General features: G+C 40.4%; 2 pseudogenes; both read left to right on the forward strand.

The window, feature by feature from the left end:
• The first annotated feature begins 13,283 nt into the window (after nt 1-13,283).
• LOC139361335 (uncharacterized) lies at nt 13,284-49,217 on the forward strand (annotated as a pseudogene).
• LOC139361758 (uncharacterized) lies at nt 30,581-31,411 on the forward strand (annotated as a pseudogene).
• Nucleotides 49,218-72,089: the final 22,872 nt, after the last annotated feature.

Here is a 72,089-nt window from a genome sequence, read left to right on the forward strand (position 1 = left end):
ACTGATATTTTGGATTCCTTTGAAGACTATAGAGCCAAAGGAAATATCCTCCGATCAAAATAAGAAAGAAGCTTTCTGAGAAACTTATTTGTGATCTGTGAATTCATCTCACAGAGTTCCAGCTTTAACCTCAAGAAGCCTTTCGCTAAGACTGTTCTTGTGGAATTTGCAAAGTGATATTTGGAAGCCCACGGAGAGCTGCGGTGAAAAGGGAAATATCCTCAGATGAAAACTGGAAAGAAGCTTTCTGAGAAACTGCTTTGTGTTCTGTGAATTCATCTCACAGAGTTACAGCTTTCCCCTCCAGAAGCCGTTCACTAAGACTGTTTTTGTGGAATGTGCAAAGGAATATTTGAAAGCCCATAGAGGCCTATTGTGAAAAAGAAAATATCCTCAGATGAAAAGTAGAAAGAAACTTTCTGAGAAACTGCTCCGTGATTCTTGACTTCCACTCACTGAGTTACAGCTGTATTTCGTGGAGCTGTTTGCTAGCCTTATTTCTAGGGAATCTGAGAACTGATATTTCGAATCCATGTGAAAATTATAGGGCCAAAGGAAATATCTTCCGATCAAAAGGAGAAACAAGCTTTCTGAGAAACTTCTTTGTGATGTGTGAATTCAACTCACAGAATTACAGCTTTCCCCTAAAGCAGCTTTTCACTAAGACAGTTCTTGTGGAATTTGAAAAGTGATATTTGGAAGCCCATGAAGGGCTATGGTGAAAAGGGAAATATCCTCAGATCAAAACTGGAAAGAAGCTTTCTGAGAAAGTGCTTTGTGTTCTGCGAATTCATCTCACAGAGTTACATCTTCCTCCTCCAGAAACCGTTCGCTGAAAGTGTTCATGTGGAATTGGCAAAGGGATATTTGGAAGCCCATAGAGGCCTATGGTGAAAAAGAAAATATCCTCAGATGAAAACTGGAAAGAAGCTTTCTGAGGAAATATTTTGTGATGTCTGTCTTCCACTTACTGAGTTACAGCTGTATATCGTGTTGCTGTTTTCTAGCCTTATTTCTGTGGAATCTGAAAATTGTTATTTCGGATCCCTTGTTAGACTATAGGGCCAAAGGAAACATCCTTCGATCAAAATGAGAAAGAAGCTTTCTGAGAAACTTCTTTGTGATCTGTGAATTGATCTCACAGAGTTACAGCCTTCCCCTCAAGAAGCCTTTCGCGAAGACTGTTCTTGTGAAATTTGCCAAGTGATATTTGGAAGCCCATGGAATGCTGTGGTAAAAAGGGAAATATCCTCAGATCAAAACTGGAAAGAGGCTTTCTGAGAAAGTACCTTGTGTTCTGTGAATTCATCTCAGAGAGTTACAGCTGTCCAATCCAGAAGCCGTTCGCTATGTCTTTTCTTGTGGAATTTGTAAAAGGATATTTGGAAGCCCATAGAGGCCTATGGTGAAAAAGAAATTATCCTCAGTTGAAAACGGGAAAGAAGCTTTCTTAGAAACTGCTTTGTGATGTGTGACTTCCACTCACGGAGTTACAGCTGTATTTCATGGAGCTGTTTGCCAGCCTTATTTGTGCGGAATCTGAAAAGAGATATTTCGGATGCCTTTGAAGACTATAGGGCCAAAGAAAATATCCTCCTTTCAAAAGGAGAAAGAATCAATCTGAGAATCTTCTTTGTGATCTGTGAATTCATCTCACAGAGTTACAGCTTTCCGCTCCAGAAGCCTTTCCCTAAGATTGTTCTTGTGGAATTTCCAAAGTGATATTTGGAAGCCCATGGAGGGCTATGGTGAAATGGGAAATACCCTCAGATCAAAACTGGAAAGAAGCTTTCTGAGAAACTGCTTTCTGTTCTGTGAATTCATCTCACAGGGTTACAGCTTTCCTCTCCACAAGCCGTTTGCTAACACTGTTCTTGTGGAAATTGCAAAGGGATATTTGGAAGCCCGTAGATGCCTATGGTGAAAAAGAAAATATCATCAGATGAAAACTGGAAAGAAGCTTTCTGAGAAACCGCTTTGTGATGTGTGACCTCCACTCACTGAGTTACAGCTGTATTTCGTGAAGCTTTTTGCTAGGCTTATTTCTGTGGAATCTGAGAACTGATATTTCGGATCCCTTGGAAGACAGTAGGGCCAAAGGAAATAAACTCCGATCAAAATGTGAAAGAAGCTTTCTGAGAAACTTCTTTGTGATCTGTGAATTCATGTCACAGAGTTACAGGTTTCCCCTCAAGAAGCCTTTCTCTAAGACTGTTCTTGTGGAATTTGCAAAGTGATATTTTGAAGCCCATGGAGGACAATGGTGAAAAGGGAAATATCCTCAGATCAAAACTGGAAAGAAGCTTTCTGAGAAAATGCTTTGTGTTCTGTGAATTCATCTCACAGAGTTACAGCTTTCCGCTCCAGCAGCCGTTCGCTAAGACTGTTCTTGTGGAATTTGTAAATGGATATTTGGAAACCCATGGATGCCTAAGGGGAAAAAGAAAATATCCTCATAGAAAAATCGGAAAGAAGCTTTCTGAGAAACTGCTTTGTGATGTGTGACTTCCACTCACAGAGTTACAGCTGTATTTTCTGGAGCGGGTTGCTAGCGTTATTTCTGTGGAATCTGAGAATTGATATTTCGGATCCCTTGGAAGACTATAGAGACAATAGAAATATCCTCCCTTCAGAATGAGGAAGAAGCTTTCTGAGAAACTTCTTCGTGGTCTTTGAATTCATCTCACAGTGTTACAGCATTCCCCTCAAGAAGCCTTTCACTAAGACTGTTCTTGTGGAATTTGCAAAGTGATATTTGGAAGCCCATGGAGGGCTATGGTGAAAAGGGAAATACCCTCAGATGAAAACTGGAAAGAAGCTTTTTGAGAAACTGCTTTGTGTTATGGGAATTCATCTCACAGAGATACAGGTTTCTGATCCAGAAGCCGTTCGCTAAGACTGTTCTTGTGGAATTTGAAAAGGGATATTTGGAAGCCCATAGAGGCCTATGGTGAAAAAGAAAATATCCTCAGATGAAAACTGGAAAGAAGCTTTCTGAGAAACTGCTTTGTGATGTGTGACTTTCACTCACAGAGTTACAGCTGATTTCGTGGAGCTGTTTGCTTGCCTTATTTCTGTGGAATCTGAGAATTGATATTTCGGATCCCTTGGAAGACTGTAGGGACAAAAGAAATATCCTCCCTTCCGAATGAGAAAGAAGCTTTCTGAGAAACTTCTTCGTGGTCTTTGAATTCATCCCACATTGTTACAGAATTCCCCTCAAGGATCCTTTCGCTAAGACTGTCCTTGTGGAATTTGCAAAGTGATATTTGGAAGCCCATAGAGGACTATGGTGAAAAGGAAACATTCTCAGATGAAAACTGGAAAGAAACTTTCTGAGAAACTTCTTTGGGTTCTGTGAATTCACCTCACAGAGTAACAGCTTTCCCCTCCAGAAGCCGTTCGCTAAGACTGTTCTTGTGGAATTTGTAAATGGATATTTGGAAGCCCGTAGAAGCCTACGGTGAAAAAGAAAACATCCTCATAGGAAAACTGGAAAGAAGCTTTCTGAGAAACTGCTTTGTGATGTGTGAATGCCACTCACTGAGTTACAGCTGTATTTCGTGGAGCTGTTTGCTAGCCTTATTTCTGTGAAATCTGAGAGCTGAAATTTCGGATCCCGTGGAAGAACATAGGGCCAATGCAAATATTCTCCGATCAATATGAGGAAGAAGCTTTCTGAGAAACTACTTTTTGATCTGTCAATTCATCACACTGAGTTACACCTATCCACTCAAGAAACCTTTCGCTAAGATCGTTCTTGAGGAATTTGCAAAGTTATATTTGTAAACCCAAGGAAGGCTATGGTGAAAAGGGAAATATCGTCAGATCATAACTGGAAAGGAGCTTTCTGAGAAACTGCTTTCTGTTCTGTGAATTCATCTCACAGAGTTACAGGTTTCCCCTCCAGAAGCCTTTCGCTACGACTGTTCTTGGGTAATTTGTAAATGGATATTTGGAAGCCCATAGAAGCCTAAGGTGAAAAAGAAAATATCCTCATAGGAATAGTGGAAAGAAGCTTTCTGAGAAACTGCCTTGTGATGTGTGATTTCCACTCACGGAGTTACAGCTGTATTTCATGGAGCTGTTTGCTAGCCTTATTTCTGTGGAATCTGATAACTCATATTTCGGATCCCTTTGAAGACTATAGGCGCAAAGGAAACATCCTTCGATCAAAATGAGAAAGAAGCTTTCTGAGAAACTTCTTCATGATCTTTGAATTCATCTCACATTGTTACAGCTTTCCCCTCAAGAAGACTTTCGCTAAGACTGTTCTTGGGGAATTTGCAAAGTGATATTTGGAATCCCATGGATGGCTATGGTCAAAAGGGAGATATCCTCAGATGAAAACTGGAAAGAAGCTTTCTGAGAAACTGCTTTGTGTTCTGTGAGTTCATCACACAGAGTTACAGCTTTCCGCTCCAGAAGCCGTTTGCTAAGAGTGGTCTTGTGGAATTTGTAAATGGATATTTGGAAGCCCATACAAGTCTATGGTGAAAAAGAAAATATCCTCAGATGAAAACCGGAAAGAAGCTTTCTGAGAAACTGCTTTGTGATGTGTGACTTCCACTCACTGAGTTACAGCTGGATTTCATGGTGCTGTTTGCTATCCTTATTTCTGTGGAAACTGAGAACTGATTTTTCGGATCCCTTTGAAGGCTATAGGGCCAAAGGAAATATCCTCCAATCGAAATGGGAAAGAAGCTTTCTGAGAAACTTCTTTGTGATCTGTGAATTTATTTCACAGAGTTACAGTTTTCTACTACAGAAGTTGTTCGCTAAGACTGTTCTTGTGGAATTTGCAAAGGGATATGAGGAAGCCCCTAGAGGCCTAAGGTAAAAAAGAATATATCCTCAGATGAAAAATGGAAAGAAGCTTTCTGAGAAACTGCTTTTTGTTCTGTGAATTCACATCAAAGAGTTTTAGCTTACCCCTCCAGAAGCCGTTCGCTGAGACTGTTCTTGTGGAATTTGCAAAGTGATATTTCTAAGCCCACACAGGCCTAGGGTAAAAAAGAAAATATCCTCAGATGAACACTGGAAAGAAGCTTTCTGAGAAACTGCTTTGTGATGTGTGACTTCCACTCACTGAGTTACAGCTGTATATCGTGGAGCTGTTTGTTAGCCTTACTCCTGTGGAATCTGAGAACTGATATTTCTGATCTCTTGGAAGACTATAGGGCCTAAGCAAATATCCTCCGATCAAAATGAGAAAGAAGCTTTCTGAGAAACTGCTTTGTGATGTGTGACTTCCACTCACTGAGTTACAGCTGTACATCATGGAACTGTTTGTTAGCCTTATTCCTGTGGAATCTGAGAACTGATATTTGGATCCCTTGGAAGACTATAGGGCCTAAGCAAATATCCTCCGATCAAAATGAGAAAGAAGCTTTCTGAGAAACTTCTTTGTGATCTGTGAATTCATCACACAACGTTATAGCATTCCCCTCCAGAAGACTTTCGCTAAGACTGTTCTTGTGGAATTGGCAAATTGATATTTTGAAGCCCATGGAGGGCTACGGTGAAAAAGAAATATCCTCAGATGAAAACTGGAAAGAAGCTTTCTGAGAAACTTGTTTGTGTTCTGTGAATTCATCTCACAGAGTTACAGCATTCCTCTCCAGAAGCCGTTCGCTAAGAGTCTCCTTGTGGAATTTGCAAAGGGATATTTGGAAGCCCATAGTGGCCTAGGTTGAAAAAGGAAATATCCTCAAATTGAAACTGGAAAGAAGCTTTCTGAGAAACTGCTTTGTGATGTGTGACTTCCACTCACGGAGTTACAGCTGTATTTTCTGGAGTGGTTTGCTAGCCTTATTTCTGTGGAATCTGAGACCTGATATTTCAGATACCTTTGAAGACTATAGGGCCAAAGGAAATACCCTCCGATCAAAATGAGAAAGATGCTTTCACAGAAACTTCTTTGTGATCTGTGAATTCTTCTCACAGAGTTCCAGCATTCCCCTCAAGAAGCCTTTCGCTAAGACTGTTCTTGTGTAATTTGCAAAGTGATATTTAGAAACCCATGGAGGGCTATGGTGAAAAAGAAAATATCCTCAGATAAAAACTGAAAGGAACTTTCTGCAAAACTGCTTTGTGTTGTGTGAATTCATCTCACAGAGATACAGCTTTCCCCAAAAAAAGCCTTTCGCTAAGACTGTTCCTGTGGAATTTGCAAGTTGATATTACGAAGCCCATGGAGGGTAATGGTGAAAAGGGAAATATCCTCAGATAAAAACTGTAAAGAAACCTTCTGAGAAACTTCTTTGTGATCTGTGAATTCATCTCACAGAGTTACAGCTTTCCCCTCAAGAAGACTTTCGCTAGGACTGTTCTTGTGGAATTTGCAAAGTGATATCTGGAAGCCCATGCAGGGCTATGGTGAAAAGGGAAATATCCACAGATGAAAACTGGAAAGAATCATTCTGAGAAACTGCTTTGTGTTCCGTGAATTCACCCCACAGTGTTACTGCTTTCCCCTCCAGAAGCCGTTCGCTAAGACTCTTCTTGTGGAATTTGAAAAGGGATATTTGGAAGACCATAGAGGTCTAAGATGAAAAAGAAAATATCCTCAGATGAAAACTGGAAAGAAGCTTTCTGAGAAACTGCTTTGTGATGTGTGACTTCCACTCACTGAGTTACAGCTGTATTTCGTGGAGCTGTTTGCTTGCCTTATTTCTTTGGAATCTGAGAAGTGATATTTCGGATCCCTTGGAAGACTATAGGGACAAAAGAAATATCCTCCGTTCAGAATGAGAAAGAAGCTTTCTGAGAACTTCTTCGTTATCGTTGAATTCATCTCTCATTCTTACAGCTTTCCCCTCAAGTAGCCTTTCGCTAAGACTGTTCTTTTGGAATTTGCAGGTGATATTTGGAAGCCCATGGAGGGCTATGGTCAAAAGGGAAATATCCTCAGATGAAAACTGGAAAGAATCTTTCTGAGAAACTGCGTTGTGTTCTGTGAATTCATCTCACAGAGTAACAGCTTTCCGCTCCAGAAGCCATTCGCTAAGAGTGGTCTTGTGGAATTCGTAAATGGATATTTGGAAGCCCATAGAAGCCTATGGTGAAAAAGAAAATATCCTCATAGGAAAACCGGAAATAAGCTTTCTGAGAAACTGCTTTGTGATGTGTGACTTCCACTCATAGAGTTACAGCTGTATTTGATGGAGCTGCTTGCTAGCCTTACTTCTGTGGAATCTGAGAACTGATATTTCGAGTACCTTTGAAGAATATAGGTCTAAAGGAAATATCCTACAATCAAAAGGAGAAAGAAGCTTTCTGAGAAACTGCTTTCTGTACTGTGAATTCATCTCAGAGAGTTGCAGATTTCCGCTCCAGAAGCCATTCGCTAAGACTGTTCTTGTGGAATTTCCAAAGTGATATTAGGAAGCCCATGGAGGGCTATGGTGAAAAAGAAAATATCCTCAGATGAAAAGTGGAAAGAAACTTTCTGAGGAACTGCTCTGTGATGTTTGACTTCCACTCACTGAGTTACAGCTGTATTTCATGGAGCTGTTTGCTATCCTTATTTCTGTGGAATCTGAGAACTGATATTTCGAATCCATGTGAAGACTATAGTGCCAAAGGAAATATCCTCCGATCAAAAGGAGAAAGAAGCTTTCTGAGAAACTTATTTATGATCTGTGAATTCATCTCACAGAGTTCCAGCTTTAACCTCAAGAAGCCTTTCGCTAAGACTGTTCTTGTGGAATTTGCAAAGTGATATTTGGAAGCCCACGGAGAGCTGCGGTGTAAAGGGAAATATCCTCAGATGAAAACTGGAAAGAAGCTTTGTGAGAAACTGCTGTGTGTTCTGTGAATTCATCTCACAGAGTTACAGCTTTCCCCTCCAGAAGCCGTTCACTAACTGTTTTTGTGGAATGTGCAAAGGAATATTTAAAAGCCCATAGAGGCCTATTGTGAAAAAGAAAATATCCTCAGATGAAAAGTGGAAAGAAACTTTCTGAGAAACTGCTCTGTGATTCGTGACTTCCACTCACTGAGTTACAGCTGTATTTCGTGGAGCTGTTTGCTAGCCTTATTTCTAGGGAATCTGAGAACTGATATTTCGAATCCATGTGAAAATTATAGGGCCAAAGGAAGTATCTTCCGATCAAAAGGAGAAACAAGCTTTCTGAGAAACTTCTTTGTGATGTGTGAATTCATCTCACAGAGTTACAGCTTTCCCCTAAAGCAGCTTTTCACTAAGACTGTTCTTGTGGAATTTGAAAAGTGATATTTGGAAGCCCATGAAGGGCTATGGTGAAAAGGGAAATATCCTCAGATCAAAACTGGAAAGAAGCTTTCTGAGAAAGTGCTTTGTGTTCTGCGAATTCATCTCACAGAGTCACATCTTTCTCCTCCAGAAGCCGTTCGCTGAAAGTGTTCATGTGGAATTGGCAAAGGGATATTTGGAAGCCCATAGAGGCCTATGGTGAAAAAGAAAATATCCTCAGATGAAAACTGGAAAGAAACTTTCTGAGAATCTGCTTTCTGATGCTTGACTTCCACTCACTGAGTTACAGCTGTGTTACCTGAGGCGGGTTGCTAGCCCTAATTCTGTGGAATCTGAGAACTGATATTTCGGATCCCTTTGAAGACTATACGGACAAAAGAAATATTCTCCGACCAGAATGAGAAAGAAGCTTTCTGAGAAACTTCTTCGTGATCTGTGAATTCATCTCAAATTGTTACAGCTTTCCCCTCAAGAAGCCTTTCGATAAGACTGTTCTTGTGGAATTTGCAAAGTGATATTTGGAAGCCTACGGAGTGCTGTGGTGAAAAGGGAAATAACCTCAGATGAAACCTGGAAAGTAGCTTTGTGAGAAACTGCTTTGTGTTCTGTGAATGCACCTCACAGAGTTACAGCTTTCCGCTACAGAAGCCATTCGCTAAGACTGGTCTTCTGGAATTTGTAAATGGATATTTGGAAGCCCATAGAAGCCTATGGTGAAAAAGAAAATATCCTCATAGGAAAACAGAAAGAAGATTTCTGAGAAACTGCTTTGTGATGTGTGACTTCCACTCACGGAGTTACAGCTGTATTTACTAGAGCGGTTTGCTAGCCTTATTTCTGTGGAATCTGAGACCTGATATTTCGGATCCCTTTGAAGTCTATAGTGCCAAAGGAAATATCCTCCTATCAAAATGAGAAAGAAGCTTTCAGAAAAACTTCTCTGAGATCTGTGAATTCATCACACAGAGTTACAGCTTTCCCCTCAAGAAGCCTTTCGCTAAGACTGTTCTAGTGGAATTTGCAAAGTGATATTTGGAAGCCCATAGAGGACTATGGTGAAAAGGGAAATATCGTCACATGAAAACTGAAAGAAGCTTTCTGAGAAACTAGTTTGTGATGTGTGACTTCCACTCACTGAGTTACAGATGTATTTCATGGAGCTGTTTGCTAGCCTTATTTCTGTGTAATCTGGGAACAGGTATCTTGGATACCTTTGAGACGATGGAGCCAAAGGAAATATCCTTCGATGAAAATGAGAAAGAAGATTTCTGAGAAACTTTTTGTGATCTGTGAATTCATCTCACAGAGTTACAGCCTTCCCCGCAAGAAGCACTTCGCGAAATCTGTTCTTGGGAGAATTGCCAAGTGCTATTTGGAATCCCATGGGGGGCTGTGGTAAAAAGGGAAATATCCTCAGATCAAAACTGGAAAGAAGCTTTCTGAGAAAGTGATTTGTGTTCTGTGAATTCATCTCACAGAGTTGCAGTTGTCCAATCCAGAAGCCGTTCGCAAAGACTGTTCTTGCGGAATTTGCAAAGGGATATTTGGAAGCCCATAGAGGCCTATGGTGAAAAAGAAAATATCCTCAGATGAAAACTGGAAAGAAGCTTTCTGAGAAACTGCTTTTTGATGTCTGACTTCTACTCACCGAGTTACAACTGTATTTCATGGAGCTGTTTGCTAGCCTTATTTGTGTGGAATCTGACAACAGATATTTCGGATGCATTTGAAGTCTATAGGGCCAAAGGAAATATCCTTCAATCAAAAGGACAAAGAAGCTTTCTGAGAAACTTCTTTGTGATCTGTGAATTCATCTCACAGAGTTACAGCTTTCCGCTCAAGAAGCCTTTCGCTAAGACTGTTCTTGTGGAATTTGCAAAATGATATTTGGAAGCTCATGGAGGGGTATGGTGAAAAGGGAAATATCCTCAGATGAAAACTAGAAAGAAGCTTTCTGAGAAACTACTTTCTGTTCGGTGAATTCATCTCACAGAATTACAGCTTTCGACTTCAGAAGCCGTTCGCGTATACTGGTCTGGTGGAATTTGTAAAAGGATATTTGGAAGCCCGTAGAAGCCTATGGTGAAAGAGAAAATATCCCCATTGGAAAACCGGAAAGAAGATTTCTGAGAAACTGCTTTGTGATGTGTGATTTCCACTCACTGAGTTACAGCTCGGTTTCGTGGAGCTGTTTGCGAGCTTTATTTCTGTGGAATCTGAGACCTGATATTTCGGATCCCTTGGAAGACTATAGGTCCAAAGGAAATATCCTCCGAACAAAATGAGAAAGAAACTTTCTGAGAAACTTCTTTGTGATCCATTAATTCATCTCACAGAGTTACAGCTTTCCCCTCAAGAAGACTTTCCCTAAGATTGTTCTTGTGGAATTTGCAAAGTGATATTTGGAAGCCCATGGAGGGCTATGCTGAAATGGGAAATACTCTCAGATCAAAACTGGAAAGAAGCTTTCTGAGAAACTGCTTTCTGTTCTGTGAATTCATCTCACAGGGTTACAGCTTTCCTCTCCACAAGCCGTTTGCTAACACTGTTCTTGTGGAAATTGCAAAGGGATATTTGGAAGCCCGTAGAGGCCTATGGTGAAAAAGAAAATATCCTCAGATGAAAACTGGAAAGAAGCTTTCTGAGAAACCGCTCTGCGATGTGTGACCTCCACTCCCTGAGTTACAGCTGTATTTCGTGAAGCTTTTTGCTAGGCTTATTTCTGTGGAATCTGAGAACTGATATTTCGGATCCCTTGGAAGACTGTAGGGCTAAAGGAAATATCCTCCCATCAAAATGAGAAGGAAGCTTTCTGAGAAACTTCATTGTGATCTGTGAATTCGTCTCACAGAGTTACAGCTTTCCCCTCAAGAAGCCTTTCTCTAAGACTGTTCTTGTGGAATAGGCAAAGTGATATTTGGAAGCCCTTGGAGGGCTATGGTGAAAAGGAAAATATCCTCAGATCAAAATTGGAAAGAAGATTTCTGGGAAACTGCTTTGTGTTCTGTGAATTCATCTCACAGAGTTACAGCTTTCCCCTCAAGAAGCCGTTCCCTAAGACTGTTCTTGTGGAATTTGCAAAGGGATATTTGGAAGCCCATAGAGGTCTATGGTGAAAAAGAACATATCCTCAGATGAAAACTGGAAAGAAGTTCCTGAGAAACTACTTTGTGATGTGTGACTTCCACTCACGGTGATACAACTGTATTTCGTCGAGCTCTTTTTTAGCCTTATTTCTCTGAATCTGAGAACTGATATTTCGCATCCCTTGGAAGTCTATAGGTCCAAAGGAAATATCCTCTGATCAAAATGAGAAAGAAGCTTTCTGAGAAACTGCTTTGTGATCTGTGATTTCATCTCACAGAGTTACAGCTTTCCCATCAAGAAGCCTTTCGCTAAGACTGTTCTTGTGGAATTTCCAAAGTGATATTTGGAAGCCCATGGAGGGCTATGGTGAAAAGGGAAATATCCTCAGATAAAAACTGGAAATAATCTTTCTGAGAAACTTTTTTCTGTTCGGTGAATTCATCTCACAGAGTTTCAACTTTCCCCTGAAGAAGCCTTTCGCTAAGACTGTTCTTGTGGAATTTCCAAAGTGATATATGGAAGCCCATTTAGGGCTATGGTGAAAAGGGAAATATCCTCAGATCAAAACTGGAAAGAAGCTTTCTGAGAAACTGCTTTCTGTACTGTGAATTCATCTCATAGAGTTGCAGCTTTCCGCTCCAGAAGCCGTTCGCTAAGACTGTTCTTGTGGAATTTGCAAAGTGATATTTGGAAGAACATGGAGGGCTATGGTGAAAAGGGAAATATCCTCAGAGAAAAACGAGAAAGAAGCTTTCTGAGAAACCTCTTTGTGTTCTGAGAATTCATCTCACAGAGTTACTGCTTTCCCATCCAGAAGCCGTTTGTTAAGACTGTCCTTGTGGAACTTGCAAAGGGATATTTGGAAGCCCATGTAGGATTCTGGTGAAAAAGAAAATATCCTCAGATGAAAACTGTAAAGAAGCTTTCTGGGAAACTGCTTTGTGATGTGGGACTTAAACTCACTGAGTTACAGCTGTATTTCGTGGAGCTGTTTGCTAGCCTTATTTCTGTGGAATATGAGAACTGATATTTCGGATCCCTTGGAAGACTATAGCGCCAAGGGAAATATCCTTCAATCAAAATGAGAAAGAAACTTTCTGAGAAACTTCTTTGTGATCTGATAATTCATTTTCCAGAGTTAAAGCATTCCCCTCAAGTAGCCTTTCGCTCAGTCTGTTCTTGTGGAATTTCCAAAGTGATATTTGGAAGCCCATGGAGGGGTAAGGTGAAAACGGAAATATCCTCTGATCAAAACTGGAAAGAAGCTTTCTGAGAAACTGCTTTCTGTACTGTGAATACATCTCACAGAATTACAGCTTTCCGCTCCAGAAGCCGTTTGCTAATACTGTTCTTGTGGAATTTGTAAATGGATATTTGGAAGCCCATAGAAGCCTATGGTGAAAAAGAAAATATCCTCATAGGAAAACCAGAAAGACGCTTTCTGAGAAACTGCTTTGTGATGTGTGACTTCCTCTGACTGAGTTACAACTGTGTTTCGTGTAGCTGTTTGCTAGCCTTATTTCTGTGGAATCTTAGAGCTGATAATTCTGATCCCTTGGAAGACTATAGGACCCAAGGAAATATCCTCCGATCAAAATGAGAAAGAAGATTTCTAAAAAACTTCTTTGTGATCTGTGAATTCATCTCACAGAGTAACCGCTTTCCACTCAAGAAGCCTTTCGTTAAGACTGTTCTTGTGGAATTTGCAAAGTGATATTTGGAAGCCCTTGGAGGGCTATGGTGAAAATGGAAATATCCTCAGAAAAAAACTGGAAAGAAGCTTTGTGAGAAACTGCTTTCTGTTCTGTGAATTCATCTCACAGAGTTACAGCTTTCCCCCCCAGAAGCCGTTCGCTAGGACTGTTCTTGTGGAATTTCCAAAGTGATATTTGGAAGCCCATGCAGGGCTATGGTGAAAAGGGAAATATACTCAGATGAAAACTGGAAAGAACCTTTCAGAGAAACTGCTTTGTGTTCCGTGAATTCACCTCACAGAGTTACTGCTTTCCCCTCCAGAAGCCGTTCTCTAAGACTCTTCTTGTGGAATTTCAAAATGGATATTTGGAAGCCCATAGAGGTCTAGGGTGAAAAAGAAAATATCCTCAGATGAAAACTGGAAAGAAGCTTTCTGAGAAACTGCTTTGTGATGTGTGACTTCCACTCACTGAGTTACAGCTGTATTTCGTGGAGCTGTTTGCTAGGCTTATTTCTGTGGAATATGAGAAGTGATATTTCGGATCCCTTGGAAGAATATAGGGCCAAAGGAAATATCCTCCAATCAAAAGGAAAAAGAAGCTTTCTGAGAAACTTCTTTGTGATCTGTGAATTCATGTCACAGAGTTACAGGTTTCCCCTCAAGAAGCCTTTCGCTAAGACTGTTCTTGTGGAATTTGCAAAGTGATATTTGGAAGCCCATGGAGGGCAATGGTGAAAAGGGAAATATCCTCAGATCAAAACTGGAAAGAAGCTTTCTGAGAAAATGCTTTGTGTTCTGTGAATTCATCTCACAGAGTTACAGCTTTCCGCTCCAGCAGCCGTTCGCTAAGACTGTTCTTGTGGAATTTGTAAATGGATATTTGGAAACCCATGGATGCCTATGGGGAAAAAGAAAATATCCTCATAGAAAAATCGGTAAGAAGCTTTCTGAGAAACTGCTTTGTGATTGTGACTACCACTCACAGAGTTACAGCTGTATTTTCTGGAGCAGGTTGCTAGCGTTATTTCTGTGGAATCTGAGAATTGATATTTCGGATCCCTTGGAAGACTATAGAGACAATAGAAATATCCTCCCTTCAGAATGAGGAAGAAGCTTTCTGAGAAACTTCTTCGTGGTCTTTGAATTCATCTCACAGTGTTACAGCCTTCCCCTCAAGAAGCCTTTCAATAAGACTGTTCTTGTGGAACTTGCAAAGTGATATTTGGAAGTCCATGGAGGTCTATGGTGAAAAGAGAAATACCCTCAGATGAAAACTTGAAAGAAGCTTTTTGTGAAACTGCTTTGTGTTCTGGAAATTCATCTCACAGAGTTACAGGTTTCCGATCCAGAAGCCGTTCGCTAAGACTGTTCTTGTGGAATTTGCAAAGGGATATTTTGAAGCCCATAGAGGCCTATGGTGAAAAAGAAAATATCCTCAGATGAAAAATAGAAAGAAGCTTTCTGAGAAACTGCTTTGTGTTGTGTGACTTCCACTCACAGAGTTACAGCTGTATTTCGTGGAGCTGTTTGCTTGCCTTATTTCTGTGGAATCTGAGAATTGATATTTCGGATCCCTTGGAAGACTATAGGGACAAAAGAAATATCCTCCCTTCCGAATGAGAAAGAAACTTTCTGAGAAACTTCTTCGTGGTCTTTGAATTCATCCCACATTGTTACAGAATTCCCCTCAAGAATCCTTTCGCTAAGACTATCCTTGTGGAATTTGCAAAGTGATAATTGGAAGCCCATAGAGGACTATGGTGAAAAGGAAACATTCTCAGATGAAAACTGGAAAGAAACTTTCTGAGAAACTTCTTTGGGTTCTGTGAATTCACCTCACAGAGTTACAGCTTTCCCCTCCAGAAGCCGTTCGCTAATACTGTTCTTGTGGAATTTGTAAATGGATATTTGGAAGCCCATAGAAGCCTACGGTGAAAAAGAAAACATCCTCATAGGAAAACCAGAAAGAGGCTTTCTGAGAAACTGCTTTGTGATGTGTGACTGCCACTCACTGAGTTACAGCTGTATTTCGTGGAGCTGTTTGCTAGCCTTATTTCTGTGAAATCTGAGAGCTGAAATTTCGGATCCCGTGGAAGAATATAGGGCCAATGCAAATATCCTCCGATCAAAATGAGGAAGAAGCTTTGTGAGAAACCACTTTTTGATCTGTCAATTCATCACACAGAGTTACACCTATCCCCTCAAGAAACCTTTCGCTAAGACCGTTCTTGTGGAATTTGCAAAGTTATATTTGTAAACCCAAGGAGGGCTATGGTGAAAAGGGAAATATCCTCAGATCATAACTGGAAAGGAGCTTTCTGAGAAACTGCTTTCTGTTCTGTGAATTCATCTCACAGTGTTACAGGTTTCCCCTCCAGAAGCCTTTCGCTACGACTGTTCTTGGGTAATTTGTAAATGGATATTTGGAAGCCCATAGAAGCCTAAGGTGAAAAAGAAAATATCCTCATAGGAATAGTGGAAAGAAGCTTTCTGAGAAACTGCCTTGTGATGTGTGATTTCCACTCACGGAGTTACAGCTGTATTTCATGGAGTTGTTTGCTAGCCTTATTTCTGTGGAATCTGATAACTCATATTTCGGATCCCTTGTAAGACTATAGGGACAAAAGAAATATCCTCCCTTCAGAATTAGAAAGAAGCTTTCTGAGAAACTTCTTCATGATCTTTGAATTCATCTCACATTGTTACAGCTTTCCCCTCAAGAAGACATTCGCTAAGACTGTTCTTGGGGAATTTGCAAAGTGATATTTGGAATCCCATGGATGGCTATGGTCAAAAGGGAGATATCCTCACATGAAAACTGGAAAGAAGCTTTCTGAGAAACTGCTTTGTGTTCTGTGAGTTCATCACACAGAGTTACAGCTTTCCGCTCCAGAAGCCGTTTGCTAAGAGTGGTCTTGTGGAATTTGTAAATGGATATTTGGAAGCCCATACAAGTCTATGGTGAAAAAGAAAATATCCTCAGATGAAAACCGGAAAGAAGCTTTCTGAGAAATTGCTTTGTGATGTGTGACTTCCACTCACTGAGTTACAGCTGGATTTCATGGTGCTGTTTGCTATCCTTATTTCTGTGGAAACTGAGAACTGATTTTTCGGATCCCTTTGTAGGCTATAGGGCCAAAGGAAATATCCTCCAATCGAAATGGGAAAGAAGCTTTCTGAGAAACTTCTTTGTGATCTGTGAATTTATTTCACAGAGTTACAGTTTTCTACTACAGAAGTTGTTCGCTAAGACTGTTCTTGTGGAATTTGCAAAGGGATATTTGGAAGCCCCTAGAGGCCTAAGGTAAAAAAGAATATATCCTCAGATGAAAAATGGAAAGAAGCTTTCTGAGAAACTGCTTTGTGATGTGTGACTTTCACTCACTGAGTTACAGCTGTATTTCATGGAGCTGTTTGCTAACCTTATTTCTGTGGAATCTGAGAACTGATATTTCGGATCCTATGGAAGACAATAGGGCCAAAGCAAGTAACCTCCGACCCAAATGAGAAAGAAGCTTTCTGAGAAACTTCTTTGTGATCTGTGAATTCATCTAACGGAGTTACAGCTTTCCCCTCAAGAAGCCTTTCGCTAAGACTGTTCTTGTGGTATTTGCAAAATGCTATTTGGAAGCCCGTGTAGGGCTATGGTGAAAAGGGAAATATCCTCAGATAAAAACTGGAAAGAAGCTTTCTGAGAAACTTCTTTGGAAGCTCGTGGAGGGCTTGGTGAAAAGGGAAATATCCTCAGATAAAAACTGGAAAGAATCTTTCTGAGAAACTGCTTTGTGTTCGGTGAATTCATCTCACAGACTTACACCTTTCCCCTCCAGAAGCCATTTGCTAAAACTGTTCTTGTGGAATTTGAAAAGGGATATTTGGAAGCCCATAGAGGCCTACGGTGAAAAAGAAAATATCCTCAGATGAAAACTGGAAAGAAGCTTACTGAGAAACTGTTTTGTGATGTATGACTTGAACTCACTGAGTTACAGCTGTATTTCGTGGAGCTTTTTGCTAGCCTTATTTCTGTGGAATCTGAGAACTGATATTTCAGATCCCTTTGAAGACCATTGGGTCAAGGAAAATATTCACCGATCAAAATAAGAAAGAAGCTTTCTGAGAAACTTCTTTCTGCTCTGTAAATTGATCTCACAGAGTTACAGCGTTCCCGTCCAGAAGCCGTTCACTAAGACTGTTTTTGTGGAATTTACAAAGGGATATTTGGAAGCCCATAGAGGCCTATGGAGAAAAAGAAAATATCCTCATAGGAAAACCGGAAAGACGGTTTCTGAGAAACTGCTTTACGATGTGTGATATACACTCTCTGAGTTACAACGGTATATCGTGGAGCTGTTTGCTAGCCTTTTTTCTGTGGAATCTTAGTACTGATATTTTGGATCCCTTTGAAGACTAAAGGGCCAATGGAAACGTCCTCTGATCAAAATGCGAAAGAAGCTTTCTGAGAAACTGTTTTTTGTTCTGTGAATTCATCTCACAGTGTTACAGCTTTCTCCTCCCGCAACCGTTCGCTGATATTTTTCCTGTGGAATTTGCAAAGGGATATTTGGAAGCCCAGAGAGGCTGATGGTGAAAAAGAAAATATCCTCAGATGAAAACTGGAAAGAAGTTTTCTGAAAAACTGCTTTGTGATGTATGACTTCCAGTCACTGAATTTCATCTGTATTACGTGGAGCTCTTTGCTAGTCTTATTTCAGTGGAATCTGACAACTGTTATTTCGGATCCCTTTGAAGACTATAGGGCCAAAGCAAATATCTTCCGATCAAAATGAGAAAGAAGCTTTCTGAGAAACTTCTTTGTGATCTGTGAATTCATTTCACAGTGTTCCAGATTTCCCCTCAAGAAGCCTTTCGCTAAGACTGTTCTTGTGGAATTTCCAAAGTGATATTTGGAAGCCCGTGGAGGGCTATGGTGAAAAGGGAAATATCCTCAGATAAAAACTGCAAAGAAGCTTTCTGAGAAACTGCTTTTTGTTCTGTGAATTCACATCAAAGAGTTTTAGCTTACCCCTCCAGAAGCCGTTCGCTGAGACTGTTCTTGTGGAATTTGCAAAGTGATATTTCTAAGCCCATACAGGCCTATGGTAAAAAAGAAAATATCCTCAGACGAAAACTGGAAAGAAGATTTCTGAGAAACCTCTTTGTAAAGTGTGTGTTCCACTCACTGAGTTACACCGGTATTTCGTGGAGCAGTTTGCTAGCTTTATTTCTGTGGAATCTGTGAACTGATATTTCGGATCCCTTGGAAGACTATAGGGACAAAGAAAATATCCTCCGAGCAAAATGAGATAGAAGCTTTCTGAGAAACTTCTTTGTGATCTGTGAATTCGTCTCACAGAGTTACAGCTTTCTCCTAAAGAAACCTTTCGCTAAGACTGTTTTTGTGGAATTTGCAAAGTGATATTTGGAAGCCCATGGAGGGCTATGGTGAAAAGGGAAATATCCTCAGATCAAAACTGGAAAGAAGCTTTCTGAGAAACTGCTTTGTGTTCTGTGAATTCATCTCACAGAGTTACAGATTTGCCCTACCCAACCGTTCGCTAAGACTGTTCTTTTGGAATTTGCAAAGGGATATTTGGAAGCCCATAGAGGCCTATGATGAAAAAGAAAATATCCTCAGATGAACACTGGAAAGAAGCTTTCTGAGAAACTGCTTTGTGATGTGTGACTTCCACTCACTGAGTTACAGCTGTATATTCTGGAGCTGTTTGTTAGCCTTATTCCTGTGGAATCTGAGAACTGATATTTCTGATCCCTTGGAAAACTATAGGTCCTAAGCAAATACCCTCCGATCAAAATGAGAAAGAAGCTTTCTGAGAAACTGCTTTGTGATGTGTGACTTCCACTCACTGAGTTACAGCTGAATATCATGGAGCTGTTTGTTAGCCTTATTCCTGTGGAATCTGAGAACTGATATTTCGGATCCCTTGGAAGACTATAGGGCCTAAGCAAATATCCTCCGATCAAAATGAGAAAGAAGCTTTCTGAGAAACTTCTTTGTGATCTGTGAATTCATCTCACAACGTTATAGCTTTCCCCTCCAGAAGACTTTCGCTAAGACTGTTCTTGTGAATTTGGCAAATTGATATTTTGAAGCCCATGGAGGGCTACGGTGAAAAAGAAATATCCTCAGATGAAAACTGGAAAGAAGCTTTCTGAGAAACTTGTTTGTGTTCTGTGAATTCATCTCACAGAGTTACAGCATTCCTCTCCAGAAGCCGTTCGCTAAGAGTCTTCTTGTGGAATTTGCAAACGGATATTTGGAAGCCCATAGTGGCCTAGGTTGAAAAAGGAAATATCCTCAAATGAAAACTGGAAAGAAGCTTTCTGAGAAACTGCTTTGTGATGTGTGACTTCCACTCACGGAGTTACAGCTGTATTTCCTGGAGCGGGTTGCTAGCCTTATTTCTGTGGAATCTGAGACCTGATATTTCGGATACCTTTGAAGACTATAGGGCCAAAGGAAATACCCTCCGATCAAAATGAGAAAGATGCTTTCACAGAAACTTCTTTGTGATCTGTGAATTCTTCTCACAGAGTTCCAGCTTTCCCCTCAAGAAGCCTTTCGCTAAGACTGTTCTTGTGTAATTTGCAAAGTGATATTTAGAAACCCATGGAGGGCTATGGTGAAAAAGAAATTATCCTCAGATAAAAACTGAAAGGAAGCTTTCTGCGAAACTGCTTTGTGTTGTGTGAATTCATCTCACAGAGATACAGCTTTTCCCAAAAAAAGCCTTTCACTAAGACTGTTCCTGTGGAATTTGCAAGTTGATGTTACGAAGCCCATGGAGGGTAATGGTGAGAAGGGAAATATCCTCAAATAAAAACTGTAAAGAAGCTTTCTGAGAAACTTCTTTGTGATCTGTGAATTCATCTCACAGAGTTACAGCTTTCCCCTCAAGAAGACTTTCGCTAGGACTGTTCTTGTGGAATTTGCAAAGTGATATCTGGAAGCCCATGCAGGGCTATGGTGAAAAGGGAAATATCCTCAGATGAAAACTGGAAAGAATCATTCTGAGAAACTGCTTTGTGTTCCGTGAATTCACCCCACAGTGTTACTGCTTTCCCCTCCAGAAGCCGTTCGCTAAGACTCTTCTTGTGGAATTTGAAAAGGGATATTTGGAAGACCATAGAGGTCTAAGATGAAAAAGAAAATATCCTCAGATGAAAACTGGAAAGAAGCTTTCTGAGAAACTGCTTTGTGATGTTTGACTTCCACTCACTGAGTTACAGCTGTATTTCGTGGAGCTGTTTGCTTGCCTTATTTCTTTGGAATCTGAGAAGTGATATTTCGGATCCCTTGGAAGACTATAGGGACAAAAGAAATATCCTCCGTTCAGAATGAGAAAGAAGCTTTCTGAGAACTTCTTCGTTATCGTTGAATTCATCTCTATTCTTACAGCTTTCCCCTCCAGAAGCCTTTCGCTAAGACTCTTCTTTTGGAATTTGCAAAGTGATATTTGGAAGCCCATGGAGGGCTATGGTCAAAAGGGAAATATCCTCAGATGAAAACTGGAAAGAATCTTTCTGAGAAACTTCGTTGTGTTCTCTGAATTCATCTCACAGAGTTACAGCTTTCCGCTCCAGAAGCCGTTCGCTAAGAGTGGTCTTGTGGAATTTGCAAATGGATATTTGGAAGCTCATAGAAGCCTATGGTGAAAAAGAAAATATCCTCATAGGAAAACCGGAAAGAAGCTTTCTGAGAAACTGCTTTGTGATGTGTGACTTCCACTCATAGAGTTACAGCTGTATTTGATGGAGCTGCTTGCTAGCCTTACTTCTGTGGAATCTGAGAACTGATATTTCGAGTACCTTTGAAGAATATAGGTCCAAAGGAAATATCCTCCAATCAAAAAGAGAAAGAAGCTTTCTGAGAAACTGCTTTCTGTACTGTGAATTCATCTCAGAGAGTTGCAGATTTCCGCTCCAGAAGCCGTTCGCTAAGACTGATCTTAAGGAATTTGCAAAGTGATATTAGGAAGCCCATGGAGGGCTATGGTGAAAAGCGAAATATCCTCAGATCAACACTGGAAAGAAGCTTTCTGAGAAACTGCTTTCTGTTCTGTGAATTCATCTCACAGAGTTACAGCTTTCCCCTTCAGAATTCGTTTGCAAAGACTGTTATTATGGAATTTGCAAAGGTATATTTGGAAGCCCATAGAGGCCTATGGTGAAAAAAAAATTATCCTCAGATGAAAACTGGAAAGAAGCTTTCTGAGTAACTGCTTTGTGATGTGTGACATTCACTCACTGAGTTACAGCTGCATGTCGTGGTGCTATTTGCTCGCCTTATTTCTTTGGAATATCAGAACTGATATTTCGGATCCCTTTGTAGACCATAGGGCCAAAGGAAATATCCACCGATCAAAATGAAAAGGAAGCTTTCTGAGAAACTTCTTTTTGATCTGTGAATTCATCTCACGTTGTTACAGCTTTCCCCTCAAGAAGCCTTTCGCTAAGACTCTTCTTGTGGAATTTGCAAAGTGATATTTGGAAGCCCATGGACGGCTATGGTGAAAAGGGAAACATCATCAGATACAAACTGGGAAGAAGCTTTCTGAGAAACTGCTTTGTGTTGTGTGAATTAATCTCACAGAGTTACAGCTTTCCTCTCCAGAAGCTGTTCGCTAAGACTGTTCTTGTGGAATTAGCAAAGGGATATTTGGAAGCCCATAGAGGCCTATGGTGAAAAAGAAAATATCCGCAGATGAAAGCTGGAAAGAAGGTGTCTGAGAAGCTGCTTTTTTATGTGTGACTTCCACTCACTGAGTTACAGCTGTATTTCGTGTAGCTGTTGGCTAGTCATATTTCTGCGGAATCTGAGAAATGATATTTCGGATCCCTTTGAACCTATAAGGCCAAAGGAAATATGTTCTGACGAAAATGAGAAAGAAGCTGTCTGAGAAACTTCTTTGTGATCTGTGAATTCATCTCACAGAGTTACAGCTTTCCCCTCAAGATGCCTTTGACTAAGACTGTTCTTGTGGAATTTTCAAAGTGATATTTGGAAGCCCATGGAGGGATATGGTGAAAAAGGTAATATCCTCAGATGAAAACTGGAAAGAAGCTTTCTGAGAAACTGCTTTGTGATGTGTGACTTCCACTCAATGAGTTACAGCTGTATTTCATGGAGCTGTTTGCTAGCCTTATTTCTGTGTAATCTGAGAACTGATATTTCGGATTCCTTTGAAGACTATAGGGTGAAAGGAAATATCCTCCAATCACAATGAGAAAGAAGCTTTATGAGAAACTTATTTGTGATCTGTGAATTCATCTCACAGTGTTACTGCTTTCCCCTCAAGAGGACTTTCGCTAAGATTGTTCTTGTGGAATTTGCAAAGTGATATTTGGAAGCCCGTGGACGGCTATGGTGAAAAGGGAAATATCCTCAGATAAATACTGGAAAGAAGCTTTCTGAGAAACTGCGTTGTGTTCTGTGAATACATCTCAGAGAATTACAACTTTGCCCTACAGAACCCGTTCGATAAGACTCTTCTTGTTGAAATTGCAAAGGGATATTTTGAAGCCGATAGAGGCCTATGGTGAAAAACAAAATATTCTCAGATGAAAACTGGAAAGAAGCTTTCTGAGAAACTGCTTTGTGATGTGTGACATCCACTCACTCAGTTACAGCTGTATAACATGGAGCTGTTTGCTCGCCTTACTTCTGTGGAATCTGAGAACTGATATTTCGGATCCCTTTGAAGATTATAGGGCCAAAGCAAATATCCTCCGATGAAAATGAGAAAGAAGCTTTCGGAGAAACTTCTGCGTGATCTGTGAATTCATCTCACACAGTTACTGCTTTCCTCTCAAGAAGACTTCTTCTAAGACTGTTCTTGTGGAATTTACAAATTGATATTTGGAAGCCCATGGAGGGCTATGTTGAGAAAGGATATATCCCCAGATAAAAACTGGAAAGAAGCTTTCTGAGAAACCTCTTTGTGGTCTGTGAATTCATCTCACAGAGTTACACCTTTCCGCTCCAGTAGCTGTTCGCTAAAACTGTTCTTGTGGAATTTGTAAATGGATATTGGAAGCCCATAGAAGCCTAGGGTGAAAAAGAAAATATCCTCGTAGGAAAATCGGAAATAAGCTTTCTGAGAAACTGCTTTGTGATGTTTGACTTCCACTCACGGAGTTACAGCTGTATTTCCTGGAGCGGGTTGCAGCCTTATTTCTGTGGAATTTGAGACCTGATATTTCGGATCCCTTTGACGACCATAGGGCTAAAGGAAATATCCACTGATCAAAATTAAAGGGAGCTTTTTGAGAAACCTCTTTGTGATCTGTTAATTCATCTCACAGTGTTACAGCTTTCTCCTCAAGAAGCCTTTCGCTAAGACTGTTCTTTTGGAATTTGCAAAGTGATATTTAGAATCCCATGGACGGCTATGAGAAAAGGGAAATATCCACAGATACAAACTGGAAAGAAGCTTTCTGAGAAACTGCTATGTGTTCTCTGAATTCATCTCACAGAGTTACAGCTTTCCCCTCCAGAAGCCGTTTGATAAGACTGTTATTGTGGAATTTGCATAGGTATATTTGGAAGCCCATAGAGGCCTATGGTGAAAAAGAAAATATCCTCAGATGAAAACTGGAAAGAAGCTTTCTGAGGAACTGCTTTGTGATGTGTGACATTCATTCACTGAGTTACAGCTGTATGTCGTTGTGCTGTTTGCTGGACTTATTTCTGTGGAATCTCAGAACTGATATTTCGGATCCCTTTGAAGACTATAAGGCCAAAGGAAATATCCTCTGGGGAAAATGAGAAAGAAGCTTTCACAGAAACTTCTTTGTGATCTGTGAATTCATCTCACAGAGTTACAGCTTTCCCCGCAAGAAGTCTTTCGCTAAGACTGTTCTTGTGCAATTTGCAAGGTGATATTTGGAAGCCCATGGAGGGAAATGGTGAAAAAGGAAATATCCTCAGATGAAAACTGGAAAGAAACTTTCTGAGAAACTGCTCTTTGTTCTGTGAATTCATCTCACAGAGTTACACCTTTCCCTTCAAGAAGCCTTTCGCTAAGACTGTTCTTGTGGAATTTGCAAAGTGAAATTTTAAGCCCATGGAGGGCTATGGTGAAAAGAGAAATATCCTTAGCTGAAACCTGGAAAGAAGCTTTCTGAGAAACTGCTTTGTGTTCTGTGAATTCACGTCACAGAGTTACAGCTTTCCTCTCTAGAAGCCGTTTGCTAAGAGTGTTCTTGAGTAATTTGCAAAGGGATATTTGGAAACCCTTAGAGGCCTATGGTGAAAAAGAATATATCCTCAGATGAAAACTAGAAAGAAGCTTTCTCAGAAACTGCTTTCTGATGTGTGACTTCCACTCGCTTAGTTACAGCTGTATTTCCTGGAGCTGTTTGCTAGCCTTATTTCTGTGGAATATGAGAACTGATATTTCGAATCCCTTTGAAGACTATAAGGCCAAAGGAAACATCCTCCGATCAAAATGAGAAAGAAGCTTTCTGAGAAACTTCTTTGTTACCTGTGAATTCATCTCCCAGAGTTACAGCTTACCCCTTAAGAAACCTTTCGCTACGACTGTTCTTGTGGAATTTGTAAAGTGATATTTGGAAGCCCATGGAGGGCTATGTTGAAAAGGGAAATATACTCAGATGAAAACTGGAAAGAAGCTTTCTGAGAAACTTCTTTGTGTTCTGTGAATTCATCTCACATAGTTACAGCTAGCCATTTTAGAAGCCGTTCGCTAAAACTGTTCTTGTGGAATTTGCCAAGGGATATTTGGAAGCCCATAGAGGCCCATGGTGAAAAAGAAAATATTCGCAGATGATAGCTGGAAAGAAGTTTTCTGAGAAGCTGCTTTTTGATGTGTGACTTCCACTCACTGAGTTACATCTGTATTTCGTGAGCTCTTGGCTAGTCATATTTCTGTGGAATCTGAGATGTGATATTTTGGATCCCTTTGAACCTATAGGGCCAAAGGAAATATCCTCCGATGAAAATGAGAAAGAAGCTGTGTGAAAAACTTCTTTGTGATCTGTGAATTCATCTCACAGAGTTTTAGCTTTCCCCTCAAGATGCCTTTAGCTAAGACTGTTCTTGTGGAATTTACAAAGTGATATTAGGAAGCCCATGGAGGGCTACGGTGAAAAAGGAAATATCCTCAGATGAAAACTGGAAAGAAACTTTCTGAGAAACTGCTTTTTGATGTGAGACATTCACTCACTGAGTTACAGCTGTTTGTCTTGGTGCTGTTTGCTAGCCTTATTTCTGTGGAATCTCAGAACTGATATTTCGGATCCCTTTGGAGACTATAGGGCCAAAGCAAATATCCTCCGATCAAAACGAGAAAGAAGCTTCCTGAGAAACTTCTTTGTGATCCACGAATTCATCTCACAGAGTTACTGCTTTCCCCTCAAGAAGTCTTTTTTTAAGACTGTTGTGGAACTTGCAAAGTGATATTTGGAAGCCCATGGAGGGCTACGGTGAAAAGGGAAATATTCTCAGATCAAAACTGGAAAGAAGCTTTCTGAGAAACGACTTTGTGTTCTGTGAATTCATCTCACAGACTTACAGCTTTCCACTACAGAAGCCGTTCGCTAAGACTGTTCTTGTGGAATTTGTAAATGGATATTTGGAAGCTCATAGAAGCCTAGGGTGAAAAAAAAAATATCCTCATCGGAAAACCGGAAAGTAGCTGTATTGGAAACTGCTTTGTGATGTGTGACTTCCACTCACGGAGTTACAGCTGTATTTCCTGGAGCAGGTTGCTAGCCTTATTTCTGTGGAATCTCAGAACTGATAATTCGGATACCTTTGAAGACTATAATGCCAAAGGTAATATCCTCCGATCAAAATGAGAAAGAAGCTCTCAGAAAAACTTCTTTGTGATCTCTGAATTCATCTCACAGAGTTACAGCTTTCCCCTCAAGAAGCCTTCCGCTAGGACTGTTTCTGTGGAATTTGCAAAGTGATATTTGGAAGCCAATGGAGGGCTATTGTGAATATGAAAATATCCTCAGATAAAAACTGAAAAGAGGCTTTCTGAGAAACTGCTTTGTGTTCTGTGAATTCATCTCACCGAGTTACAGCATTCCCCTCTGTAAACCATTTGCTAAGACTGTTCTTGTGGAATTTGCAAAAGGATATTTGGAAGCCCCTAGAGGCCTATGGTGAAAAAGAAAATATCCCCAGATGAAAACTGGAAAGAAGCTTTCTGAGAAACTGCTTTGTGATGTGTGACATCCACTCACTGAGCTACAGCTGTATGTCGTGGTGCTGTTTGCTTGTCTTATTTCTGTGGAATCTCAGAACTGATATATCGGATCCCTTTGAAGACCATAGGGCCAAGGAAATATCCACCGATCAAAATTAGAAAGAAGCTTTCCTGAGAAATTTCTTTTTATCTGTGAATTCATCTCACAGAGTTACAGCTTTCCCCCTCAAGAAGCCTTTCGCTAAGACTGTTCTTGTGGAATTTTCAAAGTGATATTTGGAAGCCCATGGAGGGCTATGGTGAAAAAGAAATTATCCTCAGATGAAAACTAGAAGGAAGCTTTCTGAGAAACTGCTTTGTGATGTGTGACTTCCACTCACTGAGTTACAGCTGTATTTCGTGGAGCTGTTTGCTAGCCTTATTTTTGTGGAATCTGAGACCTGATATTTCGAATCCATTTGAAGACTGTAGGGACAAAGGAAATATCCTCCAATCAAAAGGAGAAAGAAGCTTTCTGAGAAACTTCTTTGTGATCTGTGAATTTATCTCACAGAGTTACAGCTTTCCCCTCAAGAAGCCTTTCACTAAGTCTGTTCTTGTGGAATCTGCAAATTGATATTTGGAAGCCCATGGAGGGCTATTGTGAGAAGGGAAATATCCTCATATAAAAACTGGAAAGAGACTTTCTGAGAAACCTCTTTGTATCTGTGAATTCATCTCAGAGAGTTACAGCTTTCCCCTCCAGAAGCCGTTCGCTAAGAGTGTTCTTGTGTAATTTGCCAAGGGATATTTGGAAGCCCATAGTGGCCTATTGTGAAAAAGGAAATATCCTCAGGTGAAAACTGGAAAGAAGCTTTCTGAGAAACTGCTTTGTGATGTGTGACTTCCACTCACTGAGTTACAGCTGTATTTCGTGGAGCTCTTTGCTAGCCTTATTTCAGTGGAATATGAGACCTAATATTTCGGATCCCTTGGAAGGGAATAGGGACAAAGCAAGTATCCTCCGACCAAAATCAGAAAGAAGTTTCACAGAAACTTTTTTGTGATGTGTGAATTCATCTCACAGAGTTACAACTTTCCCCTCAAGGAGCCTTTTGCTAAGACTGTTCTTGTGGAATTTGCAAAGTGATATTTGGAGCCCATTTAGGGCTATGGTGAAAAGGGAAATATCCTCAGTTAAAAACTGTAAAGAAGCTTTCTGAGAAACTGCTTTGTGTTCTATGAATTCATCTCACAGAGTTACAGCTTTCCCCTCAAGAAGCCTTTCGCTAAGTCTGTTCTTGTGGAATTTGCAAAACGACATTTGGAAGCCCATAGAGCCCTATGGTGAAAAAGACAATATCCTCAGATAAAAACTGAAAAGAAGCTTTCATAGAAACTGCTTTTGTGTTCTGTGAATTCATCTCACAGAGATACAGCTTTCTCCTCCATAAACCGATCGCTAAGACTGTTCTTGTGAAATTTGCAAAGGGATATTTGAAGCCCCTAGAGGCCTATGGTGAAAAAGAAAATATCCTCAGATGAAAACTGGAAAGAAGCTTTCTGAGAAACTGCGTTGTGTTCTGTGAATTTATCTCACAGAGTTAAATCTTTCCCCTCCAGAATCCGTTCGCTGAGATTGTTCTTGTGGAATTTGCAAAGGAATATTTGGAAGCCCATAGAGGCTAATGGTGAAAAAGAAAATTTCCCCAGATGAAAACGGGATAGAAGCTTTCTTAGAAACTGCTTTGTGATGTGTGACTTCCAGTCCCTGAGTTACAGCTGTATTTCGTGGAGCTGTTTGATAGCCATATTTCTGTTGAATCTGAGAACTGATATTTCGGATCCTTTTGAAACTATAGAGCCAAAGGAAATATCCTCTGATCAAAATGAGAAAGAAGCTTTCTGAGAAACTTCTTTGTGATCTGTGAATTCATCTCACAGAGTTACAGCTTTCTCCTCAAAAAGCCTTTCGTTAGGACTGTTCTTGTGGAATTTGCAAAGTGATATTTGGAAGCCCATGTAGGTCTATGGTGAAAAGGGAAATATCCTCAGATAAAAACTGGAAAGAAGCTTTCTGAGGAACTGCTTTGTGTTCTGTGAATTCACCTCACAGAGTTACAGCTTTCCCCTCCAGAAGCCGTTCGCTAAGACTGTTGTTGTGGAATTTGCAAAGGGATATTTGGAAGCCCATAGAGGCCTATGGTGAAAAAGTAAATATCCTCAGATGAAAACTGGAAAGAAGCTTTCTGAGAAACTGCTTTGTGATGTGTGACTTCCAGTCACTGAGTTACAGCTGTATATCGAGTAGCTGTTTGCTAGACTTATTTCTTTGTAATCTGACACCTGATATTTCGAATCCCTTTGAAGACTATAGGGCCAAAGGAAATATCCTCCGATCAAAATGAGAAAGAAGCTTTCTGAGAAACTTCTTTGTGATCTGTGAATTCATCTCACAGAGTTACAGCTTTTTGCTACAGAAGCCGTGCGCAAAGACTGTTCTTTTGGAATTTGTAAATAGATATTTGGAAGTGCATAAAAGCCTATGGTGAAAAAGAAAATATCCTCATAGGAAAACCGGAAGGAACCTTTTTGAGAAACTGCTTTGTGATGTGTGACTTCCACTCACGGAGTTACAGCTGTATTTTCTGGAGCGGGTGGCTAACCTTATTTCTGTGAAATCTGAGGACTGATATTTCTACTTTCATTCACAGAGTTACAGTTGTATTTCGTGGATCTGTTTCCTAGCCTTATTTCTGTGGAATCCGAGAACTGATATTTTGGATCCCTGTGAAGGCTATTGGGCCAAAGGAAATATCCTCCGATAACAAAGAGAAATAAGCTTTCTGAGAAACTTGCTTGTGTTCTGTGAAATCATCTCACAGAGTTACAGCAAACCCTCAAGAAACCTTTCGTTAAGACTGTTCTTGTGGAATTTGCAAAGTGATATTTGGAAGCCCATGGAAGTCTATGGTGAAAAAGGAAATATCCTCAGATGAAAACTGGAAAGAAGCTTTCTGAAAAACTGCTTAGTGTTCTGTTAATTCATCTCACAGAGTTATAGCTTAACCCTCAAGAAGCCGTTCGCTAAGCCTGTTCCTGTGGAATTTGCAAAGTGATATTTGGAAGCCCATCGAGGGCTATGTTGAAAATGAAAATATCCTAAGAGAAAAACTGGAAAGAGGTTTTCTGAGAAAATGCTTTGTGATGTGGGACTTCCACTCACAGAGTTACAGCTGTATTTCGTCAATCTGTTTGTTAGCCTTATTTCTGTGGAATCTGAGAACTGATATTTCGGATCCCTGTGAGAACTATAGGGCCAAAGAAATATCCTCTGATAACAAAGAGAAGGAAGCTTTCTGAGAAACTTGTTTGTGTTCTGTGAAATCATCACACAGAGTTACAGCTTTCCCCTCGAGAAGCCTTTACCTAAGACTGTTCTTGTGGTATTTGCAAAATGATATTTGGAAGTCCATGGAGGGCTATGGTGAAAAAGGAAATATCCTCACATGAAAACTGAAAAGAAGCTTTCTGAGAAACTGCTTAGTGTTCTTTTAATTCATCTCACAGAGTTACAGCTTTCCCCTCAATAATCTGTTCGCTCAGCCTGTTCTTGTGGAATTTGTAAAGTGGTATTTGGAAACCCATAGAGGGCTATGGTGAAAAAGAAACTATCCTCAGAGAAAAACTGGCAAGAAGCTTTTTGATAAACTGCTTTGTGATGTGTGTCTTCCACTCACAGAGTTACAGCTATATTTCGTAGACCTGTTTGCTAGCCTTACTTCTGTGGAATCTGAGAACTGATATTTCAGATCCCATTGAAGACTATAGGGCCAAAGGAAATATCCTTCGATAACAAAGCGACAGAAGCTTTCTGAGAAACTTCTTTGTGTTCTGTGAAATCATCTCGCAGAGTTACAGCTATCCCCTCAATATGCCTTTCGCTAAGACTGTTCTTGAGAAATTTGCAAAGTGATATTTGGAAGCCCATGGAGGTCGATGGTGAAAAAGGAAATATCCTCAGATGAAAACTGGAAAAAAGCTTTCTGAGAAACTGCTTAGTGTTCTGACAATTCGTCTCACAGAGTTACAGTTTCCCCTCACGAAGCCGTTCGCTAAGCCTGTTATTGTGGAATTTGCAAAGTGATATTTGGAAGGCCATAGAGGGCTATGGTGAAAAAGAAAATATCCTCAGAGAAAAACTGGAAAGAAGCTTTCTGAAAAACTGCTTTGTGATGTGGGACTTCCACTCACAGAGTTACAGCTGTATTTCGTCAATCTGTTTGCTAGATTTATTTCTGTGGAATCTGAGAACTGATATTTCGGATCCCTGTGAGGACAATAGGGCCAAAGGAAATTTCCTACGATAACAAAGAGAAAGAAGCTTTCTGAGAAACTTCTTTGTGTTCTGTGAAATCATCTCACAGAGTTACAGCTTTCCCCTCAAGAAGGCTTTCGCTAAGACTGTTCTTTTGGAATATGCAAAGTGATATTTGGAAGCCCACGGAGGGCTATGGTGAAAAAGGAAATATCCTCGGATGAAAACTGGAAAGAAGCTTTCTGAGAATCTGCTTAGTGTTCTGTTAATTCATCTCACAGATTTACAGCTTTCCCCTCAAGAACCCGTTCGCTACGCCTGTTCTTGTAGAATTTGCAAAGTGATATTTGGAAGCTCACAGAGGGCTACGGTGACAAAGAAAATATCCTCGGAGAAAAACTGGAAAGAAGCATTATGAGAAACTTCTTTGTGATGCGTGACTTTCATTCACAGAGTTACAGTTGTACTTCGTGGATCTGTTTCATAGCCTTATTTCTGTGGAATCTGAGAACTGATATTTCAGATCCCTGTGAAGACTATAGGGCCAAAGGAAATATCCTCCGATCAGAAAGAGAAAGAAGCTTTCTGAGAAACTTCTTTGTGTTCTCTGAAATCATCTCACAGAGTTACAGCTTTCCCCTCAAGAAGCCTTTCGCAAAGACTGTTCTTGAGGAATTTGCAAAGTGATATTTGGAAGCCCATGGAGGGCTACGGTGAAAAAGGAAATATCCTCAGATGAAAACGGGAAAGAAGCTTTCTGAGAAACTTCTTAGTGTTCTGTTAATTCATCTCAGAAAGTTACAGTCTTCCCCTCAAGACGCCGTTCGCTAAGCCTGTGTTTGTGGAATTTGCAAAGTGATATTTGGAAGCCCATAGAGGCCTATGGTGAAAAACAAAATATCCTCAGAGAAAAACTGGAAAGAAGCTTTCTGAGAAACTGCTTTCTGATGTGTGACTTCCACTCACAGAGTTACAGTTGTATTTTGTGGATCTGCTTGCTGCCCTTATTTCTGTGGAATCTGAGAACTCATATTCCGAATCCCTGTGAAGACTATAGGGCCAAAGGAAATATCCTCAGATCAAAAGGAGAAAGAAGCTTTCTGAGAGACTTCTTAGTGATCTGTGAATTCATCTCACAGTGATACAGCCTTCCCCTCCAGCAGCTTTTCACTAGGCTGTTCTTGTGGAATTTAAAAAGTGATATTTGGAAGCCCATGGAGGGCTACGGTGAAAACGGAAATATTCTCAGGAGAAAACTCGAAAGAAGATTTCTGAGAAACTGCTTTGTATTCTGTGAATTCACCTCACAGAGTTACAGCTTTCCCCTAAAGAACCGTTCGCTAACACTGTTCTTGTGGAATTTGCAAAGGGATATTTGGAAGCCCGAGGAGGCCTATGGTGAAAATGAAAATATCCTCAGATGAAAACCTGAAAGAAGCTTTCTGAGAAACTGCTCTGTGATGTTGACTTCCACTCACAGAGTTACAGCTGTAGTTCGTGCAGCTGTTTGCTAGCCTTATTTCTGTGGAATCTGAGAACTGATATTTCGGATCCCTTTGAAGACTACAGGGACAAAAGAAATATCCTCCGATCAGAATGAGAGAGAAGCTCTCTGAGAACCTTCCTCGTGATCTGTGAATTCATCTCACAGAGTTACAGCCTTCCCCTCAAGAAGCCTTTCGCTAAAACTGTTCTTGTGGAATGTGCAAAGTGATATTTGGAAGCCAATGGAGGGCTCTGGTAAAAAGGGAAATATCCTCAGATCAAAAGTGGAAAGAAGCTTTCTGAGAAACTGCTTTGTGTTCTGTGAATTCATCTCACAGAGTTACAACTTTCCCCTCCAGAAGCCGATCGCCAAGACTGTTCTTGTGGAATTTGCAAAGGAATATTTGGAAGCCCGTAGAGGCCTAGGGTGAAAAAGAAAATATCCTCATAGGAAAACTGGAAAGAAGCTTTCTGAGAAACTGCTTTGTGAATTGTGACTTCCACTCACGGAGTTACAGCTGTATTTCGTGGAGCTGTTTGCTAGCCTTATCTCTGTGGAATCTGAGAACTCATATTCCGAATCCCTGTGAAGACTATTTGGAAGGCCCTAGAGGCCTACGGTGAAAAAGAAAATATCCTCATAGGAAAATCTTAAAGAAGCTTTCTGAGAAACTACTTTTTGATGTGTGACTTCCACTCACGGAGTTACAGCTGTATTTCCTGGAACGGGTTGCTAGCCTTATTTCTGTGGAATCTGAGAACTGTTATATCGGATCCCTTTAAAGACGATAGGGCCAAAGGAAATATCCTCCGATCAAAAGGAGAAAGAAGCTTTCTGAGAAACTTCTTTGTGATCTGTGAATTCATCTCACAGAGTTACAGCTTTCACCTCAAGAAGCCTTTCTCTGAGAATGTTCTTGTGGAATTTGCAGAGTTATATTTGGAAGCCCATAGAGGACTATGGTGAAAGGGCAATTATCCTCAGATGAAAACTGGAAAGAAGGTTTCTGAGAAACTGCTATGTGTTCTGTGAATTCACCTCACAGAGTTACTGCTTTCCCCTCCGGAAACCGTTCGCTACGACGGTTCTTGTGGAATTTGCAAAGGGATATTTGGAAGCCCATAGAGGCCTATGGTGAAAAAGAAAATGTCCTCACATGAAAACGGGAGAAAAGCTTTTTGGGAAACTGCTTTGTGATGTGTGACTTCCACTCACAGAGTTGCAGCTGTATTTTATGGAGCTGTTTGCTAGCCTTATTTGTGTGGAATTTGACAACTGATATTTCGCATCCGTTTGAAGACTATAGGGCCAAAGGAAATATCCTCCGATCAAAAGGAGAAAGAAGCTTCCTGAGAAACTCCTTTGTGATTTGTGAATTCATCTCACAGTGTTACAGCTTTCCCCTCAAGAAGCCTTTCGCTAAGACTGTCCTTGTGGAATTTACAAAGTGATATTTGGAAGCTCATGGAGGGCTATGGTGAAAAGGGAAATAACCTCAGATCAAAACTGGAAAGAATCTTTCTGAGAAACTGCTTTGTGTTCTGTGAATTCATCTCACAGAGTTACAGCTTTCTGCTACAGAAGCCGTTCGCTAATACAGGTCTTGTGGAATTTGTAAATAGATTTTTGGAAGCCCATAGAAGCCTATGGTGAAAAAGAAAATATCCTCATTGGAAAACTGGAAAGAAGCTTTCTGAGAAACTGCTTTGTGCTGTGTGACTTCCACTCACAGAGTTACAACTGTATTTCCTGGAGCGGGTTGCTAGCCTTATTTCTGTGGAATATGAGACCTGATATTTCGGATCCCTTTGAAGTCTATAGGGCTAAAAGAAATATCATCCGATCAAAATGAGAAAGAAGCTTTCAGAGAAACTTCTTTGTGATCTGTGAATTCATCTCACAGAGTTACAGCTTTGCCCTCAAGAAGCCTTTCGCTAAGACTGTTCTTGTGGAATTTGCAAAGTGATATTTGGAAGCCCATAGAGGACTATGGTGAAAAGGGAAATATCCTGAGATGAAAACTGGAAAGAAGCTTTCTGAGAAACTACTTTGTGTTCTGTGAATTCACCTCACAGAGTTACAGCTTTCCGTTCCAGAAACCGTCCGCTAAGACTGTTCTTGTAGAATTTGCAAAGGGATATTTGGAAGCCCGTAGAGGCCTATGGTGAAAAAGAAAGTATCCTCAGATGAAAACTGGAAAGAAGCTTTCTGAGAAACTGCTTTGTGATGTTGACTTCCACTCATTGAGTAACAGTTGTAGTTCGTGGAGCTGTTTTCTAGCCTTATTTCTGTGTAATCTGAGAACTGATATTTCGGATCCATTTGAGACTATACGGACAAAAGGAATATCCTCCGATCAGAATGAGAAAGAAGCTGTCTGAGAAACTTCATCGTGATTTTGAATTCATCTAACAGAGTTAGAGCTTTCCCCTCAAGAAGCCTTTCACTAAGACTGTTCTTGTGGAATTTGCAAAGTGATATTTGGAAGCCCATGAAGAGCTATGGTGAAAAGGGAAATATCCTCAGATCAAAACTGGAAAGAAGCTTTCTGAGAAACTGCTTTGTGTTCTGTGAATTCATCTCACAGAGTTACAACTTTCCCCTCCAGTAGCCGTTCGCTAAGACTGTTCTTGTGGAATTTGCAAAGGGATATTTGAAAGCCCATAGAGGCCTATGGTGAAAAAGAAAATATCCTCAGATGAAAACTGGAAAGAACCTTTCTGAGAAAATACTTTGTGATGTGTGACTTCCAAATAATGAGTTACAGCTGTATATTGTGTAGCTGTTTTCTAGCCTTATTTCTGTGTAATCTAACACCTGATATTTCGGATCCCTTGTTAGACTATAGGGCCAAAGGAAATATCCTCTGATCAAAAGGAGAAAGAAGCCTTCTGAGAAAGTTCTTTGTGATCTGTGAATTCATCTCACAGAGTTACAGCTTTCCCTTCAAGAAGACTTTCGCTAAGACTGTTCTTGTGGAATTTGCAAAGTGCTATTTGGAAGCCCATGGAGGGCTATGGTGAAAAGGGAAATATCCTCAGACCAAAACTGGAAAGAAGCTTTCTGAGAAATTGCTTTGTGTTCTGTGAATTCATCTCACAGAGTTACAGCTTTCTGTTCCAGAAACCGTCCGCTAAGACTGTTCTTGTGGAATTTGCAAAGGGGTATTTGGAAGCCCGTAGAGTCCTATGGTGAAAAAAAAAATATCCTCAGATGAAAACTGGAAAGAAGCTTTCTGAGAAACTGCTTTGTGATATGACTTCCACTCACTGAGTAACAGCTGTAGTTCTTGGAGCTGTTTGCTAGCCTTATTTTTGTGAAATCTTAGAACTGATATTTCGGATCCCTTTGAAGACTATACGGACAAAAGAAATATCCTCCGATCAGAATGAGAAAGAAGCTTTCTGAGAAACTTCTTCATGATCTGTGAATTCATCTCAAATTGTTACAGCTTTCCCCTCAAGAAGCCTTTCGATAAGATTGTTCTCGTGAAATTTGCAAAGTGATATCTGGAAGCCTAATGAGGGTTATGGGGAAAAGGGAAATAACCTCAGATTAAAACGGGAAAGAAGCTTCTTGAGAAACTGCTTTGTGTTCTGTGAATTCATCTCACAGAGTTACAGCTTTCCACTCCAGAAGCCGTTCGCTAAGACTGGTCTTGTGGAATTTGTAAATGGATATTTGGAAGCCCATAGAAGCCTATGGTGAAAAAGAAAATATCCTCATAGGAAAACTGGAAAGAAGCTTTCTGAGAAACTGCTTTGTGATGTGTGACTTCCACTCACGGAGTTACAGCTGTATTTCCTGGAGCGGGTTGCTAGCCTTATTTCTGTGGAATCTGTGACCTGATATTTCGGATCCCTTTTTATGTCTATAGGGCCAAAGGAAATATCCTCCGATCAAAAGGAGAAAGAGGCTTTCTGAGAAACTCCGTTGTGATCTGTGAATTCATCACACAGTGTTACAGCTTTCCCCTCAAGAAGCCTTTCACTTAGACTGTTCTAGTGGAATTTGCTAAGTGATATTTGGAAGCCCATAGAGGACTATGGTGAAAAGGGAAGTATCCTCAGATGAATACTGGAAAGCAGCTTTCTGAGAAACTGCTTTGTGATGTGTGACTTCCACTCACTGAGTTACAGCTGCATTTCATGGGATTGTTTGCTAGCCTTATTTGTGCAGAATCTGACAAGAGATATTTCGGATGCCTTTGAAGACTATAGGGCCAAAGGAAATATCCTCATTTCAGAGGAGAAAAAATCATTCTGAGAAACTCCGTTGTGATCTGTGAATTCATCTCACAGAGTTACAGCTTTCCGCTCCAGAAGCCGCTCGCTAAGACTGGTCGTGTGGAATTTGTAAATGGATATTTGGAAGCCCTTAGAAGCCTATGGTGAAAAAGAAAATATCCTCAGATGAAAACTGGAAAGAAACTTTCTGAGAAACTGCTTTGTGATGCTTGACTTCCACTCACTGAGTTACAGCTGTGTTACCTGTGGCGGGTTGCTAGCCCTAATTCTGTGGAATCTGAGAACTGATATTTCGGATCCCTTTGAAGACTATACGGACAAAAGAAATATCCTCCGATCAGAATGAGAAAGAAGCTTTCCGAGAAACTTCTTCGTGATCTGTGAATTCAACTCAAATTGTTACAGCTTTCCCCTCAAGAAGCCTTTCGATAAGACTGTTCTTGTGGAATTTGCAAAGTGATATTTGGAAGCCTACGGAGTGCTATGGTGAAAAGGGAAATAACCTCAGATGAAACCTGGAAAGTAGCTTTCTGAGAAACTGCTTTGTGTCCTGTGAATTCACCTCACAGAGTTACAGCTTTCCGCTACAGAAGCCGTTCGCTAAGACTGGTCTTGTGGAATTTGTAAATGGATATTTGGAAGCTCATAGAAGCCTATGGTGAAAAAGAAAATATCCTCATAGGAAAACAGAAAGAAGATTTCTGAGAAACTGCTTTGTGATGTGTGACTTCCAATCACGGAGTTAGAGCTGTATTTAATTGAGCGAGTTGCTAGCCTAATTTCTGTGGAATCTGAGACCTGATATTTCGGATCCCTTTGAAGTCCATAGTGCCAAAGGAAATATCCTCCTATCAAAATGAGAAAGAAGCTTTCAGAAAAACTTCTCTGAGATCTGTGAATTCATCTCACAGAGTTACAGCTTTCCCCTCAAGAAGCCTTTCGCTAAGACTGTTCTTGTGGAATTTGCAAAGTGAAATTAGGAAGCCCATAGAGGACTATGGTGAAAAGGGAAATATCGTCAAATGAAAACTGAAAGAAGCTTTCTGAGAAACTGCTTTGTGATGTGTGACTTCCACTCACTGAGTTACAGATGTATTTCATGGAGCTGTTTGCTAGCCTTATTTCTGAGTAATCTGGGAACAGATATTTTGGATCCCTTTGAGACTATAGAGCCAAAGGAAATATCCTTCGATGAAAATGAGAAAGAAGATTTCTGAGAAACTTTTTGTGATCTGTGAATTCATCTCACAGAGTTACAGCATTCCCCGCAAGAAGCATTTCGCGAAGACTGTTCTTGAGAAAATTGCCAAGTGATATTTGGAATCCCATGGAGGGCTGTGGTAAAAAGGGAAATATCCTCAGATCAAAACTGGAAAGAAGCTTTCTGAGAAAGTGCTTTGTGTTCTGTGAATTCATCTCACAGAGTTACAGCTGTCCAATCCAGAAGCCGTTCGCAAAGACTGTTCTTGCGCAATTTGCAAAGGGATATTTGGAAGACCATAGAGACCTATGGTGAAAAAGAAAATATTCTCAAATGAAAACTGAAAGGAGCTTTCTGAGAAACTGCTTTGTGATGTCTGACTTCTACTCACCGAGTTACAACTGTATTTCATGGAGCTGTTTGCTAGCCTTATTTGTGTGGAATCTGATAACAGATATTTCGGATGCATTTGAAGACTATAGGGCCAAACGAAATATCCGTCAATCAAAAGGATAAAGAAGCTTTCTGAGAAACTTCTTTGTGATCTGTGAATTCATCTCACAGAGTTACAGCTTTCCGCTCAAGAAGCCTTTTGCTAAAACTGTTCTTGTGGATTTTGCAAAGTGATATTTGGAAGCCCATGGAGGGGTATGGTGAAAAGGGAAATATCCTCAGATGAAAACTGGAAAGAAGCTTTCTGAGAAACTACTTTCTGTTCGGTGAATTCATCTCACAGAATTACAGCTTTCCACTCCAGAAGCCGTTTGCGTATACTGGTCTGGGGGAATTTGTAAATGGATATTTGGAAGCCCATAGAAGCCAATGGTGAAAGAGAAAATATCCTCATTGGAAAACCGGAAAGAAGCTTTCTGAGAAACTGCTTTGTGATGTGTGACTTCCACTCACTGAGTTACAGCTGTATTTCGTGGAGCTGTTTGTTAGCCTTATTTCTGTGGAATCTGATTCCTGATATTTCGGATACCTTTGAAGACTATAGGGACAAAGGAAATAACCTCCGATCAAAATGAGAAAGAAGCTTTCTGAGAAACTTCTTTGTGTTCTGTGAAATCATCTCACAGAGTTACAGCTTTCCCCTCAAGAAGCCTTTCCCTAAGATTGTTCTTGTGGAATTTCAAAGTGATATTTGGAAGCCCATGGAGGGCTACGGTGAAATGGGAAATACCCTCAGATCAAAACTGGAAAGAAGCTTTCTGAGAAACTGCTTTCTGTTCTGTGAATTCATCTCACAGGGTTACAGCTTTCCTCTCCACAAGCCGTTTGCTAACACTGTTCTTGTGGAAATTGCAAAGGAATATTTGGAAGCCCATAGAGGCCTATGGTGAAAAAGAAAATATCCTCAGATGAAAACTGTAAAGAAGCTTTCTGAGAAACCGCTTTGTGATGTATAACCTCCACTCCCTGAGTTACAACTGTATTTCGTGAAGCTTTTTGCTAGGCTTATTTCTGTGGAATCTGAGAACTGATATTACGGATCCCTTGGAAGACTGTAGGACCAAAGGAAATATCCTCCGATCAAAATGAGAAAGAAGCTTTCTGAGAAACTTCTTTGTGATCTGGGAATTCGTCTCACAGAGTTACAGCTTTCCCCTCAAGACGCCTTTCTCTAAGACTGTTCTTGTGGAATAGGCAAAGTGATATTTGGAAGCCGTTAGAGGGCTATGGTGAAAAGGAAAATATCCTCAGATCAAAACTGGAAAGAAGCTTTCTGAGAAACTGCTTTGTGTTCTGTGAATTTATCTCACAGAGTTACAGCTTTCTCCTCAAGAAGCCGTTCCCTAAGACTGTTCCTGTGGAATTTGCAAAGGGATATTTGGAAGCCCATAGAGGTCTATGTGAAAAAGAACATACCCTCAGATGAAAACTGGAAAGAAGTTCCTGAGAAACTACTTTGTGATGTGTGACTTCCACTCACGGTGATACAACTGTATTTCGTGGAGCTCTTTGTTTGCTTTATTTCTGTGAATCTGAGAACAGATATTTCGCATCCCTTGGAAGTTACAGAGTTACAGCTTTCCGTTCCAGAAGCCGTTTGCTAAGACTGGTCTTGTGGAATTTGTAAATGGATATTTGGAAGCCCATAGAAGCCTATGGTGAAAAAGAAAATATCCTCATAGGAAAACTGGAAAGAAGCTTTCTGAGAAACTGCTTTGTGATGTGTGACTTCCACTCACGGAGTTACAGCTGTATTTCCTGGAGCGGGTTGCTAGCCTTATTTCTGTGGAATCTGAGACCTGATATTTCGGATCCCTTTTTATGTCTATAGGGCCAAAGGAAATATCCTCCGATCAAAAGGAGAAAGAAGCTTTCTGAGAAACTGCGTTGTGATCTGTGAATTCATCACACAGAATTACAGCTTTCCCCTCAAGAAGCCTTTCGCTAAGACTGTTCTAGTGGAATTTGCAAAGTGATATTTGGAAGCCCATAGAGGACTATGGTGAAAAGGGAAGTATCCTCAGATGAATACTGGAAAGCAGCTTTCTGAGAAACTGCTTTGTGATGTGTGACTTCCACTCACTGAGTTACAGCTGCATTTCACGGGGCTGTTTGCTAGCCTTATTTGTGCAGAATCTGAAAAGGGATATTTCGGATGCCTTTGAAGACTATAGGGCCAAAGGAAATATCCTCATTTCAGAGGAGAAAAAATCATTCTGAGATACTTCTTTGTGATCTGTGAATTCATCTCACAGAGTTACAGCTTTCCGCTCCAGAAGCCGTACGCTAAGACTGGTCATGTGGAATTTGTAAATGGATATTTGGAAGCCCATAGAACCCTTGGTGAAAAAGAAAATATCCTCAGATGAAAACTGGAAAGAAGCTTTCTGAGAAACTGCTTTGTGATGCTTGACTTCCACTCACTGAGTTACAGCTGTGTTACCTGTGGCGGGTTGCTAGCCCTAATTCTGTGGAATCTGAGAACTGATATTTCGGATCCCTTTGAAGACTATACGGACAAAAGAAATATCCTCCGATCAGAATGAGAAAGAAGCTTTCCGAGAAACTTCTTCGTGATCTGTGAATTCAACTCAAATTGTTACAGCTTTCCCCTCAAGAAGCCTTTCGATAAGACTGTTCTTGTGGAATTTGCAAAGTGATATTTGGAAGCCTACGGAGTGCTATGGTGAAAAGGGAAATAACCTCAGATGAAACCTGGAAAGTAGCTTTCTGAGAAACTGCTTTGTGTTCTGTGAATTCACCTCACAGAGTTACAGCTTTCCGCTACAGAAGCCGTTCGCTAAGACTGGTCTTGTGGAATTTGTAAATGGATATTTGGAAGCCCATAGAAGCCTATGGTGAAAAAGAAAATATCCTCATAGGAAAACAGAAAGAAGATTTCTGAGAAACTTCTTTGTGATGTGTGACTTCCACTCACGGAGTTACAGCTGTATTTACTAGAGCGGTTTGCTAGCCTTATTTCTGTGGAATCTGAGACCTGATATTTCGGATCCCTTTGAAGTCTATAGTGCCAAAGGAAATATCCTCCTATCAAAATGAGAAAGAAGCTTTCAGAAAAACTTCTCTGAGATCTGTGAATTCATCTCACAGAGTTACAGCTTTCCCCTCAAGAAGCCTTTCGCTAAGACTGTTCTTGTGGAATTTGCAAAGTGAAATTAGGAAGCCCATAGAGGACTATGGTGAAAAGGGAAATATCGTCAAATGAAAACTGAAAGAAGCTTTCTGAGAAACTGCTTTGTGATGTGTGACTTCCACTCACTGAGTTACAGATGTATTTCATGGAGCTGTTTGCTATCCTTATATCTGAGTAATCTGGGAACAGATATTTTGGATCCCTTTGAGACTATAGAGCCAAAGGAAATATCCTTCGATGAAAATGAGAAAGAAGATTTCTGAGAAACTTCTTTGTGATCTGTGAATTCATCTCACAGTGTTACTGCTTTCCCTCAAGAGGACTTTCACTAAGATTGTTCTTGTGGAATTTGCAAAGTGATATTTGGAAGCCCATGGACGGCTATGGTGAAAAGGGAAATATCCTCAGATAAATATTGGAAAGAAGCTTTCTGAGAAACTGCGTTGTGTTCTGTGAATACATCTCACAGAATTACAACTTTGCCCTACAGAACCCGTTCGCTAAGAATGTTCTTGTTGAAATTGCAAAGGGATATTTTGAAGCCGATAGAGGCCTACGGTGAAAAACAAAATATTCTCAGATGAAAACTGGAAAGAAGCTTTCTGAGAAACTGCTTTGTGATGTGTGACATCCACTCACTGAGTTACAGCTGTATAACATGGAGATGTGTGCTAGCCTTACTTCTGTGGAATCTGAGAACTGATATTTCGGATCCCTTTGAAGATTATAGGGCCAAAGCAAATATCCTCCGATGAAAATGAGAAAGAAGCTTTCGGAGAAACTTCTGCATGATCTGTGAATTCATCTCACAGAGTTACTGCTTTCCTCTCAAGAAAACTTTTTCTAAGACTGTTCTTGTGGAATTTGCAAATTGATATTTGGAAGCCCATGGAGGGCTATGTTGAGAAAGGAAATATCCCCAGATAAAAACTGGAAAGAAGCTTTCTGAGAAACCTATTTGTGTTCTGTGAATTCATCTCACAGAGTTACAGCTTTCCGCTCCAGAAGCCATTCGCTAAAACTGTTCTTGTGGAATTTTTAAATGGATATTGGATAACCAATTTTTAAATGGATAACCCCGCTCTACTAAACCCAATTAAACGCCTCACAATAGGCAGCATAATCACAGGATTTCTTATCACCAATAGCATCCCCCCCACCTCACCCCTCCAACCAACAATACCCCTCTACTTAAAACTCTCAGCCCTATACGCAACTGCTCTAGGCTTCCTAGCAGCCCTAGACCTCACTCTAATAACAAACAAACTAAAAATAAAAAACCCATCACAAACATTCAAATTCTCCAGCATACTAGGATATTTTCCCACCACAATCCACCGCATAATCCCCTATCAAAATCTACTTATAAGCCAAAACTTAGCCCTCCTCCTACTAGACTTGACATGATTAGAGAAGTCCATGCCTAAAATAATCTCACAAACACACACCACCGCTTCTATAACCATAACCCCCCAAAAAGGCATAATCAAACTCTATTCCCTCTCATTCCTCATTCCTCTTACCCTAACCCTATTCCTAATAATATAATCTATTGCCCCGGACAATCTCAATCACAACGTACACAGCAACAAATAATGTTCAACCAGCAACCACCACTAATCAACGCCCATAATCATACAAGGCACCCGCACCAATAGAATCACCTTGAATAAGTTCCGACCCCTCCCCCTCAAAAATCACCCAATCACCAGTATCACTAAAACTAACTACCACTACTACTGTCTCATCCAAGCTTAAAACCCATAAAATCAACATCACCTCCATCTTTAACCCTACTAAAAGACCCCCTAAGACCTCAAACCCCGAATCTCATGTCTCAGGATACTCTTCAATAGCTATTGCTGTAGTATAACCAAAAACAACTATCATACCTCCCAGATAGACCAAAAACATTATCAAACCCATATAAGACCATAGAAGCCTATGGTGAAAAAGAAAATATCCTCGTAGGAAAATGGGAAATAAGCTTTCTGAGAAACTGCTTTGTGATGTTTGACTTCCACTCACGGAGATACAGCTGTATTTCCTGGAGCGGGTTGCAGCCTTATTTCTGTGGAATCTGAGACCTGATATTTCGGATCCCTTTGACGACCATAGGGCCAAAGGAAATATCCAGTGATCAAAATTAAAGGAAGCTTTTTGAGAAACTTCTTTGTGATCTGTTAATTCATCTCACAGAGTTACAGCTTTCGCCTCAAGAAGGCTTTCGCTAAGACTGTTCTTTTGTAATTTGCAAAGTAATATTTAGAATCCCTTGGACGGCTATGAGAAAAGGGAAATATCCACAGATACAAACTGGAAAGAAGCTTTCTGAGAAACTGCTATGTGTTCTCTGAATTCATCTCACAGAGTTACAGCTTTCCCCTCCAGAAGCCGTTTGATAAGACGGTTATTGTGGAATTTGCATAGGTATATTTGGAAGCCCATAGAGGCCTATGGTGAAAAAGAAAATATCCTCAGATGAAAACTGGAAAGAAGCTTTCTGAGGAACTGCTTTGTGATGTGTGACATTCATTCACTGAGTTACAGCTGTATGTCGTTGTGCTGTTTGCTAGACATATTTCTGTGGAATCTCAGAACTGATATTTCGGATCCCTTTGAAGACTATAAGGCCAAAGGAAATATCCTCTGGGGAAAATGAGAAAGAAGCTTTCACAGAAACTTCTTTGTGATCTGTGAATTCATCTCACAGAGTTACAGCTTTCCCCGCAAGAAGCCTTTCGCTAAGACTGTTCTTGTGCAATTTGCAAGGTGATATTTGGAAGCCCATGGAGGGATATGGTGAAAAAGGAAATATCCTCAGAGGAAAACTGGAAAGAAGCTTTCTGAGAAACTGCTCTTTGTTCTGTGAATTCATCTCACAGAGTTACACCTTTCCCTTCAAGAAGCCTTTCGCTAAGACTGTTCTTGTGGAATTTGCAAAGTGAAATTTTAAGCCCATGGAGGGCTATGGTGAAAAGAGAAATATCCTCAGCTGAAACCTGGAAAGAAGCTTTCTGAGAAACTGCTTTGTGTTCTGTGAATTCACCTCACAGAGTTACAGCTTTCCTCTCTAGAAGCCGTTCGCTAAGAGTGTTCTTGAGTAATTTGCAAAGGGATATTTGGAAACCCTTAGAGGCCTATGGTAATAAAGAAAATATCCTCAGATGAAAACTGGAAGGAAGCTTTCTCAGAAACTGCTTTCTGATGTGTGACTTCCACTCGCTGAGTTACAGCTGTATTTCCTGGAGCTGTTTTCTAGCCTTATTTCTGTGGAATATGAGAACTGATATTTCGAATCCCTTTGAAGACTATAAGGCCAAAGGAAATATCCTCCGATAACAAAGAGAAAGAAGCTTTCTGAGAAACTTCTTTGTTATCTGTGAATTCATCTCCCAGAGTTACAGCTTACCCCTTAAGAAACCTTCCGCTACGACTGTTCTTGTGGAATTTGTAAAGTGATATTTGGAAGCCTATGGAGGGCTATGTTGAAAAGGGAAATATCCTCAGATGAAAACTGGAAAGAAGCTTTCTGAGAAACTTCTTTGTGTTCTGTGAATTCATCTACATAGTTACAGCTAGCCATTTCAGAAGCCGTTCGCTAAAACTGTTCTTGTGGAATTTGCAAAGGGATATTTGGAAGCCCATAGAGGCCCATGGTGAAAAAGAAAATATCCGCAGATGAAAGCTGGAAAGAAGTTTTCTGAGAAGCTGCTTTTTGATGTGTGACTTCCACTCACTGAGTTACAGCTGTATTTCGTGGAGCTGTTTGCTAGCCTTATTTTTGTGGGATCTGAGACCTGATATTTCGGATCCTTTTGAAGAATGTAGGGACAAAGAAAATATCCTCCGATCAAAAGGAGAAAGAAGCTTTCTGAGAAACATCTTTGTGATCTGTGAATTTATCTCACAGAGTTACAGCTTTCCCCTCAAGAGCCTTTCGCTAAGTCTGTTCTTGTGGAATCTGCAAATTGATATTTGGAAGCCGATGGAGGGCTATTGTGAGAAGGGAAATATCCTCATATAAAAACTGGAAAGAGACTTTCTGAGAAACCTCTTTGTATCTGTGAATTCATCTCAGAGAGTTACAGCTTTCCCCTCCAGAAGCCGTTCGCTAAGAGTGTTCTTGTGTAATTTGCCAAGGGATATTTGGAAGCCCATAGTGGCCTATTGTGAAAAAGGAAATATCCTCAGGTGAAAACTGGAAAGAAGCTTTCTGAGAAACTGATTTGTGATGTGTGACTTCCACTCACCGAGTTACAGCTGTATTTCGTGGAGCTCTTTGCTAGCCTTATTTCAGTGGAATATGAGACCTAATATTTCGGATCCCTTGGAAGGGAATAGGGACAAAGCAAGTATCCTCCGACCAAAATCAGAAAGAAGCTTTCTGAGAAACTGCTTTGTGTTCTGTGAATTCATCTCACAGAGTTACAGCTTTCCCCTCCAGAAACCATTCACTAAGACTGTTCTTGTGGAATTTGTAAATGGATATTTGAAAGCCCATAGAAGCCTATGGTGAAAAAGAAAATATCCTCAAAGAAAATCGGAAGGAAGCTTTCTGAGAAACTGCTTTGTGATGTGTGACTTCCATGCACTGAGTTACTTCTGTATTACGTGGAGCTCTTTTCTAGCCTTATTTCAGTGGAATCTGAGAACTGATATTTCGGATCCCTTGGAAGACAATAGGGCCAAAGCAAGTATCCTGCGACCAAAATCAGATAGAAGCTTTCTGAGAAACTTCTTTGTGATGTGTGAATTCATCTCACAGAGTTACAACTTTCCCCTCAAGAAGCGTTTCGCTAATACTGTTCTTGTGGGATTTGCAAAGTGATATTTGGAAGCCCATGGAGGGCTATTGTGAAAAGGAAAATATCCTCAGATAAAAACTGTAAAGAAGCTTTCTGAGAAACTGCTTTGTGTTTTGTGAATTCATCTCACAGGATTACAGCTTTCCCCTCAAGAAGCCTTTCGCTAAGAGTGTTCTTCTATGATTTGCATAGTGATATTTGGTACCCATGGAGGGCTATGGTGAAAAGGAAAATATCCTCAGATAAAAACTGAAAAGAATCTTTCTGAGAAACTGCTTTGTGTTGTGTGAAATCATCTCACAGAGTTATAGCTTTCCCCTCCATAAACCATTCGCTAAGACTGTTCTTGTGGAATTTGCAAAAGGATATTTGGAAGCCCATAGAGGCCTATGGTGAAAAAGAAAATATCCTCAGATGAAAACTAGAAAGAAGCTTTCTGAGAAACTGCTTTGTGATGTGTGACATCCACTCACTGACCTACAGCTGTATGTCGTGGTTCTGTTTGCTAGCCTTATTTCTGGGGAATCTCAGAACTGATATATCGGATCCCTTTGAAGACTATAGGGCCAAAGGAAATATCCTCCTATCAAAATGAGAAAGAAGCTTTCTGAGAAACTTCTTTGTGATCTGTGAATTCATCTCACAGAGTTATAGCTTTCTGCTACAGAACCCGTGCGCTAAGACTGTTCTTGTGGAATTTGTAAATGGATATTTGGAAGCGCATAAAAGCCTAGGGTGAAAAAGAAAATATCCTCAAAGGAAAACCGGAAGGAAGCTTTTTGAGAAACTGTCTTGTGATGTGTGACTTCCACTCAGTGAGTTACAGCTGTATATCGTGGAGCTGTTTGCTAGCCTTATTTCTGTGTGATCTGACACCTGATATTTCGGATCCCTTTGAAGACTATAGGGCCAAAGGAAATATCCTCCGATCAGAATGAGAAAGAAGCTTTCTGAGAAACTTCTTTGTGATCTGTGAATTCATCTCACGTTGTTACAGCTTTCCCCTCAAGAAGCCTTTCGCTAAGACTATTCTTGTGGAATTAGCAAAGTGATATTTGGGAGACCATGGAGGGCTATGGTGAAAAGGGAAATATCCACAGATTAAATCTGGAAAGAAGCTATCTAAGATACTGCTTAGTGTTCTGTGAATTCATCTGACAGAGTTACAACTTTCCCATCCAGAAGCCGTTCGCTGAGATTATTCTTGTGGAATTTGCAATGGGATATTTAGAAGCCCATAGAGGCCTATGGTGAAAATGAAAATATCCACAGTTGAAAACTTGATAGAAACTTTCTTAGAAACTGCTTTGTGATGTTTGACTTCCACTCACTGAGTTACAGCTGTATTTGGTGGAGCTGTTTGCTAGCCTTATTTCTGTTGAATCTGAGAACTTATATTTCGGATAACTTTGAAGACTATAGGGCAAAAGGAAATATCCTCCGATCAAAATGAGCAAGAAGCTTTCTGAGAAACTTCTTTGTGATCTGTGAATTCATCTCACAGAGTTACAGCTTTCCCCTCAAGAACACTTTCGGTAAGACTCTTCTTGTGGAATTTGCAGAGGGATATTTGGAAGCCCAAGGAGGGCTATGTTGAAAAGGGAAATATCCTCAGATGAAAACTGGAAAGAAGCTTTCTGAGAAACTGCTTTGTGTTCTGTGAATTCATCTCACAGTGTTATAGCTTTCCGCTCCAGAAGCCGTTGGTTAAGACCGTTGTTGTGGAATTTTTAAATGGATATTTGGAAGCCCATAGAAGCCTAAGGTGAAAAAGAAAATATCCTCATAGGAAAACCGGAAAGAAGCTTTCTGAGAAACTGCTTTGTGATGTGTGACTTCCACTCACTGAGTTAAAGGTGTATTTCATGGAGTTGTTTGCTAGCCATATTTCTGTGGAATCTGAGAACTGATATTTCGGATCCCTTGGAAGACTATAGGGCCAAAGGAAATATCCTCCGATCAAAATGAGAAAGAAGCTTTCTGAGAAACTTCTTTCTGATCTGTGAATTCATCTCACAGAGTAACAGCTTTCCCCTCAAGAAGCCTTTTGCTAAGACTTTTCTTGTGGAATTTGCAAATTGATATTTCGAAGCCCATAGAGGACTAAGGTTAAAAAGGGAAATATCCTGAGATGAAAACTCGAAAGAAGCTTTCTGAGAAACTGCTTTGTGTTCTGTGAATTCACCGCACAGTTACTGCTTTCCCCTCCAGAAGCCATTCGCTGAGAATGTACTCGTGGAATTTGCAAAGGGATATTGGGAAGCCCATAGAGGCCTATGGTGAAAAAGAAAATATCCTCAGTTGAAAACTGTAAAGAAGCTTTCTGTGAAACGGCTTTGTGATGTATGACTTCCACTCACGGAGTTACAGCTGTGTTTCATGGAGTTGTTTGCTAGCCTTATTTCTGTGGAATCTGAGAACTGATATTTCGGATCCCTTGGAAGACTATAGGTCCAAAGGAAATATCCTCCGATCAAAATGAGAAAGAAGCTTTCTGAGAAACTTTTTTGTGATCTGTGAATTCATCTCACAGAGTTACAGCTTTCCCCTCAAGAAGCCTTCCACTAAGACTGTTCTTGTGGAATTTCCAAAGTGATATTTGGAAGCCCATCGTGGGCTATGTTGAAAGGGGAAATATCATCAGATGAAAACTGGAAAGAAGCTTTCTGAGAAACTGCTTTGTGTTCTGTGAATTCACCTCACAGAGTTAATGCTTTCCCCTGCAGAAGCCGTTCGCTAAGACTGTTCTTGTGGAATTTGCAAAGGGATATTTGGAAGCCCATAGAAACCTACGGTGAAAAAGAAAATATCCTCATAAGAAAACTGGAAAGAAGCTTTCTCAGAAACTGCTTTGTGATGTGTGACTTCCACTCATGGAGTTACAGCTGTACTTCCTGGAGCGGATTGCTAGCCTTATTTCTGTGGAATCTGAGACCTCATATTTGGAATCCCTTTGAATACAATAGGGCCAAAAGAAATATCCTCCGATCAAAATGAGAAAGAAGCTTTCTGAGAAACTTCTTTGTGATCTGTGAATTCATCTCACAGAGTTACAGCTTTCCCCTCAAGAAGCTGTTCACTAAGACTGTTCTTGTGGAATGTGCAAAGTGATATTTGGAAGCCCATGGAGGGATATGGTGAAAAGGGAAATATCCTCAGATCAAAACTGGAAAGAAGCTTTCTGAGAAACTGCTTTGTGTTCTGTGAATTCATCTCACAGAGTTACAGCTTTCCCCTCCAGAAACCATTCACTAAGACTGTTCTTGTGGAATTTGTAAATGGATATTTGAAAGCCCATAGAAGCCTATGGTGAAAAAGAAAATATCCTCAAAGAAAATCGGAAGGAAGCTTTCTGAGAAACTGCTTTGTGATGTGTGACTTCCATGCACTGAGTTACTTCTGTATTACGTGGAGCTCTTTTCTAGCCTTATTTCAGTGGAATCTGAGAACTGATATTTCGGATCCCTTGGAAGACAATAGGGCCAAAGCAAGTATCCTGCGACCAAAATCAGATAGAAGCTTTCTGAGAAACTTCTTTGTGATGTGTGAATTCATCTCACAGAGTTACAGCTTTCCCCTCCAGAAGCCATTCCGTAACACTGTTCTTGTGGGATTTGCAAAGGGATATTTGGAGGCCCATAGAGGCCTATGGTGAAAAAGAAAATATCCTCAGATGAAAATGGAAAGAAGCTTTCTGAGAAACTGCTTTGTGATGTGTGACATCCACTCACTGAGTTTCAGCTGTATTTCGTGGAGCTGTTTGCTAGCCTTATTTCGGTGGAAACTGAGAACTGATATTTCGGATCCCTTGGAGGACTATAGGGCCAAAGGAAATATCCTCCGATCAAAATGAGGAAGAAGCTTTCTGACAAACTTCTTTGTGATCTGTGAATTCGTCTCACAGAGTTACAGCTTTCCTCTCATGAAGACTTTCGCTAAGACTGTTCTTGTGGAATTTGCACAGTGATATATGGAAGCCCATGGAGGGCTATGCTGAAAAGGGAAATATCCTCATATCAAAACGGGAAAGAAGCTTTCTGAGAAACTGCTTTGTGTTCTGTGAATTCATCTCACAGAGTTGCAGTTTTCACCTCCAGAAGCCGTTCGCTAACATTGTTCTCGTGGAATTTGCAAAGGGATATTTGGAAGCCCGTAGATGCCTATGGTGGAAAAGAATATATCCTCATAGGAAAATCGTAAAGAAGCTTTCTGAGAAACTACTTTGTGATGTGTGACTTCCACTCACGGAGTTACAGCTGTATTTCCTGGAGCGGGTTGCTAGCCTTATTTCTGTGGAATCTGAGACCTGATATTTCGGATCCCTTTGAAGACTATATGGCCAAAGGAAATATCCTCCGATAAAAATGATAAAGAAGCTTTCAGAGAAACTTCTTTGTGATATGTGAATTCATCTCACAGAGCTACAACTTTCCCCTGAAGAAGCCTTTCGCTAAGACTGTTCTTGTGGAATTTGCAAAGTGATATTTGGAAGCCCATAGAAGACTATGGTGAAAGGGGAAATATCCTCAGATGAACACTGGAGAGAAGCTTTCTGAGAAACTGCTTTGTGTTCTCTGAATTCACCTCACAGAATTACTGCTTTCCCCTCCAGAAGCCGTTCCCTAAGACTGTTCTTGTGGAATTTGCAAAGGGATATTTGGAAGCCCGTAGAGGCCTATGGTGAAAAATAAAATATCCTCAGATGAAAACAGGAAAGAAACTTTCTTAGAAATTGGTTTGTGATGTTGACTTCCACTCACTGAGTTAGAGCTGTAGTTCGTGGAGCTGTTTGCTAGCCTTATTTCTGTGTAATCTGAGAGTTGATATTTCGGATCCCTTTGAAGACTATAGAGACAAAAGATATATCCTCGGATCAGAATGAGAAAGAAGCTTTCTGAGAAACTTCTTGGTGATCTGTGAATTCATCTTATATTGTTACAGCTATCTCCTCAAGAAGCCTTTTGCTAAGATTTTTCTTGTGGAATTTGCAATGTGATATTTAGAAGCCCTTGGAGGGCTATGGTGAAAAGGGTAATATCCTCAGATCAAAACTTAAAAGAAGCTTTCTGAGAAACTGCTTTGTGTTCTGTGAATTCATCTCACAGAGTTACAGCTTTCCACTCCAGAAGCCGTTCTCTATGACTGCTCTTGTGGAATTTGTAAATGGATATTTGGAATCCCATAGAAGTCTATGGTGAAAAAGAAAATATCCTCATAGGAAAACCATAAAGAAGCTTTCTGAGAAACTGCTTTGTGATGTGTGACTTCCACTCACTGAGTAACAGCTGTATTTCATGGCGCTGTTTGCTAGCCTTATTTCTGTGGAATCTGAGAACTGATATTTCGGATCCCTTGGAAGACTATAGGTCCGAAGGAAATATCCTCCATTCAAAATGAGAAAGAAGCTTTCAGAGAAACTGCTGTGTGATCTGTGTGTTCGTCTCACAGAGTTACAGATTTCTTCTCAAGAAGCCTTTCGCTAAGACTGTTCTTGTGGAATTTGCAAAGTGATATTTGGAAGCCCATGGAGGGCTATTGTTAAAAGGTAAATATCCTCAGATCAAAACTGGAGAGAAGCTTTCTGAGAAACTGCTTTCTGTTCTGTGAATTCATCTCACAGAGTTACGGCTCTCCCTTCCAGAAGCCGATTGCTATCACTGTTGTTGTGGAATTTTCAGAGGGATATTTGGAAACCCATAGAGACCAACGGTGAGAAATCAAATATCCTCAGATGAAAACTGGAAAGAAGCTCTCTGAAGAAGTGCTTTGTGATGTGTCCCTTCCCCTCACTGAGTTACAGCTGCATTTCGTGGAGTTGTTTCATAGTCTTATTTCTGTGGAATCTGAGAACTGATATTTCGGATCCCTTGGCAGACTATAGGGCCAAAGGAAATATCCTCCGATCAAAATGAGGAAGAGGCCTTTTGAGAAACTTCTTTGAGATCTGTAAATTCGTATCACAGAGTTACAGCTTTCCTCTCAAGAAGACTTTCTCTAATACTTTTCTTGTGGAATTTGCAAAGTGATATTTGGAAGCCCATGGAGGGCTATGCTGAAAAGGGAAATATCCTCATATCAAAACTGGAAAGAAGCTTTCTGAGAAACTGCTTTGTGTTCTGTGAATTCATCTCACAGAGTTGCAGTTTTCCCGTCCAGAAGCCGTTCGCTAACACTGTTCTTGTGGAATTTGCAAAGGGATATTTGGAAGCCCATAGATGCCTATGGTGAAAAAGAATATATCCTCAGATGAAAACCAGAAAGAAGCTTTCTGAGAAACTGCTTTGTGATGTGTGACTTCCACTCACTGAGTTACAGCTGTATTTCATGGAGCTATTTGCTAGCCTTATTTCTGTGGAATCTGAGAACTGATAATTCGGATCCCTTGGAAGACTATAGGGCCAAAGGAAATATCCTCCAATCAAAATGAGAAAGGAGCTTTCTGAGAAACTTCTTTGTGATCTGTGAATTCGTCTCACAGAGGTACAGCTTTCGCCTCAAGAAGACTTTCGCTAAGACTGTTCTTGTGGTATTTGCAAAGTGATATTTGCAAGCCCATGGAGGGCTTTGGTGAAAAGGGAAATATCCTCAGATCAAAACTGGAAACAAGCTTTCTGAGAAACTGCTTTGTGTTCCGTGAATTCATCTCACAGAGTTACAGTTTTTCCTTCCAGAAGCTGTTCGCTAAGACTGTTCTTGTGGAATTTTAAATGGATATTTGGAATCCTATGGAGGCCCGTGGTGAAAAAGAATATATCCTCATAGGAAAATCGGAAAGAAGCTTTCTGAGAAACTATTTTGTGATGTGTGACTTCCACTCACAGAGTTACAGCTGTATTTCCTGGAGCGGGTTGCTAGCCTTATTTCTGTTTAATCTGAGACCTGATATTTCGGATCCCTTTGAAGACTATAGGACCAAAGGAAATATCCTCCAATCAAAATGAGAAAGAAGTTTTCTGAGAAACTTATTTGTGATCTGTGGATTCCTCTCACAGAGGTACAGCTTTCCCCTCAAGAAGCCTTTCGCTAAGACTGTTCTTGTGGAATTTGCAAAGTGATATTTGGAAGCCCATGGAGGGCAATGGTGAACAGGGAAATATCCTCAGATCAAAACTGGAAAGAAGCTTTCTGAGAAACTGCTTTGTGTTCTGTGAATTCATCTCAGAGAGATACAGCTTTCCGCTCCTGAAGCCGTTCGGTAACACTGTTATTGTCGAATTTGAAAATCGATATTTGGAAGCCCATAGAAGCCTATGGGGAAAAAGAAAATATCCTCATAGGAAAATCGGAAAGAAGCTTTCTGAGAAACTGCTTTCCGTACTGTGAATTCATCTCACAGAGTTGCAGCATTCCGCTCCAGAAGCCGTTCGCTAAGACTTTTCTTGTTTAATTTGTAAAGTCATATTTGGAAGCCCATGGAGGCCTACGGTGAAAAGGGAAATATCCTCAGATAAAAACTGGAAAGAATCTTTCTGAGAAACCGCTTTGTGTTCTGTGAATTCATCTCACAGAGTTACTGCTTTCCCTTCCAGAAGCCGTTTGCTAAGACTCTTCTTGTGGAATTTGCAAATTGATATTTGGAAGCCCATAGAGGCCTATGGTGAAAAAGAAAATATCCTCAGATGAAAACTGGAAAGAAGCTTTCTTGGAAACTGCTTTGTGATGTGTGACTTCCACTCAGGGAGTTACAGCTGTATTTCATGGAGCTGTTTGCTAGCCTTATTTCTGTGGAATCTGAGAACTGATATTTCGGATCCCTTGGAAGACTATAGGGCCAAATGAAATATCCTCCTATAAAAAAGAGAAAGAAACTTTCTGAGAAACTTCTTTGTGATCTGTGAATTCATTTCACAGAGTTACTACTTTCCCCTAAAGAAGCCTTTCTCTAAGACTGTTCTTGTGGAATTAGCAATGTGATATTTGGAAGCACATGGAGGGCTACGGTGAAAAGGGAAATATCCTCAGATCAAAACTGGAAAGAAGCTTTCTGAGAAACTGCTTTGTGTTCTGTGAATTCATCTCACAGAGTTACAGCTTTCCCCTCCAGAAGCCGTTCGCTAAGACTGTTCTTGTGGAATTTGCAAAGGGATATTTGGACGCCCTTAGAGGCCTGTGGTGAAAAAGAAAGCATCCTCAGATGAAAACTGGAAAGAAGCTTTCTGAGAAACTGCTTGGTGTTGTGTGACTTCCACTCTGTGAGTTACAACTGTATTTCGTGGAGCTGTTTGCTTGCCTTTTTTCTGTGGAATCTTAAAATTGATATTATGGACCCCTTTGAAGACTACAGGGCCAAAGGTAATATCCTCCGATGAAAATGAGAGAGAAGCTTTCGGAGAAACTTCTTTGTGATCTGTGAATTCATCTCACAGACTTACAGATTTCCCCTCAAGAAGTCTTTCGATAAGACTGTTCTTGTGTAATTTGCAAAGTGATATTTTTAAGCCCATGGCCGACTATGGTGAAAAGGGAAATATCCTCAGATAAATACTGGAAAGAAGCTGTCTGAGAAACTGCCTTGTGATGTGTGACTTCCACTCACGGAGTTACAGCTCTATTTCCTGGAGCTGTTTACTAGCCTTATTTCTGTGGAGTCGGAGAACTGATATTTCGGATCCCTCCGAAGACTATAGGGCCAAAGGAAATATCCTCCGATCAAAATGAGAAAGAAGCTTTCTGAGAAACTTCTTTGTGATCTGTGAATTCATCTCACAGGGTTACAGCTTTCCCCTCAAGAAGCCTTTTGCTAACACTGTTCTTCTGGAATTTGCAAAGTGATATTTGGAAGCCCATGGAGCACTATGGTGTAAAGGAAATATCCTCAGATCAATACTGGAAAGAAGCTTTCTGAGAAACTTCTTTGTGATCTGTGAATTCATCTCACAGACTTACAGATTTCCCCTCAAGAAGTCTTTCGATAAGACTGTTCTTGTGTAATTTGCAAAGTGATATTTTTAAGCCCATGGCCGACTATGGTGAAAAGGGAAATATCCTCAGATAAATACTGGAAAGAAGCTGTCTGAGAAACTGCCTTGTGATGTGTGACTTCCACTCACGGAGTTACAGCTCTATTTCCTGGAGCTGTTTACTAGCCTTATTTCTGTGGAGTCGGAGAACTGATATTTCGGATCCCTCCGAAGACTATAGGGCCAAAGGAAATATCCTCCGATCAAAATGAGAAAGAAGCTTTCTGAGAAACTTCTTTGTGATCTGTGAATTCATCTCACAGGGTTACAGCTTTCCCCTCAAGAAGCCTTTTGCTAACACTGTTCTTCTGGAATTTGCAAAGTGATATTTGGAAGCCCATGGAGCACTATGGTGTAAAGGAAATATCCTCAGATCAATACTGGAAAGAAGCTTTCTGAGAAACTTCTTTGTGATCTGTGAATTCATCTCACAGGGTTACAGCTTTCCTCTCAAGAAGCCTTTCGCTAACACTGTTCTTCTGGAATTTGCAAAGTGATATTTGGAAGCCCATGGAGCACTATGGTGTAAAGGAAATATCCTCAGATCAATACTGGAAAGAAGCTTTCTGAGAAACTGCTTTGTGTTCTGTGAATTCGTCTCACAGAGTTACAGCTTTCCCTTCCAGAAGCCGATCGCTAAGACGGTTCTTGTGGAATTTGCAAAGTGATATTTGGAAGCCCATGGAGGGCAATGGTGAAAAGGGAAATATCCTCAGATCAAAACTGGAAAGAAGCTTTCTGAGAAACAGCTTTGTGTTCTGTGAATTCATCTCACCGAGTTACAGCTTTCCCCTCCAAAATCCGTTCGCTATGACGGATCTTGTGGAATTTTCAAAGGGATATTTGGAAGCCTATAGATGCGTATGGCGAAAAAGAAAGTATCTTCAGATGAAAACTGGAAAAAAGCTTTCGGAGAAACTGCTTTGTGATGTGTGACTTCCACAAGCAGATTTATAGCTGTATTTTGTGAAGCTGTTTGCTAGCCTTATTTCTGTGGAATCTGACAACTGATATTTCGGATCCCTTGGAAGACTATCTGTCCAAAGGAAATATCCTCCGTTCAAAAGGAGAAAGAAGCTTTCTGAGAAACTTCTTTGTGATCTGTGAATTCATCTCACAGAGTTACAGCATTCCCCTCAAGAAGCCTTTCGCTAAGACTGTTCTTGTGGAATTTGTTAAGTGATATTTGGAAGCCCATGGAGGGCTCTGGTGTAAAGGGAAATATTCTCAGAACAAAACTGGAAAGAAGCTTTCTGAGAAATTGCTTTGTGTTCTGTGAATTCATCTAACAGAGTTACAGCTTTGCGTTCCAGAAACCGTTCACTAAGACTGTTCTTGTGGAATTTTCAAAGGGATATTTCGAAGCCCGAAGGGGCCTGTGGTGAAAAAGGAAATATCCTCAGATGAAAACTGGAAAGAAGCTTTCTGAGAAACTGCTTTGTGATGTTGATTTCCACTCACAGGGTTACAGCTGTAGTTCGTGGAGCTGTTTGCTAGCCTTATTTCTGTGGAATCTGAGAAATGATATTTCGGATCCCTTTTAAGACTATAGGGACAAAAGAAATATCCTCCGATCAGAATGAGAAAGAAGCTTTCTGAGAAACTTCTTCGTGATCTGTGAATTCATCTCACATTGTTACAGCTTTCCCCTCAAAAAGCCTTTCGCTAAGACTACTCTTGTGGAATTTGCAAAGTGATATTTGGAAGCCCAAGGATGGCTATGGTGAAAAGGGAAATATCCTCAGATGAAAACTGGAAAGAAGCTTTCAGAGAAACTTCTTTGTGATATGTGAATTCATCTCACAGAGCTATAGTTTTCCCCGGAAGAAGCCTTTTGCTAAGACTGTTCTTGTGGAATTTGCAAAGTGATATTTGGAAGCCGATAGTAGACTATGGTGAAAGGGGAAATATCCTCAGATGAACACTGGAAAGAAGCTTTCTGAGAAACTACTTTGTGTTCTGTGAATTCACCTCACAGAATTACTGCTTTCCTCTTCAGAAGCTGTTCGCTAAGACTGTTCTTGTGGAATTTGTAAATGGATATTTGGAAGCCCATAGAAGCCTATGGTGAAAAAGAAAATATCCTCATAGTAAAACTGGAAAGAAACTTTCTGAGAAACCTCTTTGTGATGTTTGACTTCCCCTCACGAAGTTACAGCTGTGTTTCATGGAGCTGTTTGCTAGTCTTACTTCTGTGGAATCTGAGAACTGATATTTGGAATCCCTTTGAAGACTATAGAGCCATAGGAAATATCCTCCAATCAAAGGGAGAAGGAAGCTTTCTGAGAAACTTTTTTGTGATCTGTGAATTCATCTCACAGCGTTACAGCTTTCCCCTCAATCAGCTTTTCACTAAGACTGTTCTTGTGGAATTTGCTAAGTGATATTTGGAAGCCCATAGAGTGTTATGGAGAAAAGTTAAATATCCTCAGATTAAAACTAGAAAGAAGATTTCTGAGAAACCAATTTGTTTTCTGTGAATTCATCTCACAGAGTCACTGCATTTCCCTTGAGAAGCCGTTCGCTAAGAGTGTTCTTATGGAATTTGCAAAGGGATATTTGGAAACCCATAGAGGCCTAAGGTGAAAAAGAAAATTTCCTCAGATGAAAACTGGAAAGAAGTTTTCTGAGAAACTGCTTTGTGATGTGTGAATTCCACTCACTGAGTTACAGCTGTATTTCGTGGAGCTCCTTGCTAGCCTTATTTCTGTGGAATCTGAGAACTGATATTTCAAATCTCTGTGTAGTGTATAGGGACAAAGAAAATATCCTCCGATCAAAAGGAGAAAAAAGCTTTCTGAGAAACTTCTTTGTGATCTGTGAATTCATCTCACAGAATTACAGCTTTCTCCTAAAGCAACTTTTCACTCAGACTGTTATTGTGGAATTTGCAAAGTGATATTTGGAAGCCCATGGAGGGCTATGGTGAAAAGGGAAATATCCACAGATCAAAACTCGAAAGAGGATTTCTGAGAAACTGCTTTGTGTTCTGTGAATTCATCTCCCAGAGTTACAGCTTTCTCCTCCAGAAGCCGTTCGCTGAGACTGTTCTTGAGAATTTTCAAAGGGATATTTGGAAGCCCATAGAGGCCTAAGGTGAAAAAGAAAATATCCTCAGATGAAAACTGGAAAGAAGCTTTCTGAGAAACTGCTTTGTGATGCGTGACTTCCACTAACTGAGTTACAGCTGTATATCGTGGACCAGTTTTCTACCCTTATTTCTGTGGAATCTGAGAACTGATATTTCGGATCCCTTGTTAGACTATAGGGGCAAAGCAAATATCCTTCGATCAAAATGAGAAAGAAGCTTTCTGAGAAACTGCTTTGTGTTCTGTGAATTCATCTATCAGAGTTACAGCTTTCCGCTCCAGAAGCCGTTTGCTAAGACTGGTCTGGTGGAATTTGTAAATGGATGTTTGGAAGCCCATAGAAGCCTATGGTGAAAAAGAAAATATCCTCATAGGAAAACCGGAAAGAAGATTTCTGAGAAACAGCTTTGCGATGTGCGACTTCCACTCACGGAGATACAGCTGTATTTCCTGGAGCGGGTTGCTAGCCTTATTTCTGTGGAATCTGAGACCTGATATTTCAGAAACCTTTGAAGACTATAGGGCCAATGGAAATATCCTCCGATCAAAATGAGAAAGAAGCTTTCTGAGAAACTGCTTTGTGATCTGTGAATTCATCTCACAGAGTTACAGCTCTCCCCTCAAGAAGGCTTTCGCTAAGACTGTTCTTGTGGAATTTGCAAAGTGATATTTGGAAGCCCATAGAGGACTATGGTGAAAAGGGAAATATTCTCAGATGAAAACAGGAAAGAAGCTTTCTGAGAAACTGCTTTGTGTTCTGTGAATACACCTCACAGAGTTACTGCTTTCCCTTCCAGTAGCCGTTCTCTAAGACTATTCTTGTGGAATTTGCAAAGGGATATTTGGAAGCCCATAGATTCCTATGGTGAAAAAGAAAATATCCTCAGATGATAACTGGAAAGAAGCTTTCTGAGAAACTGCTTTTTGATGTGTGACTTCCACTCACTGAGTTACAGCTATATGTCTGGAGCAGTTTGCTAGTCTTATTTCTGTGGAATCTGAGAACAGATATATCAGATCCCTTGGAAGACTATAGGACCAAAGGAAATATCCTCCGATCAAAATGAGAAAGAAGCTTTCTGAGAAATTTCTTTGTGATCTGTGAATTCATCTCACAGGGTTACAGCTTTCCCCTCAAGAAGCCTTTCCATAAGACTGTTCTTGTGGAATTTGCAAAGTTATATTTGGAAGCCCATGGAGGACTATGGTGAAAAGGGAAATATCCTCATATCAAAACTGGAAAGAAGCTTTCTGAGAAACCGCTTTGTGTTGCGTGAATTCATCTGACAGAGTTACTGCTTTCCCCTCCAGAAGCCGTTCTCTAAGACTGTTCTTGTGGAATTTGTAAATTGATATTTGGAAGCCCATAGAAGCCTTTGGTGAAAAAGAAAATATCCTCATAGGAAAACCGGAAAGAAGCTTTCTGAGAAACTTCTCTGTGATGTGTGACTTCCACTCACTGAGTTACAACTGCATTTCATGGAGCTGTTTGCTAGCCTTCTTTCTGTGGAGTCTGAGAGCTGATATTTCGCATCCCTTGGATGACTATAGGTCCAAAGGAAATATCCTCCGATCAAAATGAGAAAGAAACTTTCAGAGAAACTTCTTTGTGATCTGTGAATTCATCTCACAGAGTTACAGCTTTCCCCTCAAGAAGCCTTTTACAAAGACTGTTCTTGTGGAATTTGCAAAGTGATATTAGGAAGCCCATGGAGAGGTATGGTGAAAAGGGAAATATCCTCAGATCAAAACTGGAAAGAAGCTTTCTGAGAAACTGCTTCCTGTTCTGTGAATTCATCTCACAGACATACAGCTTTCCCCTCCAGAAGCCGTTCGCTAACACTGTTCTTGTGGAATTTGCAAAGGGATATTTGGAAACCCATAGAGGCCTATGGTGAAAAAGAAAATATCCTCAGATGAAAACTGTAAAGAAGTTTTCTGAGAAACTGCTTTGTGATGTGTGACTTCCACTCACTGAGTTACAGCTGTATTTCGAGGAGCTGTGTGTTAGCCTTATTTCTGTGGAATCTGAGAACTGATATTTCGGATCCCTTGGCAGTCTATAGGTCCAAAGGAAATATCCTCCGATCAAAATGAGAAAGAAGCTTTCTGAGAAACTTCTTTGTGATCTGTGAATTCATCTCACAGAGTTACAGCTTTCCCCTCAAGAAGCCTTTCGCCAAGACTGTTCATGTGGAATTTGCAAAGTTATATTTGAAGGCCCATGGAGGTCTGTGGTGAAAAGGGAAATATCCTTAGATGAAAACTGGATAGAAGCTTTCTGAGAAACCGCTTTGTGTTCTGGAATTCATCTCACAGATTTACTGCTTTCTCCTCTAGAAGCCACTTGCTAAGACTGTTCTTGTGGAATTTGCAAAGTGATATTTGGTAGCCCATAGAGGACTATGGTAAAAAGGGAGATATTCTCAGATGATAACTGGAAAGAAGCTTTCTGAGAAACTGCTTCATGTTCTGTGAATTCACCTCACAGAGTTACTGCCTTCCCCTCCAGAGGCTGTTCGCTAACACTGTTCTTGTGGAATTTGCAAAGGGATATTTGGAAGTCCATAGAGGCCTACGGTGAAAAAGAAAATATCCTCACATGAAAACAGGAAAGAAGCTTTCTGAGAAACTGCTTAGTGTTCCGAGAATTCATCTCACAGAGTTACAGTTTTCCCCTCCAGAAGCCGTTCGCTAACACTGTTGTCGTGGATTTTGCAAAGGGATATTTTGAAGCCCATAGAAGCATATGGTGAAAAAGAATATATCCTCTGATGAAACCGGAAAAAAACCTTCTGAGAAACTGCTTTGTGATGTGTGACTTCCACTCACTGAGTTACAGTTGTATTTCATGGAGCTGTTTGCTACCCTTATTTCTGTGGAATCTGAGAACTGATATTTCGGATCCCTTGGAAGACTATAGGGCCAAAGGGAATATCCTCCAATCAAAAGGAGAAAGAAGCTGTCTGAGAAACTTCTTTGTTATCTGTGAATTCATCTCACAGAGTTACAGGTTTCCCCTCAAGAAGCCTTTCGCCTAGACTGTTCTTGTGGAATTTGCAAAGCGTTATTTGGAAGTCCATGGAGGGCAATGGTGAAAAGGGAAATACCCTCAGAAGAAAACTGGAAAGAAGCTTTCTGAGAAACTGCTTTGTGTTCTGGGAATTCATCTTACAGAGTTACAGTTTTCCGCTCCAGAAGCCGTTCGCTAAGACTGTTCTTGTGGAATTTGCAAAGGGATATTTGGAAGCCCATAGAGGCCTATGGTGAAAAAGAAAATATCCTCAGATGAAAACTGGAAAGAAGCTTTCTGAGAAACTGCTTTGTGATGTGTGACTTCCACTCACGGAGTTACTGCTGTATTTCATGGAGCTGTTTGGTACCCCTATTTCTGTGGAATCTGAGAATTGATATTTCGGATCCCTTGGAAGACTATAGGGACAAAAGAAATATCTTCCCTTCAGAATTAGAAAGAAGCTTTCTGAGAAACTTCTTCGTGGTCCTTGAATTCAGCCCACATTGTTACAGAATTCCCCTCAAGAAGCCTTTCGCTAAGACTGTCCTTGTGGAATTTTCAAAGTGATATTTGGGAGCCCATAGAGGACTATGGTGAAAAGGACATATTCTAAGATTAAAACTGGAAAGAAGCTTTCTGAGAAACTTCTTTGGGTTCTGTGAATACACCTTACAGAGTTACAGCTTTCCCCTCGAGAAGCCGTTCGCTAAGACTGTTCTTGTGGAATTTGTAAATGGATATTTGAAGCCCATAGAAGCCTATGGTGAAAAAGAAAACATCCTCATAGGAAAACCGGAATGAAGCTTTCTGAGAAACTGCTTTGTGATGTGTGACTGCCACTCACTGAGTTACAGCTGTATTTTGTGGAGCTGTTTGCTAGCCTTATTTCTGTGGAATCTGATAACTGATATTTCAGATCCCTTGTAAGACTATAGGGACAAAAGAAATATCCTCCGTTCAGAATGAGAAAGAAGCTTTCTGAGAAACTTCTTCATGATCTTTGAATTCATCTCACATTGTTACAGCTTTCCCCTCAAGAAGCCTTTCGCTAAGACTGTTCTTGGGGAATTTGCAAAGTGATATTTGGAAGACCATGGAGGGCTATGGTCAAAAGGGAAATATCCTCACTTGAAAACTGAAAAGAAGCTTTCTGAGAAACTGCTTTGTGTTCTGTGAGTTCATCACACAGAGTTACAGCTTTCCGCTCTAGAAGCCGTTTGCTAAGAGTGGTCTTGTGGAATTTGTAAATGGATATTCAGCAACCCATACAAGTCTATGGTGTAAAAGAAAATATCCTCAGATGAAAACCGGAAAGAAGCTTTCTGAGAATCTGCTTTGTGATGTGTGACCTCCACTCACTGAGTTACAGCTGGATTTCATGGTGCTGTTTGCTATCCTTATTTCTGTGGAAACTGAGAACTGATTTTTCGGATCCCTTTGAAGGCTATAGGGCCAAAGGAAATATCCTCCAATCGAAATGGGAAAGAAGCTTTCTGAGAAACTTCTTTGTGATCTGTGAATTTATTTCAGAGTTACAGTTTTCTACTACAGAAGTTGTTCGCTAAGACTGTTCTTGTGGAATTTGCAAAGGGATATTTGGAAGCCCCTAGAGGCCTATGGTGAAAAAGAATATATCCTCAGATGAAAAATGGAAAGAAGCTTTCTGAGAAACTGGTTTGTGATGTGTGATTTCCACTCACTGAGTTACAGCTGTATTTCATGGAGCTGTTTGCTAGCCTTATTTCTGTGGAATCTGAGAGCTGATATTTCGGATCCCATGGAAGACAATAGGGCCAAAGCAAGTAACCTCTGACCCAAATGAGAAAGAAGCTTTCTGAGAAACTTCTTTGTGATCTGTGAATTCATCTCACAGAGTTACAGCTTTCCCCTCAAGAAGCCTTCCGCTGATGCTGTTCTTTTGGAATTTGCATAGTCACATTAGGAAGCCCGTGGAGGGCTATGGTGAAAACGGAAATATCCTCAGATAAAAACTGTAATGAAGCTTTCTGAGAAACTTCTTTGTGATCTGTGAATTCATCTAACGGAGTTACAGCTTTCCCCTCAAGAAGCCTTTCGCTAAGACTGTTCTTGTGTAATTTGCAAAATGCTATTTGGGAGCCTGTGTAGGGCTATGGTGAAAAGGGAAATATCCTCAGATAAAAACTGGAAAGAAGCTTTCTGAGAAACTTCTTTGGAAGCCCGTGGAGGGCTATGGTGAAAAGGGAAATATCCTCAGATAAAAACTGGAAAGAACCTTTCTGAGAAACTGCTTTGTATTCGGTGAATTCATCTCACAGACTTACACCTTTCCCTTCCAGAAGCCATTTGCTAAAACTGTCCTTGTGGAATTTGAAAAGGGATATTTGGAAGCCTGTAGAACCCTATGGTGAAAAAAAAAAATCCTCAGATGAAAGCTGGAAAGAAGCTTACTGAGAAACTGTTTTGTGATGTATGACTTCCACTCACTGAGTTACAGCTGTATTTCGTGGAGCTGTTTGCTAGCCTTATTTCTGTGGAATCTGAGAACTGATATTTCAGATCCCTTTGAAGACCTTAGGGTCAAAGGAAATATTCACCGATCAAAATAAGAAAGAAACTTTCTGAGAAACTTCTTTCTGATCTGTAAATTGATCTCACAGAGTTACAGCGTTCCCGTCCAGAAGCCGATCACTAAGAATGTTCTTGTGGAATATACAAAGGGTTATTTGGAAGCCCATAGAGGCCTATGGTGAAAAAGAAAATATACTCAGATGAAATCTGGAAAGAAGCTTTCTGAGAAATTGCTTTGCGATGTGTGATTTCCACTCTCTGAGTTACAATGGTATATCGTTGAGCTGTTTGCTAGCCTTTTTTCTGTGGAATATTAGTACTGATATTTTGGATCCCTTTGAAGACTCTAGGGCCAAGGGAAACGTCCTCTGATCAAAATGAGAAAGAAGCTTTCTGAGAAACTGCTTTTTGTTCTGTGAATTCATCTCACAGTGTTACAGCTTTCTCCTCCCGCAACCGTTCACTGATATTTTTCCTGTGGAATTTGCAAAGGGATATTTGGAAGCCCAGAGAGGCTGATGGTGAAAAAGAAAATATCCTCAGATGAAAACTGGAAAGAAGTTTTCTGAAAAACTGCTTTGTGATGTATGACTTCCATTCATTGAATTACATCTGTATTTCGTGGAGCTCTTTGCTAGTCTTATTTCAGTGGAATCTGAGAACTGTTATTTCGGATCCCTTTGAAGACTATAGGGCCAAAGCAAATATATTCCGATCAAAATCACAAAGAAGCTTTCTGAGAAACTTCTTTGTGATCTGTGAATTCATTTCACAGAGTTCCAGCTTTCCCCTCAAGAAGCCTTTCGCTAAGACTGTTCTTGTGGAATTTGCAAAGTGATATTTGGAAGCCCATGGAGGGCAATGGTGAAAAGGGAAATATCCTCAGATAAAAACTGGAAAGAAGCTTTCTGAGAAACTGCTTTTTGTTCTGTGAATTCACATCAAAGAGTTTTAGATTTCCCCACCAGAAACCGTTTGCTGAGACTGTTCTTGTGGAATTTGCAAAGTGATATTTCTAAGCCCATACAGGCCTATGGTAAAAAAGAAAATATCCTCTGATGAAAACTGGAAAGAAGCTTTCTGAGAAACTGCTTTGTAATGTGTGTCTTCCACTCACTGAGTTACACATGTATTTCGTGGAGCAGTTTGCTAGCCTTATTTCTGTGGAATCTGGGAACTGATATTTCGGATCACTTGGAAGACTATAGGGCCAAAGGAAATATCCTCCGTTCAAAATGAGATAGAAGCTTTCTGAGAAACTTCTTTGTGATCTGTGAATTCATCTCACAGAGGTACAGCTTTCTCCTAAAGAAACCTTTCGCTAAGACTGTTTTTGTGGAATTTTCAAAGTGATATTTGGAAGCCCATGGAGGGGTATGGTGAAAAGGGAAATATCCTCAGATCAAAACTGGAAAGAAGCTTTCTGAGAAACTGCTATGTGTTCTGTGAATTCATCTCACAGATTTACAGCTTTCCCCTCCCCAATCCGTTCGCTAAGACTGTTCTTGTGGAATTTGTAAAGGGATATTTGGAAGCCCATAGAGACCTATGGTGAAAAAGAAAATATCCTCAGATGAAAACTGGAAAGAAGCTTTGTGAGAAACTGCTTTTTGATGTGTGACTTCCACTCACTGAGTTACAGCTGTATATCATGAAGCTGTTTGTTAGCCTTATTCCTGTGGAATCTGAGATCTGATATTTCGGATCTCTTGGAAGGCTATAGGGCCAAAGCAAATATCCTCCGATCAAAATGAGAAAGAAGCTTTCTGAGAAACTTCTTTGTGATCTGTTAATTCATCTCACAACGTTATAGATTTCCCCTCAAGAAGACTTTCGCTAAGACTGTTCTTGTGGTATTGGCAAATTGATATTTTGAAGCCCATGGAGGGCTATGGTGAAAAAGAAATATCCTCAGATGAAAACTGGAAAGAAGCTTTCTGAGAAACTTGTTTGTGTTCTGTGAATTCATCTCACAGAGTTACAGCTTTCCTCTCCAGAAGCCGTTCGCTAAGAGTGTTCTTGTGGAAATTGCAAAGGGATATTTGGAAGCCCATAGTGGCCTAGGTTGAGAAAGGAAATATCCTCAAATGAAAACTGGAAAGAAGCTTTCTGAGAAACTGCTTTGTGATGTGTGACTTCCACTCACGGAGTTTCAGCGGTAATTCCTGGATCGGGTTGCTACCCTTATTTCTGTGGAATCTGAGACCTGATATTTTGGATACCTTTGAAGACTATAGGGCCAAAGGAAATATCCTCCGATCAAAAAGAGAAAGAAGCTTTTACAGAAACTTCTTTGTGATCTGTGAATTCTTCTCACAGAGTTCCAGCTTTCCCCTCAAAAAGCCTTTCGCTAAGACTCTTCTTGTGTAATTTGCAAAGTGATATTTGGAAACGCATGGAGGGCTAATGTGAAAAGGAAAATATTCTCAAATAAAAACTGAAAAGAAGCTTTTAGAGAAACTGCTTTGTGTTCTGTGAATTCATCTCTCAGACTTATAGCTTTCCAATCAATAAGCATTTCGCTAAGTCTGTTCTTGTGGAATTTGCAAAGTGATATTTCGAAGCCCATGGAGGGCTATGGTGAAAAAGAAAATATCCTCAGATAAAACCGAAAGGAAGCTTTCTGAGAAACTGCTTTGTGTTCTGTGAATTCATCTCACAGAGATACAGCTTTCCCCAAAAGAAGCCTTTCGCTAAGACTGTTCTTGTGGAATTTGCAAGTTGATATTACGAAGCCCATGGAGGGCTATGGTGAGAAGGGAAAGATCCTCAGATAAAAACTGGAAATAAGCTTTCTGAGAAACTTCTTTGTGATCTGTGAATTCATCTCACAGAGTTACATCTTTCCCCTCAAGAAGCCTTTCGCTAAGTCTGTTCTTTTGGAATTTGCATAGTGATATTTGGAAGCTCATGGAGGGCTCTGGTGAAAAGGGAAATCTCCTCAGATCAAAATTGGAAAGAAGCTTTCTGAGAAATTGCTTTGTGTTCTGTGAATTCATCTCACAGAGTTACAGCTTTCCCCTTCAGAAGTCGTTTGCAAAGACTGTTATTGTGGAATTTGCAAAGGTATATTTGGAAGCCCATAGACGACTATGGTGAAAAAGATATTATCCTCAGATGAAAACTGGAAAGAAGCTTTCTGAGTAACTGCTATGTGATGTGTGACATTCACTCACTGAGTTACAGCTGCGTGTCGTGGTGCTGTTTGCTCGCCTTATTTCTGTGGAATATCAGAACTGATATTTCGGATCCCTTTGAAGACCATAGTGCCAAAGGAAATATCCACCGATCAAAATGAGAAGGAAGGTTTCTGAGAAACTTCTTTTTGATCTGTGAATTCATCTCACGTTGTTACAGCTTTTCCCTCAAGAAGCCTTTCGCTAAGACTGTTCTTGTGGAATTTGCAAAGTGATATTTGGAAGCCCATTGACGGCTATGGTGAAAAGGGAAATATCCTCAGATACAAACTGGGAAAACGCTTTCTGAGAAACTGCTTTGTGTTCTGTGAATTCATCTCACAGAGTTACAGCTGTCCTCTCCCGAAGCCTTTCGCTAAGACTGTTCTTGTGGAATTTGCAAAGTGATATTTGGAAGCCCATTGACGGCTATGGTGAAAAGGGAAATATCCTCAGATACAAACTGGGAAGAAGCTTTCTGAGAAACTGCTTTGTGTTCTGTGAATTCATCTCACAGAGTTACAGCTGTCCTCTCCCGAAGCCGTTCGCTAAGACTGTTCTTGTGGAATTTGCAAAGGGATATTTGGAAGTCCATAGAGGCCTATGGTGAAAAAGAAAATATCCGCAGATGAAAGCTGGAAAGAAGGTTTCTGAGAAGCTGCTTTTTTAAGTGTGACTTCCACTCACTGAGATACAGCTGCATTTTTTGTAGCTGTTTGCTAGTCATATTTCTGCGGAATCTGAGAACTGATATTTCGGATCCCTTTGAACATATAAGTCCGAAGGAAATATCCTCTGATGAAAATGAGAAAGAAGCTGTCTGAGAAACTTCTTTGTGATCTGTGAATTCATCTCACAGAGTTACAGCTTTCCCCTCAAGAAGCCTTTCGCTAAGACTGTTCTTGTGGAATTTTCAAAGTGATATTTGGAAGCCAATGGAGATCTATATTGAGAAAGAAAATATCCTCAGATAAAAACTTGGAAGAAGCTTTCGTAGAAACCTCTTTGTGTTCTGTGAATTCATCTCACAGAGTTACAGCTTTCCGCTCCAGAAACCATTCGCTAAAACTGTTCTTGTGTAATTTGTAAATGGATATTGGAAGCCCATAGAAGCCTATGGTGAAAAAGAAAATACCCTCGTAGGAAAATCGGAAATAAGATTTCTGAGAAACTGCTTTGTGATGTTTGACTTCCACTCACGGAGTTACAGCTATATTTCCTGGAGCGGGTTGCAGCCTTATTTCTGTGGAATCTGAAAACTGATATTTCGGGTCTCTTTGATGACCATAGGGCCAAAGGAAATATCCACCGATCAAAATGAGAAGGAAGCTTTTTGAGAAACTTCTTTGTGATCTGTGAATTCATCTCACAGAGTTACAGCTTTCTCCTCAAGAAGCCTTTCGCTAAGACTGTTCTTGCGGAGTTTGCAAAGTGATATTTGGAATCCCATGGACGGCTATGAGAAAAGGGAAATATCCTCAGATACAAACTGGAAAGAAGCTTTCTGAGAAACTGCAATGTGTTCTCTGAATTCATCTCCCAGAGCTACAGCTATCCCCTCTAGAAGCTGTTTGCTAAGACTGTTATTGTGGAATTTGCATAGGTCTATTTGGAAGCCCGTAGAGACCTATAGTGAAAAAGAAAATATCCTCAGATGAAAACTGGAAAGAAGCTTTCTGAGTAACTGCTTTGTGATGTGTGACATTCACTCACTGATTTACAGCTGTATGTCGTTGTGCTGTTTGATAGCCTTATTTCTGTGGAATCTCAGAACTGATATTTCGGATCCCTTTGAAGACTATAAGGCCAAAGGAAATATCCTCCGAGGAAAATGAGAAAGAAGCTTTCACAGAAACTTCTTTGTGATCTGTGAATTCATCTCACAAAGGTACAGCTTTCCCCGCAAGAAGCATTTCGCTAAGACTGTTCTTGTGTAATTTGCAAGGTGATATTTGGAAGCCCATGGAGGGATATGGCGAAAAAGGAAATATCCTCAGATGAAAACTGGAAAGAAGCTTTCTGAGAAACTGCTCTTTGTTCTGTGAATTAATCTAACAGAGTTTCACCTTTCCCTTCAAGAAGCCTTTCGCTAAGACTGTTCTTGTGGAATGTGCAAAGTGATATTTGGAAGCCCATGGAGGGCTATGGTGAAAAGAGAAATATCCTCAGCTGAATCCTGGAAAGGAGCTTTCTGAGAAACTGCTTTGTGTTCTGTGAATTCACCTCACAGAGTTACAGCTTTCCCCTCTAGAAGCCGTTCGCTAAGACTGTTCTTGAGTAATTTGCAAAGGGATATATGGAAACCCTTAGAGGCCTATGGTGAAAAAGAAATTATCCTCAGATGAAAACTGGAAAGAAGTTTTCTCAGAAACTGCTTTCTAATGTGTGACTTCCACTCACTGAGTAAGAACTGTATTTCGTGGAGCTGTTTGCTAGCCTTATTTCTGTGGAATCTGAGAACTGATATTTCGAATTCCTTGGAAGACTATAGGGCCAAAGGAAATATCCTCCGATCAAAATGAGAAAGAAGCTTTCTGAGAAACTTCTTTGTGATCTGTGAATTCATCTCACAGATTTACAGCTCAGCCTTCAAAAAGCCTTTCGCTAAGACTGTTTTTGTGGAATTTCCAAAGTGTTATTTGGAAGCCCATGGAGGGCTATGGTGAAAAGGGAAATATCCTCAGATGAAAACTGGAAAGAAGCTTTCTGAGAAACTTCTTTGTGTTCTGTGAATTCAAGTCACATAGTTACAGCTCGCCATTTCAGAAGCCGTTCGCTAAGACTCTTCTTGTGGAATTTGCAAAGGGATATTTGGAAGCCCATAGAGGCCCATAGTGAAAAAGAAAATATCCGCAGATGAAAGCTGGAAAGAAGTTTCTGAGAAGCTGCTTTTTGATGTGTGACTTCCACTCACTGAGTTACAGCTGTATTTCGTGGAGCTGTTTGCTAGTCATATTTCTGTGGAATCTGAGATTTCATATTTTGGATCCCTTTGAACCTATAGGGGCAAAGGAAATATCCTCCGATGAAAATTAGAAAGAAGGTGTGTGAAAAACTTCTTTGTGATCTGTCAATTCATCTCACAGTGTTTTAGCTTTCCCCACAAGATGCCTTTAGCTAAGACTGTTCTTGTGGAATTTGCAAAGTGATATTTGGAAGCCCATGGAGGGATATGGTGAAAAAGGAAATATCCTCTGATGAAAACTGGAAAGAATCTTTCTGAGAAACTGCTTTTTGTTCTGTGAATTCATCTCATAGGGTTACAGCTTTCCCTTCCAGAAGCCGTTCACTAACACTGTTCCGTTGGAATTCACAAAGGGATATTTGGAAGCTCATAGTGTCTATGGAGAAAAACAAAATATCCTCAGATGAAAACTGGAAAGAAGCTTTCTGAGAAACTGCTTTGTGATGTGTGACATTCACTCACTGAGTTACAGCTGTATGTCGTGGTGCTGTTTGCTAGCCTTATTTCTGTGGAATCTCAGAACGGATATTTGGATCCCTTTTGAGACTATAGGGACAAAGCAAATATCCTCTGATCAAAATGAGAAAGAAGCTTCCTGAGAAACTTCTTTGTGATCCATGAATTCATCTCAGAGAGTTACTGCTTTCCCATCCTGAAGTCTTTTGTTAAGACTGTTCTTGTGGAACTTGCAAAGTGATATTTGGAAGTTCATGAAGGGCTACGGTGAAAAGGGAAATACTCTCAGATCAAAACTGGAAAGAAGCTTTCTGTTAAACTGCTTTGTGTTCTGTGAATTCAACTCACAGAGTTACAGCTTTCCACTACAGAAGCCGTTCGCTAAGACTGTTCTTGTGGAATTTGTAAATGGATATTTGGAAGTCCATAGAAGCCTAGGGTGAAAAAGAAAATATCCTCATAGGAAAACCGGAAAGTAGCCTTCTTGGAAACTGCTTTGTGATGTGTGACTTCCACTCAGGGAGTTACAGCTGTATTTCCTGGAGGGGGTTGCTGGCCTTATGTTTGTGGAATCTCAGAACTGATAATTCGGATACTTTTGAAGACTAGAGAGCCAAAGGAAATATCCTCCGATCAAAATGAGAAAGAAGCTTTCTGAGAAACTACTTTGTGATCTGTGAATTCATCTCACAGAGTTACAGCTTTCCCCTCAAGAAGCCTTTCGCTAAGACTGTTCTTGTGGAATTTACAAAGTGATATTTGGAAGCCCGAGGAGGGCTATGGTGAAAAGGGAAATATCCTCAGATCAAAACTGGAAAGAAGCTTTCTGAGAAACTGCTTTGTGTTCTGTGAATTCGTCTCACAGAGTTACAGCTTTCCCCTCCAGAAGCCATTCGCTACTACTGTTCTTGTGGAATTCGTAAATGGATATTTGGAAGCTCATAGAAGCCTATGGTGAAAATGAAAATATACTCAAAGAAAATCAGAAGGAAGCTTTCCAAGAAACTGCTTTGTGATGTGTGACTTCCATGCACTGCGTTACTTCTGTATTTCGTGGAGCTCTTTTCTAGCCTTATTTCAGTGGAATCTGAGAACTGATATTTCGGATCCCTTTGAAGAGTATAGGGCCAAAGCAGGTATCCTCCGACCAAAATCAGATAGAAGCTTTCTGAGAAACTTCTTTGTGATGTGTGAATTCATCTCACAGAGTTACAGCTTTCCCCTCAAGAAGCGTTTCGCTAAGACTGTTCTTGTGGAATTTGCAAAGTGATATTTGGAAGCCCATGGAGGGCTATTGTGAAAAGGAAAATATCCTGAGATAAAAACAGGAAAGAAGCTCTCTGAGAAACTGCTTTGGGTTTTGTGAATTCATCTCACAGGGTTACAGCTTTACCCTCAAGAAGCCTTTCGCTAAGAGTGTTCTTCTATGATTTGCATAGTGATATTTGGTAGCCATGGAGGGCTATGGTGAAAAGGAAAATATCCTCAGATAAAAACTGAAAAGAAGCTTTCTGAGAAACTGCTTTGTGTTGTGTGAAATCATCTCACAGTGTTACAGCTTTCCCCTCCATAAACCATTCGCTAAGACTGTTCTTGTGGAATTTGCAGAAGGATTGTTGGAAGCCCATAGAGGCCTATGGTGAAAAAGAAAATATCCTCAGATGAAAACTAGAAAGAAGCTTTCTGAGAAACTGCTTTGTGATGTGTGACTTCAACTCACTGAGCTACAGCTGTATGTCGTGGTTCTGTTTGCTAGCCTTATTTCTGGGGAATCTCAGAACTTGTATATCGGATCCCTTTGAAGACCATAGTGCCAAAGGAAATATCCACAGATCAAAATGAGAAAAAAGCTTTCTGAGAAAATTCTTTGTGATCTGTGAATTCATCTCACAGAGTTACACCTTTCCCCTCAAGAAACCTTTTGGTAAGACTGTTCTTGTGGAATTTGCAAAGTGATATTTCGAAGTCCAAGGAGGGCTATGGTGAAAAGGGAAATATCCTCAGATGAAAAATGGA

This window comes from Macaca nemestrina, chromosome 2, assembly GCF_043159975.1.
Source record: "Macaca nemestrina isolate mMacNem1 chromosome 2, mMacNem.hap1, whole genome shotgun sequence".
Classification (NCBI taxonomy): domain Eukaryota; kingdom Metazoa; phylum Chordata; class Mammalia; order Primates; family Cercopithecidae; genus Macaca; species Macaca nemestrina.